Source organism: Talpa europaea, assembly GCF_964194135.1.
Source record: "Talpa europaea genome assembly, chromosome: 6".
Lineage (NCBI taxonomy): Eukaryota > Metazoa > Chordata > Mammalia > Eulipotyphla > Talpidae > Talpa > Talpa europaea.
In genome coordinates this window covers 61,840,883-61,912,971 of record NC_140072.1, presented here as the reverse complement: position 1 = coordinate 61,912,971, position 72,089 = coordinate 61,840,883, and the positions used below count along the sequence as shown (strand labels likewise).

The window sequence follows — 72,089 nt, the reverse complement described above, 5'->3', positions numbered from 1 at the left end:
CAAGTTTTTAACAAAATTTTACACTTGGAAAATGAATTATTATAACAAAAATACAGAAAATAAAATTCAATAAACTATTTTTGGCCAATGGGGAGACACAGATAAGAGGAGCTTCTCAATATATCAGGAAGACACATTTTTTTTTTAAAGAAACACTCATATACACAATCATTGTCAGGTTTTATTTTAATCAGTGTCTCTTTTTTCCTTTAGTCTCTATTTTGGTGCTCAGGCCTAGGTGTGCTCTGCTACCCATTCACAGGGATGTCAGGCTGAGCAGGAACACCATGCACGCCAATGCACGGCTGTTCTTCAGCAGGGAGGCACCAACGTGGCATGAGGCCTGGGTCACCTTCTCTTGTGCGGATAGAATTGTGAGTAATGTGCTTGTCTTCCAGCTCATGGGTCAGCGGCTGCCTGACTCCTGTTTTGCTGCTTCACTGACTTGTTTATTCACAGACCTAGATTTTTTCTGTACAAAAAATGGAGACTTTATTCTGGTCTACTGCTGTGTGCTACCCATAAGTTCCACCTGATTTCTGTCTGAGACCTCAGTGAAGTCATAGTAGGGTTGGCCAACACCTCCAGTGTTCCTGCTGGCCCGCAGTAGGATGATACTTCCTTGCCCCTTGAAGTTGAGTGTGGCTACGTCCCTTGCTTTGGTGGGCAAAAGTAAATGGAACTGAGGTCTATCCATGCCAGGCAGGAACTGCAGGATTGCTCAGTTTTTCTCTAGCAAAGCGACTGTCAGCATCCAAGATAAAGGCAGCTCCCTCTGGCTGGACCGCTGAGTGACCGTTAGTAGCAGAGAGCCCCTGTTGGCCCCTGGTAGACATGAGGCATGAGCAAGAAATAAGCCTTTTCTCCTTTAAACAACATGATACTGGGAGTATTCATTACCACAGCATAATTGGTGAGACCTGATGGAGGCAAACTCCTAATCACTTCAAGACTGGTACCACCACACAGCTCAGTCTTCGACTGCATGCTGTTTGCCTTCAATGTGCCATTATTTCATGCATTTTAAGCATACCCCTACAACTGAACCCCCCACTTGTTTGAAACCATGCCTCCCATTTTGTATTTCTATATCTCTCATAATTGTTGAGTATAAAGGCTACATGTGATGGATTTTAGGACCAAGCAGAACTGGCTCCAAGTCCCAGATCTGCTCCATGTGAACTTGATTATGTGATGTGACCTAGAGGGCCTCCACTTTCCTTGTCTCTAAAATGGGATTAGCAAATTATAGCTCCCAGAATTGCTGGTCGATTGAGAGCTGTGTCACCTCTGGCATTTTGAAAGAAACCTGCACATGATAAGAACTTAATGATTGAACTATAATAGTGCTGAACACACCAGCAGTGAGTAATACTGCCTGACAGGTGCCTCCCCATGGCTAGCAGGGCCTTCTAACCATGGGCCAGGATCCATAGCAATGTATATATCCTCCCCTAAAACTGACAAGACCTCAAATATTTGGAGACAGTTTGCACATACCCTCAGTCATATTCTTCTAATATAACAGCATCCATGAAAACCACCGAAAGTTACCACTTCCCCTCTACTAGGATGAGCACAATCAATAGTGCAATAGTTTCGGCAAATAGCCACTTCCTCAATAAATTAAACATAGAGTTACTACCTGACCCAGCAATTACACCCCTACATATATTTGTGGCAGAATTATTCATAATAGCCAAAAGGTAGAAACAACTCAAATGTCCCTCAGTTGATGAATGGATAAATGAAATCCATCCATACATACAAAGGAATATTATTTGGCCATAAAAAAGAATGAAATGAGGGCCTCCCCGGTTGTGCAGCGGTTGAGCGCTGGGTTGCGAAGCTGCCTGTAGCCTCTGAAGTGCCGGTTCAATCCCCGGATGCTCCTGGCCACCGGAGGAGGGTTCCACATGGCGCACAGACCTCTCCTGCAGCACCCGCTGCTCCCCTCAGCAGTGTACTTCGGTCCTTCTGCCTGCTCTGCTCCCCGCTCTGGCTCTGGTGAATTCTCTCACCCTCCCGCGCTTCTGACTGTACCCAGTGCTTGTATAAATAAATAAATAAATATTAAAAAAAAAAAAAAAGAATGAAATGCTCTCCCGGGCTTCAACCTGGATAAACTAGGAAAACAGTATGCTAGTGAAAGACTACCATGCTGTATGATTCCACTGAAATAAAATGTCCAGAATAATCAGGGGTAGGTAACAGCAAAAGCATACATGGGGTTTCTTTATGGGGTGCTGAAAATATTCTTTGAATTAGTGGTGATGATCACAGAACACTGTGAACATATTAAAAGCAACTAAATTGTGCATGTTAAAAGGTATGTGAATTCTATCTCAATTAAAAACAAAATAACATCTTTCTCATCAAAAACATGTGTAGGCATCACCATCTGTGTGAGCTTTTCTTGCTGCTAATATTTAGACATTCCCACTGTGCCTCTTCAGACATTCCCCGCGTGTCTCTTCAGCAGCTGCCAACAAAGTGTAGCAGGAGCATCAGCAGACACCGATGATGGGATGATCAGCTGCCTGTCACAAAAGCTCTGTGGGGAGCAACCCATCCTGACCTCACACACTGGGGACTCGGAGTTAGTGGTCTCTCCACTGAAAGTCTGTGCAAACACCCTCATGTCCACCAGGAGGTTCAGAAGCCAGTTTCTCGCACGGGCTACTACTAAAGGAAGGCAGGAGGGCATCGAAAGTGGGAGGTTGTCTCCAAAGCCAAATGCAAGCCCTCTGGAGTGACCCCATGAGAGTTCAGTGGCGACCTCTCCTGCTCTGCATATCCCTCCCCACCCCCCACCCGTGCTGGGGCCTGGGTGGCAGTCATTCTTACACTTTGACGCCTGGTGGAAACTGATGGGGGAAGAGGGGATGAAATCAGAGTTTTAGAAGGCCCTCTAGATGATCCTCAAGCATGCTAAGGTTTAAAAACCTCTGTTTTGTCTACCATGTGTTGTTCTTACCTCTGCACTAACAGAATCCTGATTTTGCTTAGGGTGCAGGTGAATGGACTGTCTTGCAGCTGGGTGTCCATGTGACATAGTTCTGCCTACTGAGATGCAAATTAAAGTCACAGAGTGGGGTTTCTGAGAAAGCTCTTATAGCCTGTGGCTTTTATCCAGTGCCCCCGTGCCTGCCCCCAACACTGTCCTCAGAAGAAAGCCTGGCTCTCTGATGGGCCTGGAGGACCCTGCATGATGGCCCCTGTGTGGCTCTCATGCTCACTTCATCACACAATCTCCATCCTGCAATTAGGCAATCACAACCCTGAGATCTGCCCCTTCAGGGAGCAACCTGATGAAGTCTCAGCCCCACTCTACTGGATCCTGTTCACACTAGGCCACACATATCCTGAGCTCCCAGCCAGGACTGAGCACAGCAGGATTCTGGATCAGATTCATTCCTTCTCATGAGAGATTCCTCAGGGGGACAGCTGTGGCTCAGGGATTCCCCATCAGCCTGACTGAAAATTTCTTCAACTGTGCTGTGCTTGAAACTCTTCTCCTCAGCCCTCCTTCCTTCCCCAGTGCCTTTACAGGGGTCGGACCTGCGTCACTGTTTGAAAGCTCCCCTTGTCTCCTTCTGCTGCTTCCTGTTTATTCTTCATTAGAATTTTCTCCCAATAAATCACTTTTTTTTTAAAAGATTTATTTATTTATTTATACAAGCACTGGGTACAGTCAGAAGCACGGGAGGATGAGAGAATTCACCAGAGCCAGAGTGGGGAGCAGAGCAAGCAGAAGGACCGAAGTACACTGCTGAGGGGAGCAGCGGGCGGCAGGAGAGGTCTGCGCGCCATGTGGGACCCTCCTCCGGTGGCCGGGGTGCAGCCGGGGATCGAACCGGAGCTGCAGAGGCCGCGGGCAGCTTCGTAACCCAGCGCTCAACCGCTGCGCCACTGGGGAGGCCCCCAATAAATCACTTTTATGTCTGATCCTATCTTAACTTTTGCTTCTCAGGGACTAAAATAAGCAAGCTCGCCACATTGAATTGGTTGCTGTAATGCTCGGCTCCCCACCTGCTTTTGCATGTGCTATTCCCTCCATATAGAAGATCTCCAGGATCCAGCTCAGAGGTCACGTCATTCATCAGACATCATGGTGGTCACTGTGGCCCAGGCAAAGAGCCCCACGCTGAGGACACAGTAAGAAATACAGTGGGCAGAGCAAGTCCATGCTCTTGTCAAGCTCACCTTATAGTAGGTAAATGGTCAAGAAACATAATTTTCTTTTTTTTTTTAAAGATTTATTTATTCATGCATACAAGAACCGGCGCACAGGCCAGATGCACGGGAGGGTGAGAGGATTCACCAGAGACGGAGTGGGGAACAGAACAGGCAGACTGACTGAAATACACTGCTGAGGAGAGCAGCGGGCAAGACAGGAGAGGTCTGCTGTGCCATGTGGGATTCTCGCTGGCCGGCCTGGATCAAACCCGTGCTGCAGAGGCTGCGGACAGCTTCACAACACTGTGCTCAACCACCTGCACCACCAGGGGAGGCCAAGAAACATAATTTTCCAAACAGATCTATAGTATAAAGGTGCAGAATGTAAGTACTCTAAAGAAAAGAAAGCAGAATAAGAATCTAAAATAATGAAGGGCCTCCCCTGGTGGAGCAGCGATTGAGCGCTGGGCTGCGAAGCTGCCTGCAGCCTCTGCAAGTGTCGGTTCTATCCCCAGACGCCAGGTGAGGGTCCCACACAGCGCGCAGACCTCTCCTGCCGCCCGATGCTCACCTCAGCAGTGTATTTCATCGGTCTGCCTGTTCTGTTCCCCGCTCTGGCTCTGGTGAATTCTCTCACCCTCCCACGCTTGTGACTGTACCCAGTGCTTGTATAAATAAATAAATAGTTAAATCTTAAAATAATGAAGTGGATGAGGTGGGCGGGTTATTTTAGACAGAAAGATCAGAGAAGGCTGGGGTGGGGGAGGGAGGGAGAGGTGACACTTGAGCAGAGCCCTGAATAACTGCAGGGAGTGAGTCACTCAAATATCTGGGGGATGATCTTTCCAGCCAGAGGATCACATTCCAGTGAGCTGGAGGGTAGTTACTAGGTCTGAGGACCCCAGCTCTCTTATAAGTGCTCCCCCCATGTGCTCCTGTACCTCCAGCATCTCTCCAGACTATGTGCACAGTCAGTGCCCTCTGGTTGACTGGTCAACCTCCCCTGCAGACAGTAACTCTGGGGTCAGGGGTGCAGCTTCCTTGCAGGAAAGCACTGCAGGGAGTGAGCCATGCAGATCATAGCCCCCAGACTCAAAACTCACTCAAAGTTTCCTAAAAAATACTGACATCAAATGCGTAATTATGGTAAGTGCTCAGTTAATTGAGCACTTACAGTGCGCCGGGCTCTGTGCTGAAGATTTCACTGGTATTTTCTTACTTAACAATGCTAAGTGCAAAGTGGGTAGCACTGTCATCCCCAGTGTCTAGGGCCACAGTGGGCCCCATCACACTTTCTCAGCAGGAACAGAGTTTCTATGACTTACCATAGCTTTACAGCTGGAAATGTATAAAAAGTGGAAAAAAGGGGGTTAGGTTTAGAACCCAACCAGGGGAGCAGTTAGCTGTCACAACAATGGCACCTCCCATTTCTAATGTGAGGCAGTGCCAGAAAAAATCACAGTAAGGCACTCAGTTCAAGGTGATTTCCAAGGTCGGGTTCTAAGCATAGTCTCTGAGACCAGCAGGCTCAGAGGTCCCATTGCAAGATCCCACCTGGTGCCCTGCAGAGGAGGAGACCAAGCAGGAGGGCTGGGGTGATTTTGAGGACACCTTCCTGTTTACTCTTTGCTCTTCCCTAGCCCAACCTTAAACTTGACAGTGAGGATTGCAAAAGTCATTTGATCAGAGACCTGGCACTGCCTGACTGAGAAAACATTGCTATAAAGACTGTTAAGTAAAGAGAGGATGTGGTTCACGGCCCCGCGCTGCCCACGCCCGGGAGCCGGGCAGCGGTGACGTCAGCGCTCAGCCGGGCTGGCAGCCTGGCACTGCTTGACCGCTCTTTGCCTGAGCACTGGCCTTTTGCTTGCTGTGTTGCCAACTGGCTCCCAGGTGCCCACCACTCCCTGCCACTTTGGCAGCTTCTTTGGCGTTGTTGCCAGTGACCGGCACTAACCAAGGTGTAAACGACCCAGAGTCATTGCGCAGGGGACGCTGCATCAGTCCCGACATTACAGCAGTGGAAACTGAGTCCTAGAGAGACATTGTGAGTCACCCAAGGTCTCCAGAAGGTACAGCCTAAGCAAGACCTCCACTGTGGTTTCTTCTTCCTTGTCTGACTGCTACCACCTCACTGGCTCCCTTCTCTTCTTCTTTTTTTTTTTTTTTTCTACTCGGTAACGAGGCTTTTTATTTTTCATTACTCTTCAAAAAATTACTTGACTTCAAATACAGCTCAGCCTTATTGCTACAAGCGTGTAGACATACCATATCACAGGAGGGAACTGATCTTCTTACCCAGTATGCACTGAGCGGGCCAGATAAAATTAGGTCATCTTCCAAATATACGTAGCCCAATTTTTCTACCCCTTAACCGTACCTAGCAAACGACTGAATTGGGATTGTTTGGCTACTAGCTCTCATGCTTCAAAGCTTATTTTAACCCATAGAGACTAAACGCTCCTGAGCACCCGTTCATTTACACCTCCCTGCACCTGTCCCAGCAAGCTGAGCTACCGTACTCTCCTGGAGAACCTTGTTTCTGTGGACCTGAACTCATGGATTAAGAAAAAGCACAATATTCTTGAACAGCATAACACTTCGTTAAGAACATTTTTGTTAAGATAGATCCTGTTATATTGACACTATCCCATTAGCCTTGTTACTTGTCTCAAATCTTGACACCACAAACTCCTTTCTTCCAAGATTTGCATACTTGACGTTTATGGATCTCTTCTGGTGCCCCCAAGTGAAGTGCCTTTGCAAAGGCAAGGGAACAAGCTGGGATAAAACCTTCTAATCTTCCATTCAGCAGAAAAAGTGAAAGTGCGTGCTCTAGTTCTTAGCCATCAGGCTAGGAGTAGAAGATGGAAAAATCACTGCAAGACTGGCATGAAGTTGGTTAACTTTGAAAAGCGATTTTTTTTTTTTTTTGCAGATGTCATATTAGTGAGAAGGAAGTGCTCCCAAATGCCAATAAGAAGATAAAACTGGTTTGTCAGAACTTCTCCTGACATTCTTGAAGCTAGATGGCTCTTCACTGAAACTGATGAGAATTAGTCCGTATTCCTGCACTGTTGCATTAATTGGCGCTTACTCCCCATGAAGTGTTTGTCTCCGGTGTTAGAACCAATCACTTAGCATGTACTCTCTGAACTCTATATACAAGTGTCACTTAACTCATCCTGAAATTACTGAAACAAAGTTCTGTTTGAGCAATACTGCCCAAAGCAGCACAGTGGCCTTTCATTTTAGAAAGAGATTCAGCCACTGATGCCCAGCTAGCATGGTAGAGAGCTTGTTATTTCCTTTAAGTACATTTTTAATTGGTAAATGAAGATGTACTAATTTGTTCTCAAAACCATCCTGGGAGATAAGCATCTCTATATTAGCAAACTGAAGATTAGAGTTGCCTAGTGCTCGAGAGCTAAGAATTTTTAACGGTTTAGCTTGGACTCAAACCTTTACCCTTTATGAAGTTTTGTCTAACATATAATGGCTATTTCTAAAGCTGCCCCAATCCTTCAAATTATCCTCTAAACTTAACAGAAATGTGTCTTCTGCTCCCTTCTCTTCTATGCTGCTTTGCCCTCTGTAGGCGAGAGGCATCCTCCACCCCACCCCCGCAGTCCCTACCCCATCCTGGCCTGAGACCCCACACTAGTGCCATCCACTATTACCCATGCCCAACTCCCCTGGGCCTCTCTCCTCTACTCTTCCCCGTCCAGTCCATTCTCCACCCTGAAGCCAGAGACATTTCCAAAAAATTGAGTCAGGTTAATCTACTCCTCTATTCAAAATCCCTGATATTCCCTTTCAAGCCATGGATGAGCCCTCAATACAGCATTTGGTCCTTTCCAGTCCAGGTTCATTCCCAGCACACCTCTTCTATACACCAGACACCCCAGCCACACAGCTCAACTCCTGACTGCTGCAAGAATTAAATAATAGGGGCCTCCCCGGTGGCGCAGCGGTTGAGCGCTGGGTTGCGAAGCTGCCCGCAGCCTGTGCAGCGCCGGTTCGATCCCCGGCTGCTCCCCGGCCACCGGAGGAGGGTCCCACATGGCGCGCAGACCTCTCCTGCCGCCCTCTGCTCCCCTCAGCAGTGTGCCTCTGTCCCTCTGCCTGCTCTGCTCCCCGCTCTGACTCTGGTGAATTCTCTCACCCTCCCGCGCTTCTGACTGTACCCAGTGCTTGTATAAATAAATAAAAATCTTAGAAAAAAAAAAAGAATTAAATAATATCCAGAAGTCTAACCCTGAATTATTTGCATCCTTTTATTATATTAATAATACAAACATATCAATAATAACTGAAAAATAAAAAGAATTAAGTAGTGTCTGTGCACAGCACCTGGAGCATAGGGAGAGGCAGGCAGACATGACTGGCACCTGGCATCCTGGGCATGTCCCCACCAGCCTGACAGAGCCTGCTGTGCTGGCTGATGTGTGAGCTCTGCTCTGCCCTCCTACCAGCACTGCCCACCATCAGGGATTTTTTTTTTTTAAGAAAAAATTGAGGCAGTACATTTGCAGTGGAACACAATTTATTATCATTTCCCACCCCTTGAGAGCAGGGTAACCACTGTCTCTGGGATTCTTATAGTCACTGTTGCTGATCTTATCTCAGGACTAAGGAAGGACATAAGAAATAGTTACACCTTGACACAACGGTAATCTGCAGGAGGTTTTCATTGTGTTCGAACTACTGATTACACATGTAAGGACTTGTAGTTTGACAGGCAAGAGCACAAGGGGTCAGATCTCATGAGGTGAGCAGCAGCAAGCTGGCCTGCAATGTGGGGAGGTCCCTGCGAGCCTTCATGGTGAAGGCTGACTCCAATCCACACCAAGAACCACACCAAGCAGCATTTAGTTCATTATATTGTTCATTCATCCATCCATGCATCCCATTCACCTCCCATTCACCCACCCTTCATTCACACACTCACCTACTCACCCTTCCATCCACCCATTCACCTGTCCATGCATCCGTCCATTCACCACCCAGGAGACATTAATTTTGCCTCTCTCCCTTCTTTTTTTTTTTTTTTTAAGATTTTTTTTATTTATGCATACAAGAACTGGGGTACAGGTCTTCTGGTGAGAAGATTCACCAGATTCAGAGACAGAGTGGGGAACAGAATAGATGGAGTGACTGAAACACACTGCTGAGGGGAGCAGCGGGCAAGACAGGAGAGGTCTGTTGTACCATGTGGATTGCTCCCTGGCCGGGGATAGAAATCATGCTGCAGTGGCTGCGGACAGCTTCATAGTGCTGGTCTTAACCCCTTGCGCCACCAGGGAGGCCCCTCTCTCCCTTCTTTATTGGAAAATAAGACATTGTAGAAGAATACTATGTGTTGAATGTTTGTGTCTCCGAAAAAAGTCACATGTCAAAGCCCTAATTCCTAACATGATGTCATCTGCAGGTGAGGATTGTGGGTGTTGGTTAGATTTAGGGGGATGATGAAGGAGCTCTATGGTGGGATCAGTGCCCTCATAACATGAAGATACAGTAGGGGGCTTGCTGCCTGCAGACACAGAGAGGAACCTCACCAGACATGGATTCTTCTGGCACCTTGATTTTTACTTCAATGCCCCAAAACTATGAGAAATAAATATTTGTTGCTTATGCACCAGTCAATGGTATTTTGCTATTGTGTCCCCAACTGACTAAAACAAGGAATAAGGAAAATCAGAAGAGTAACCTAGCTTTGCCAAAATCCTTTGCTGCTTCCTTTCTCCCTCTTTTCTTCCTCACTTTCTTACATCTGGAGGATGAATAGGGAGTTGTTATAAGATGATAAGTTACCAGTGAGTTGAATGCAGCTCTTTTCACCTTTATTATAGGTAATTTTGTAGCTTATGAGCTGTATCAACCATATGAACAATTACAGAGAGTAATGTAAGAGTCACCTACCTACCCATCACTAGCCCCAGTGAACATTAACCTTTTGCCATATTTACTTTGAGGTTTTTTTTTTTTTTTCCTTGTTTGGTTTTTGTTTTTAGGAAACCATGTCACAGATCCAGCCAAAGTTACCTCCCTTGACCCCACAGCACCTCCTTCTCCAACAGCTCTCCCCAGCTGGAATGTGGTGTTTGAGCAGGTTTGGGACTTCTACGACTTAGGTACAGCTCCATAAAGAACACATAGTGTTGTCTTTTACAGTTTGTGATTTTATATACATGATGTCATATTGCATGCATCCCTTTGCAGCTTGCTTTTCAATTTTATGGGACTTTTAAAAGTTGCATGTGTAATGAATACTGATTGTAACAATTCAAGCAACACAGAAGCGGATAAAGGAAAAGTTAATTATCCCTATCTGCCCCCTCCAATCCCAGGGCTCAGGGTAGTTCCCATGAGCTGATAACAAACATCTTTCTGCACTTTTCCTTCTGCTCACACAAATACACACAGCTCCACTGTCAGAGAAGAGCCAGGGAAGCAGCCAGGGGTGGCCACACCACAGAGGTTTTCTCTCCTGCACATAGTGAGAGGAACAGAGCAGAGGAAGAAGTGCAACTTCCCTGGCCGTTAACCCACAGCCTGCCGGCCTCCCTGCCCACACCTGTCTCACCACAGACCCTGTGGCCTGAAGGCTGTGCAGGGTCAGATGGTGGGCAGTGTTCTTTCTATTGAATGTCCTTGAGCTGAAATATGGCAAGTCTGCCACTGACCCTCGGGGCGACCATGTCTTTATAGCCTCTGTAATGACAGAACCACCAGATGGCTTCTGTGGCCCCTTCAATTGAAAATTCTCACCCAGATTGTTCTAGCCTAGTGCTGACCCACTAGTTGGTTCAAGATTTTGGGGACCCTTTGAGAGGCCATGCTGACTGTAACTGGCACCGCGGAAGGCTGCACAGATGATACATGTTTTCTGACCACTTCATGGGCTTGGAATGAGAACATAGAATGCCAAGAAAGCTTCCAAGTTTTGTTTTGTTTTTTTCTTTAAACTTTTAAAAAGAGAATAGGATCAGGCATGTCATGCTCTGAGCTGAACTGGAATTCTTTTCCTTGCCAAAAAAAGAGACAATAATTGGAATTTAATGTTTGTTCGTGTTTCCAAAATGAGTTTTGTATACAGCAGAGCAGTAAAAGACCCTAACATGAGACTTGATGGCATTCCATTGTGGGGCCTCCTCAGCTTTCCACTCTGGCAACAGCTTGGAGAGAAGGAGAAAACTTGCTGGAGCTTGGAAATCAAGATTTGAGATTGAGCCTGAGGACCCAGATGTTAAATTCTATATACTTCTTTGCTGTTTTTTTCTCCACCTATTGGTTCAACACTTTTTGAGGGCCTACTATGTGTCAGCCATTGTTCTAAGATTTAAAAAATCAGTGAAGAATAAAAAAAAACCCCATCCTCATGGAGTGCAGAACTAACACATAATCTCAAAACACAGACTTCCCTCTTGTCAGTGTTCTGATACTTCGCTCATTCATTGTTCCAGGCATGAGGATTTCTAGATGCCCACATGCTGGTAGAAAGGACAGGTGTTCCTAGACCCATTTTCCAAATGGAAAAACTAAGAACAAGAAATAAGAGAGAGTAGCATCAGCAGGATGGAAGAGTTTTTTCAAAGAGAAAAAGTTTCAGGAAAATAGGCAAAAGTTCTTTGAAGGTTTGGTAGAATACACTTATTCTACCAGTTTGCTTTTCGAGAAAATTTTGATAACAGTTTCAACTTCCATAAATTAAGCAAAGTAATCATCGAACTGTGGGCTTGGACAGTGGAGAGGCCGCAGTCCCAAATGTGCTCACAAGTGGATGAGGCCCTGTGTTTCTCAGGGTCTGTAGGTGCCTTCTCTAAAAGAATGACTCTCACAGTGCCCTCTCCTTCCTCAAGGGTGTGAGACCAGGTATGGGGCACAGTTGTGGCAGGGTCTATCCCTCGGGCTTCCACATATCCAGTCTTCCCTGGAGGCACTAGCTCTGCTGCCAGTGCCTTGGTGCTTTGAACTCTGATTCCAGGCAGTGAGCATCTGAGCAGTGACTCCAGGCAGGGGTGGGGAGGCTATTTTGTATAACATAGAAACCAGTGGTAGAGAGGAACCTTTTACTGCAGGACCATAGGTGGACCTCTTCTCACTCACATCAAGTTCCTCTATCCAGGCCTTTCTTGCAGGTAAGTGCTCCAGCGGCCTGTGTCCAACAGTCTGTGTCAAGAGGCCTGTATCCAGCTGCCGATGTCCAGCTGCCTGCATCCAGAGGCCTGTGTCCAGCTGCCTGTGTCCATCGGCCTGTGTCCAGCTACCTGTGTCCATCGGCCTGTGTCCTGCATCCTGTGTCCAGCTGCCTGTGTCCAGCTGCCTGCGTCCAGAGCCTGCATCCAGCTGCCTGTGTTTAGAGGCCTATGTCCAGCTGCCTGCATCCAGGTGTAGCAGACTCTAGCTGACAGTCCCCACCTTAGATAACATACAGTGGCCTTCACAAGGATATATAGTGACCTCCAGCACCACTAATAACAGAAATGCTGGGTGTTTTGCCCTCCAGCCCTGATTCCCTGGTTCTTCTTGCAGCATGGCATCTGCCCATAACATATCTATCTGTTCTCCCTGCCTTCAACCTCCAATCTCTGGATCCCCAAACCCTAACATTATTTGGAGGTGGGCCCCTTGTTTTCCACACCTGATTGTGTGTGCCCCACCCCCTCTCCAGTGTAGCTCCCAGTGTGGGCATGACCCTCAGTCACCAACTAAAAAAGGCCTGAATCACAGTCATACCTCCTCTCCTGGGTCACGCTTTCCTGGGTGTGTTCCAAGCAAAATTATATTATAACTTTTCCTACCCTCTCTGGAAATCACTTTTCCTTGTAAGAATTGTGGTCTTCCAGTTGTCCTTTTGAGTCTGTCTTTCTTTTTTTTTTTTTTTAAAGATTGATTGATTGATTGATTGATTTATTTATTTATTTATTTATACAAGCACTGGGTACAGTCAGAAGCGCAGGAGGGTGAGAGAACCCACCAGAGCCAGAGAGGGGAACAGAACAGGCAGACAGACAGAGGACACTGCTGAGGGGAGCAGCAGGCGCGACAGGAGATGTCTGCGCGCCATGTGGGACCCTCGCCCGGTGGCCGGGGATGGAACCGGCGCTGCAGAGGCTGCGGGCAGCTTCACAACCCAGCGCTCAACCGCTGCGCCACCGGGGAGGCCCTTGAGACTGTTGTTTTGATCTGCATATTATTTTGTTTTATCTGTGGTGAGCCCAGTGTTTTTATTCTTCTGCCATCTTTCCAGAATTCATCCATGTGGGAACTTAATGTAAATTCTAAACTTCTGACCTTAGTGAATCAGAAACTTACCAAATCGGAAACTCTGGGACGGGATCTAGCAACCTGAGTTTAGCAACATCTCCAGGAGATTCTGATGCAGCTAAGGTCTAGGAATCACTGACATAGAACATTTAACAATTATCTAGTTATTTAACATTTAATGAACTCATTTGTATGCACAGCATAAAGAATAGATATGAATTACATTTTCCTTCTCCATGAAAACAATGGATTGTTACAACAGGTAATGAGCTGTCAGAAATACAAAATTAATGCATAGGATGCACTGAAATAAATTGCACAGAGGGTACATTTGGGCTGCGTGCATGGCTACATTTATGTCCCTTGTGTTTTCCCGTCTTATAAGTAAAATAAATAAATTTATTGTATTGCTTTTTAACTTTTCTTCTAAGTTACGGGTTTTCAGGCCTTAGCCTCAACAAATTAATTCCTAAGCTTTTCCACTTTCTTACAAGACATCTTCACAATAGAGGCCACAGAGGAGCTTCCAAGGAGGAACTGAGACGTGCCTATTTGGGCACACACTCCACCTGGGATTCAGTGTTGTTTTTGGAGCAACAACAATTCTATAATAGCAAGGTTGTGAAGGCCTCCCTGGTGGTGCAGGGGTTAAAGACAGCGCTACTGCCAGCCATGAGTTCGATCCCCAGCTGGTCAGGGAGCTACCCACATGGCGCAGCAGACTTCTCCTGACGTGCCCGCTGCTCCCCTCAGCAGTGTATTTCAGTCAGTCTGCCTGTTCTGCTCCCCACTCTGTCTCTGGTGAGTCCTCTCAACCCCCCCATCTCTGTCCTGTACCCCAGTTCTTGTATGCATAAATAAATAAATCTTTTAAAAAAATAGCAAGGTTTTGATTCATGTGGAGAACACTGAGGAAGAGTGCTGTCAAGTCTTGATAGTAAGCATTTGGAAAGCAATCGTGTCCATGACCATGGGGCTCAGCAACAGGGATAGCTTCCCCTGAGACAGAGATGCTGCCTCAGTTCTGAACATGCCTTGTGCAGCATTTTCCTTTAATAAGCTAATTTCCACTCCCTGGAAGGATTATAGACACTCCCAACCCATTTGTTCATAAAATTTGCCTGGCAGTTGCTACCCTAGTCTTATTTCAGATGCAAGCATCAAAGTCCTTCCTCCCCACAGGGAAGTGTTAGGCAAGGGTGTTATCATTTTTCATTCATTTGGGAGCTTAAAAGAACTGGGAGCAAAAAGAAATTAATCACTGAATCATTACAAAGACCTATAATATCTGAGGGAGGGAGGACAGAGAAGATTAGGATTTCAGTCACTCATCTCCGTGGTCTTACCATTTAGAGGAGCTGTAACTCAAGTCCTTTGTCTCCCGAGGAAGGCTGTATCTACCATGTAATGCCTCTATTATATATTAAAGCAAATAATAACCATGATTTAATGCTTAATCGTTATAAATGATCATTATAAAGAATGCATTGCATATTTAGAACACTTACTTTGTCAAAACAAACAAACAAACAAAACTCCCACACTCACTCCTTCCCTTAGGAAGCTTCATGGTAAGGGGGGGCCTCATCCGGACACCGCTGTTGTCAGGCAACCTCTCAGGGGTCTTCTTATTCTAAACCTGTGCTCTGTGTCTAGGGAGTTGCCTTCCTCTCCTATTTGGGGTGGAAAACTTAGAGGCGCATATGCAAGTCAGTGACTTTGGCAACTTCTCTTGATAAATTATTGGCATCCAGGATTCAAGAAATAAATGTACCCACCTTTCCGCTTACTCCCCCTCCCTTACAGGGCAATTAATAGGCCTTTGTTTTCTAAAGGTCAAGCTCAAAGGCCACAGAGGGGTGAGGTGAAGCTAAAGATTAAAGGGCAGATTTGACCTCACAATAAGGAGACATAGTATATTCTTTTATGTCCACTAAACTGAATAGAAGCATGTGTGCTAAGAGCTTGAGGGAAGAACATTATCTGGTTTAGTGGAATGGATACACCCAAACATTAAGATGTTGGAGAGATATGCACAACCACTCTGAACTGGCCATATTTGTACCATCTCTTCACCAGGGATGATTAGACCAGGGGAGGCCACCTGACCTAGTTGTGCCTGTCTGCTTCCTTTCCTTGGGAATATCGGATGGGCAGTGGGATACTGCAAGTTATTCTTGACATGGGAGTCACATGCCAAATGAACTTGTGGAGAAATGAAGGCAGTGATCTTAGTCCACCCCATGGACTAGAAAGACAAGAGGAACCAAGCGGTTGAGAGAATGAGGATGTAGTAGAGTCACAGAGACAAGGAGGAGCCTCCGAGTTTCTTTTTTTTTCCCCTTAAAAATATATTTATTCATGCATACAAGAACTGGGGTACAGGTGAGAGGTGGGGGGAGCGAGAGGATCCACCAGAGACAGAGTGGGGAGCAGAACAGGCAGATTGACTGAAATACACTGCTGAGGGGAGCAGCAGGTGAGTCAGGAGCGGTCTGCTCGCCATGTTGGTAGTTCCCTGGTGGGTTTTCGAACTCATGCTGCAGAGGCCACGGACAGGCTCATAAGTTGCATCTCAACCCCTTGTGCCACCAGGGGGGCCCAAGTTTCTAATTCTAGTCTTTCCTGTGATCTCTTATTTTTTCTGCCCTGGGTTCTGAGATAAACCCTGGTACCATTATCTATCTCCCTCTTGCTCAAGCTGGCTCTCGCTGGTTGTATAATTTGAAACTAAAGAGTTGTAACTCTGTCATGTACCTGGATTAAATGTATACCAAACTATCAAAACTCATGACTCACCATTTATTTTTTGTTTAATTGTGGTAAAACACATATGATAATATTTAGCATTTTAGTCATCTTTTTAATTTGAAACACAGTCTTCTTCTGATGCTAAATGAAAAGGAATTCTAAAGGAAAAGGTAACTGTAGTAACTAACAAGATTTCACTGAATCTTGTGATGTAACTATAGCAGTTTTATATATGAAACTCAAGAATCAAATGTGATCCAAAATAGTTAAATATGCAAGTTCCAAAATTGAAGATTTTTTTTTAATTGTCACATTCACTCCAAAGTCCATTCATCTCCTTCAGCATCCCAAAGACTAAACACATGTGCTGCTTAGCTATATAATCCAGTGGCAAACAGGGCCTCCTTGGTGACACAAGAGGCTAAGTCTCAGCACTATGAAGCTATCCACAGCCACTGCAGCATGAGTTCCATCCCAGCCAGGGAGCTAACCCACCTCTCCTGCCTCGCCCTCTGCTCCCCTCAGCAGTGTATTTCAATTAGTCTGCCTGTTTTGTTCCCCACTCTGTCTCTGGTGAATCCTCTCACCACCACCACCACCAACCTCCTCACCCCCACACCTTTGGCCTGTACCCCAGTTCTTGTACGCATAAATAATTAAATCTTAAAAAAAAAAAAAAAAAGACCAGGCATGGCAATGAACTCCAAGTTAGGGTCTCTGGCTAGTTTTCTAGCAAGCCAGAGGAAAGGCTTTTCAAAGTTGTAGTTACTTTTGGCAGAAATACATAAAGAAATACATAAATTCATACCTAAATTTCCTGTGCTTAACATCTACTCTGTTGTCACATAACACAACGAGGTGTTTTCACATACTCCTACCAGATCTCTATGCCAGTTAGCACATTCTTGTAAGTAACTCTCAATGTCACATCAAACATTACAATGGTACAATGGGCTGGGCTCTTATAGCCATGTCTCAGTCCACTGAAAGCCTAACTAACTGCATCCCATACATTGAACTTCATAGGTCCTCCATTGGTATGGAACACGAGGAGATGGGCCTCAGCACCCAGGTAGTTCTCCAATAAATCAGCTAATTGGTATTTCTCAAATGTAGTTTTTCCGGTTCATCATCACCAACCAACACAAGTTTGAACTGAACTTGGGGTTCTCCTTGGGTAGTCATTGTGATATTATTTTCAGAACTGTCTTCAAGTGCGGGAGGGTGAGAGAATTCACCAGAGCGGGGAGCAAAACTGGTAGACTGACTGAAGTACACTGCTGAGGGGAGCAGCAGGCGGCAGGAGAGGTCTGCGTGCCATATGGGACCCTCGCCCGGTGGCCGGGGATTGAACCGGCGCTGCGGAGCCTGCGGGCAGGTTTGCAACCCAGCGTTCAACCGCTGCGCCACCGGGGAGGCCCTAAAATACACAAACTTTTTATACTTTCAAGGATTTCTAAATAACATGCACAAATAATATTTATTTATTTATTTATTTTATAGAGGCATGCTTTATTTATTTGTTTGCTGGTTTGTTTGTTTGTTTTGTTTATACATGCACTGGGTACAGTCAGAAGCGCGGGAGGGTGAGAGAATTCACCAGAGCCAGAGCGGGGAGCAGAGCAGGCAGAAGGACCGAAGTACACTGCTGAGGGGAGCAGCGGGCGGCAGGAGAGGTCTGCGTGCCATGTGGGACCCTCCTCCGTTGGCCGGGGAGCAGCCGGGGATCGAACCGGCGCCGCAGAGGCCGCGGGCAGCTTCGCAACCCAGCGCTTAACCGCTGCGCCACCGGGGAGGCCCCACAAATAATATTTAAACATTTCCAGAGATTTAAAAAATATAATATCCTCTCCCTTCTGAACATAATTTTGAAGATCTATTTCTACCATGTGTGATGATCAGTGTGTCAACTTGAATGGGCCACCGTGCCCAGATACGTAGTCATATATTATTCTGGATTTTTCTGTGAAGGTCTTGTTAGGTGACATTAACAATGAAATCTGTCAACATTAAATAAAGCAGATTGCTTGCCAAAATAATGGTAGGCCTCATGCAACAGTTGAAGGGCTGAGTATAACAAATGATTGCTCTTCCTGGAGCAATAGGGAATTCTGCCAGCAGATGGTCTTCATACTTGAATGCTTCCTGGGCCTCAAGCCCACCAGCCCTCATATTTGGGCTTATGCAGATTTTGGATTTACCAATCTTTATCTCATAAGTGAATTCCTTAAAATAAATCTCTCTATTTATACATATATGTACACATTTTATTTGTTCTGTTTCTCTGGAGAATCCTGACTCATACACCATATTACACATTTTTTCCCCCATATTATTCTTTTCCTTCTCAGTTAAATACAAAAGTCAATTACCATAAATGAAACAGGTAGTCAACTCCAGTCTAAATATCTCTAATATTCAGCAAGTCTAACAATTTCTACTGTTACCTTAAATGAATCAAATTTGAGTGCTTCACTTTTTTATCATGAGAATGAACATTTTCATTTTTCCATTTTATATGTGTTTTGTAATCACTGCAAATAGAATAGAATATTTAAAAGAATTGTCCCCCAAATGTCATTCTGACAAAAATAATGAAGCTGCAGCACAGAGCAGCTGGCAACTCTGCTGTGAGGTGGCTAGAAACACTCATTTTGTCAACTGATGCAAGAGAGTGTGAATTTGGAATCATAACCAGCATTTGGGGTTGTTGGTTAGAAAGTAAAAGGGAATTTTAGATTGTTTTAGAGCCCAACCATAAAAGCTGAGAGCTACTTATGCTATGTAGCTATGAAGTATAATTAGTACACAGCTAGCAATGAAACCGAATTAGACAAGGGACTGAAAGGAAGACAAGGAAGGACAGCGAGAGGCTGGCACAAGGACAGATCACATCAGGTCTCGGGGGATACTCAAAATGGCACTTGGTCTGGGCCTTAAATGATGGGGTACATTTCTGACACATAGATGGGGATTATTGGGATTTTAGGAAATCAGAAAAAGAATCTGCTTTTTTTCCCTTCTGATTTTTGAACTATTCGTGATGCAGACACAGGAATGTGACAGGGAGAAATGAAAGTGTCACTCTTACTATCTATAAAACTGTTAAATATGGCCCAGTGGGTTATGAAGCCTTACCTCTGAATTAGACAAAAATAATGAAGCGCCCTCCCAGACCCAATAGGGGGCATACTTCATACTGCACAGCAGAGATGCCCACAGGACACAGGCCTGTCACCAAAACAGAAGGGGCCAGGGCCAGCATGCCTAGAGATTTCTCCCAGACCCATCTGGTTTTGTCCCCCGGGACACCTTGTTGGAGTTGAGGGTGACTTGCTCATTCACCAACTTCTGGGATGTGATTCTACTGATTGTTGTCAGCAATTACAAAGAATAGAGTCCCCACAAGTAGGTAGTGGTCAGCGGGCCCTGGACAGTGGCGAGGGGGCCAGCAGCCAGGCTGGCAGACCAGAAGAGAGAAGGGACACAGGGCTGGCTGGCTGTAATCAGCGAGGGCTAGATTTGGCTATGGGCTGTGGTTTTCTGTGATTTAAACAAGTTCATTAATGTCCAATTAATGAATTATTTTGATTAATCTCCAAGATTCATCTCATTAATTAATCTCTAAGATTCTGTTTTCTCATCTGTAAAATGGTGGTCATAAAGGTGTCTATCACATAGATATAAAGTCATATAAAACTCAGGACCGTGTACATTTTAAAGACTCAGTGAGAGCTAGTCATCATTATTAATAACTGTAATATGTTGGGCATGTTGAAAAAATGGTTAAGACTTATTTTAGGGACTCCATGTTAACATGAAATAATGAATATGGCAAGATGCCAAATAGCAAAGAAAAATAAGTTAAGATGGACATTTATTCAAATCTTCTTAAATAATAATTAGATAGTTGAAAAATATACTAAGAGATGGATCAGCAGCAATTCCTCAGAGGGACTAAGAACCATAATATCAACAATAGAATACAGAATCTATTTAGCTAAAAGCACTGTCAGCATTTTGTAGTTGCTAAGTAAGAAACCATAATACTTCACTTGGAATCACACCCCATCATCAAAGAATTCTGATATTATTAATGATAATACTTTATTTGAAAGGAACAAAATGTGAAGATTTCTCTTCATTCCCCACCACTGGGAAGACTTCCATCTGCCTTGACCTGGTGGCCACACAAGTGTCTGGAAGGCCCACGGAGCCTAGAGCAGTCGGGTTGCAGCAAGGACTTGATGCCGCAAGGGCTTGATGAAACCACTGAGGCATGGAACCACAACCCCAACCCTGCAGGGCCGTGGTTCATCTGCCTCGCATTTCCAGAGGGGACTGACGTCAAATGTAATGTGGATAATCAAGTTCAGTCCCTGGAAAGCCCTAAATCTCAAAAAGAAAATTCAATCATTTTGGATGATTTTTCCCTAAAGTATCTCACCTATTTTCTTCCCATCTTAATTATGCTTTCTCAAAAGTACATGGCATCTGCTCAGGAGAGAAGACTGGCAGGGCTATTTTCCCTTACACGGAATGGCCCAGGATACTGTTTGGCCAGAGATAGTTTTCCCTTTTTTGTTTATGTTTACTGTTTCACCATTTCCTCCTTTCTGACACCCACCCATTATTCTTTTCTGCTTTCTTTAAGTTGCCGAGCTAATACTTTTACTCCTCTCCATGTTCCAATAAAATGGTGGCATCCTGTTTGATTTCCCTTCATTGTCCATGTATTCTCAGGACCACTGAGGGAGTAGAGCGCTAGCTGGCTAGAGGGCTGGCCTGCAAGAGCCGGCTGCAAGCTGGCTGGCCAGGGCTTGTTCTAAGATAGCAGACTGAGGCTGGGTGCCTGAGGAGCAGAAAGCTGACAGGCAAAGGCTGCTAGCCACTGAGCTAGCAGGCAGAGGCTGGTAACCACAAGAGGCACATAGAGGCACCCAGTAGCTTGTGGTGGCTTCACACTTCTGGGGGCCAAAGTGGGGCAATGTGGCAAAGGGGGTAGTGGAAAAGCACCAGAATGGGGGAAGTCCTCAAGAGAGATTATAAAAGTAAACCTGGGCCTCCCCTGGTGGCACAGCAGTTGAGCGCTGGGCTGCGAAGCTGCCTGCAGACTCTGCAGTGCCGGTTCTATCCCCAGCCACCAGGTGAGGGTCCCACATGGCGCGCAGATCTTTGCTACTGCCCGCTGCTCCCCTCAGCAGTGTACTTCAGTCCTTCTGCCTGCTCTGCTCCCCTCTCTGGCTCTGGTGAATTCTCTCACCTTCCCACGCTTCTGACTGTACCAGTGCTTATATAAATAAATAAATAAATCTTTAAAAAAAAAAAAAAAAAAAGACAAAATTTGGGGGGAAAAAAAAAAAGGAAACCTACCCTCACAGTAATAGGCTCCTCCCTAGATCCCCTCCTGCCTCAGGAGTTTTTTGCAATAAACCTGAGCTTGCTAACCTTCTATCCGGTGTGTCGGTGGTTATTCCTCAGTAGTTTGAACACAGAACCCACCCGATTGGCAACATCATGACAGATTCCTTGGATCCTGATGTAGAAGTGAAGTTTGAACCCGTTTAGTATTTACCTTTTTGTGTGCAAAGTTTGACATGAAGGGATGTCTGAGGTTCCTAAATGTCATTTTATCTCAGCTGAAATTACATTCTTTCCCTGTGTTAGTTTCCTATTGCTGCTGGAACAAATTACCACAAATTCAGTGCCTTAAAATAACAAAAACTTATTATCCTACAGTACTGGAGGTCAAAAGACTGAAATAGGTCCTCACTGAGCTGAAATCCACTGGCAGGACTGTGTCCCTTTTGCGGGTTTAAAGCGAGACTCCATCTTCTAGCCTTTTGCAGTCTCTAGAGGTGTGCACAGACCTGTTTCTACTCTCCACCCAAGTCAGCAATGACCTGGCTCAAATCACCCCTCTTTGACCCTAGGTCTTCTAGGGTCAGAGGGCCCCCTGTGATCACACTACCCCCCCATAATCCAGGATAATCTTCCAATTATGAGATGAGTCAATTAGCAATCTAAGTCCATCTGCTACTTGATTTTCTCTTGATATAGTCACAGATTCTGGGGATTGAGACTCAGAGATATTCAGTCTACCACAGTCCACCCTTTTATGATGAGCACTCTACAGTGAGTCTTTTTATTAAGAAAAAAATAAGATGGAAAACATGTGGTGGCAAAGTAGAAGGGACGAATCAGGCCACCCACAATTGGCCCCAGCAGCACTCATTCTGAGCATTTGTGAAATGGTTCTTATCTGCCCACCATCTTTCAGAATGAACTTTAAAGCAACAAGATGTTTATACACTTTGTAATCTGCTTTTTGTATCTGAATAAGTGCAACTTAGGAAAAACAGATAATTTATTTTGGAATTGTATCAAAAACAAGAAAGGCAAATATTTATATAATGCTCACAATGTGCCAGGAGCTGTTGTAAGTGCTTTTGCGCCTCACTGTAGTCCTCCCAGCACCCTTAAAGGACAGGTTAGTAGGCCCATTTTACAGTCAAAGAAACTGAGGCTTAGAAAGCTTCTGCTACTAATTAGTGGGTGTTGTTTATTTTAAAGAAGCAACAACCAAACCAAAGTAATTTTTTCCCATAAACCGTAATATAGCTGAAACACCATTTGAGAGAGTCTCCAATTCCCTAATAAAAACCGATGACATTTGAGGCACTACCTAGCTTTGGCAGACTCTACTGGTTGCTCGCCCATCAGCTGCAACTCACCCTCACCTGGTAGCTTCCTCCCACCACTTGGTCTTATTCCTCCTCCCAGCAGAGGGATGGTTCTGGATTGCTCTGAGCACATCCATTGCCTCATTCCTGGGTTTCTAAGTGACCATTTAGGCAAAGACCTGGATTGGATTGGCGTGCAAAGGAAGTGTGAGAGAAGTCTGTAAGGGTGTTTCTAGGAAGATTTTCCTTGCTTTCAAAAAAGGAACAGACATTAGAGGCATTTCTTTTTTCTATCTTGGCTGCCATTAATAAATATGATTTTGTTCAGGGTGCCCAAGGCCCAGCTACAAGAGTTGATTTTTCTGGGCTCCTGCAGCATGGGAAATGGCTGTAACAGGAGGCTGGGTCTAAGATATGTACAGAGATCTTTACTAAATGGGCTTCTAGAAAACTGTTTTCCTGGTGTAAGGGAAGACTTAGGTGCTTATTGCATGTTTTGCTTTTTTGTCCTTTCTCCTGCCTGAAACACAGGACAAAAGTCACATGTTGTGATTGTACACCAAGGAGCCAGATGAAGTTAAGTCCCTGATAATATCATAGAGTCACTGCATAAGCCCTAATCGGCTCCCCTTCAAATTTCTTGTTATAGGGGGAAAATCCTACATAGTTAAGTTGTTGTCAGATTCCTCTTACAGGCAGTCAGATGCAATCTTATACATCCTGGTGCACTGTCTACTGACTGATTACCAAAACTGTCACATATTTTGACATATAACTTGAGCATATATCTTGGATATTAAACAATATTTTTTCAATATTAAGGACTCATACCACTAACTGTTCTATTTTGCTCTATGGCTAAAATAAGAAAGATTTAAATGAAAAGAAGGGTACTGGGGTACTAAGTAGTATCTGAATCAATGAAATTTAGAATACTTTAAAGTGAAGATAAGCACTCTGAGCTGTAACTTTCCTTTAAAAAATAATTATTTATTTATTTAATTCATAGAAGAACTGGGGTGTAGGCCAGAGGTGCAGGAGGTGAGAGGATTCACCAGAGACAGAGTGAGGAGCAGAACCAGTGGATCTACTGAGGGGAGCAGCGGGCAAGACAGGAGAGGTCTGCTGTGCCATATGTGGGTCACCTCCCTGGGGAGAAGGACTCAGGCCCTAGTGGTGGTAGTGCTGAGACTTACGCCTTGGGCTACCAGGGAGGGCCCCTGAGCTTTAACTTTATAAAAGAAAAAAAAAAACTAGATGTATATTGCCTAAGATGAAAAAATGAACATTATTTGGAGTAGCCTGACTTAAGTGGACACAAATATCACCTGAGCTTACACCTCTCTCCCTTGTCCTCTGTGATCCAAAGTATCTGGACACAGAGGCCTTTCACCACACACGGACGCATAGGCTGGGGCAGTGCCTGATGTCTCTTTCGTTCACAGCAAGGCTATTTCTAATACAGAGACAGATGATTGTAAAAAGACTCAAAATATTGTAAAACAAATATATGAAAGACACAAAATATATAAATACCATTTTAAAGTTCTTACAAGAACATATAAAATGAAAAGATGTTTTGCTATCATTTTTCTCCCTTAAAGAATTTTATCTGTAAGATACTTTACTCTCGCTTTTTGTAATCCCAACTCACAAATCACATCATCTCCAAAAATTAACAATGATGTAGGAAAAAGCACTACATTTAATGAAAAAAATTAAAATTATTTTAACTAGAAAATAATAATAATGATAATAAGAATAAGAATACCAATTTGCTTTATAGTGGATACTTGGTGTCCCGTTGATACTTATCACTTTTTTTTTAAAGATTTATTTATTTATACAAGAACTGGGGTACAGGTCAGAGGCGGGGAGGGTGAGAGAATTCACCAGAGGGAGCGGGGAGCAGAACAGATGGACCGAAGACACTGTTGAGGGGAGCAGTGGGTGAGGCAGGAGAGGTCTGCCACGCCATGTGTGCTTCTCCCTGGCTGGCCAGGTATTGAACCCGTGCTGCAGAGGTTGAGGACAGCTCCACAGCGCAGCACTCAACCCGCTACGCCACCCGGGAGGCCCTGGCGATACTTATCACTTTTAAAGCAATTCATGATCAAAGTTAAAGTTAAATTTGGAAACACTGTCCTAAACAGATCTATCTCCAGTCTTACCTAAAAAATGTGTCAACACCGTAGTCCAAGAATAGGTGTTGATGTAGCCTAGGAAATCTGGGTTTATATTCATAAGGACAACCTGCTATTTATCACTCTTATTTAGCTCTCTGTTGTACTCTTTTATTCATAACAAAAGCAGATTTTAGGTTGTGTTCATTAAGAGAAATGCAGACATGTACAAAGTCCTTCTCACTGGACTATAAACTCTGCCAGGGTTCACTGGCCCCATTTCCTCTGCTCTGGGCTCTCCAATCCCTAATCCTGCATATAGTCGGGGTTCTAAGTGTCTTTGCATGCTTAACAGATCAAGGTGTTGCCTTGATACCTCTCCCATGCAGAGTTAAAAAGTAAACTTTTAATCTTAGAATGGTCTCAGATTTCCAGAAAAATTGTGAAGACAACAAAGAAAGCTCCCAAATACCACCACCCTCTTCCCCATTATCTTATTTTTGTCCATTTGTCACAATTAATGAACCAATAGCGATCCTTTATTTAGAGTTCCTTTTACCTAATGACTTTTTTTTTTGTTCATGATCTCACCCAGGGCACAACACTACACAGAGTCAACCTGTCTCTTTAGGCCCCTTTTGGTTGTGCAATTTCCACATTTTCCTTGTTTTGATGACCTTGGCAGTTTTGAGAAGTACTGGTTAAGTATTTTGTAGAAAGCCTCTCTACTGGAATTTGTTTGTTGCGCTTGTCATGATTAGACAGAGTCCCTCTGCTGTACTGCAAAGTTTGGAGGGAGGAAATCCATAGAAGTGATGTGCCATCCTCATCATATCATTTAAGGGCACGTGTTATCAATGTGGCTTGTCGTCATTAATGCTGACCTTGGCTCCTATGCACATTCAACCTCGTGTACTGCTAAATGGGATCCCTCTGCCTTTTGTGTCTAGACAGAAACCTGTTAAGTTCCAGATTATAACAGCTCATGTCCCCAGTTGCTTGGACTTGGGCAACCTAAACACGGAGAGAATGCAAACGAGAGAGACAGAGAGAGAGAGAGAAAGGTGTGACCTTCACGCTGGCCCTCAGTGCGGGAGGAGGGAGCAGGTTGGAGAGAAGTCAGGATGACCAGCTGACTCCTGCAACATACCAACCCACGGGGGAGGCTCGCCAAGGGCCAAGGTCAGCTGCCGAGTCCTCTTCCTGTCCCTGGTGATGAGCTTTCATGATCCAGCCCCCTCTCTTCAGCACAGGCCTCTCTGGGGGTGGTATCTCACTCCCCAGCACTCTCAGAAGCAGTAAAAGTTCTAGAAAGCCAAGTCAAAGTACAAGAAGAGGAAAAAGAAAACAAGGAATTATACCTGATGAGTTTATCAGAAATTCTAATGTGTAACCCACCCCTCAGTTACACTGCAAGAGTTTGCTGGATCCTTCCTTGCAATCTTCAGATATTTCAAGGATAAGAGTTCAAAGTCTTTCTCTTGGATTGAATTGGAATTTGTTGGTGTTGTTTTTCTTCTTTATTTTGATATATTGACTAGTTTAAGTTTTTATACTAGACCACATAAATAAAAGCATATCATATAATTATTAGTTAACATCTATTAAACTTATAAAGTATCTGCATTTGTGAGAATTATTTTATTTATGTAACTCCTTCAAGTCTCAGCAATGCAATGAGGTTGGTAACTCAATTTTATATTAGTAAACAAGGCACAGAAATGCTAAGTTACTTGCCCAAGATCACACAGCTAATAAGTAGCAGGGAAGGATATAACCATAGACTGACTCCTCACTCCATGTGCCACATCAATCAAGAAATCACTATTCTTTTTGTAATTTTTTAAAAAAGATTTATTTATGCACACAAGAGTTGGGGTACAGGCCAGAGATGCAGGGGGTGAGAGGATTCACCAGAGACAGAATGGGAAACAGAACAGGCAGATTGATTGAAGTAAACTGCTGAGGGGAGCAGAGGGCGAGCCAGGAAAGGTCTGCTGCACCATGTGGGATGCTCCCTGGCCAGGCGGGGATTGAACTCATGCTGCAGAGACTTCAGATTGCTTCACAGTGAGGTGCTTAACCCCTTGAGCCACCATGGAGGCCCAAGAAATCACTATTCTATACCTTTCCACAATTCAACAAACCATCTCAACTGAATATCCATTTCTTACTTTTCATTTCAGGCACAGAGTCTTCCTTGTCTCTTGTTTCTCTCACAGCCAATTCATTAGCAAATATTTTTAGCTATCTTCAAAATATATTCAGTATGCCACCATTTTCCACCACCTCCTATTTCACCATCCTGACTTAAGTGACTGCCATCTCTCACTGGGATAATTGCAACAGCCCCCTACTAGGTCTCGCTGCTCTATTCTACCATAATGCCTCCATACAGTCTTACACAGTGGGTCAATTAAACCAGCCAAGTCATACTTCCCCTCTCCCCAGCCCCGCGGCAACTCTTCATGTTACTCACCATAAAAGCTGAAGTCTTTACAACGACCTACACTCTGTAATGACCTGCGTGATGTGGTTTCCTTGATAAGTCTCCAACCATAGTTCCTGCTATTGTCCCCTTGACCCATTTCACTCCAGTGACACTGCCCACTTATTATTCCTTAAACAAACCAAGTACATTTCCAAGATAGGGTTTCAGTTATAACTATATTCTCTGTGCCTGGAATAGTCTTTTCCCAGATACCCACTTGGTTAACCTCATCTCCTCTAAGCTATTGCTCAAATCTCACTTTCACAATGAAGCTTAGCTATTTCGTCTTGCAAAACTGCGCCCCTCTACATCTCCTAATCCTGGTCTACTTTTTCTATTTTCCATAGCTTTCATCACCCTCTAGCCTAGAATATAGCCTACTCAGGTGGCCTATTGTGTACTGACCTCTCTTAGGCAAAATGTAAGCTTCATGAAGAAAGATCTTTTTATGGCTATTTTTCTTCACTGTTGTTTCTCAGGTGCCATGAAAAGTGCACATAATAAGCACCCACTAAACAGTTACTAAGATAATTGGTTGATTACTGAATATATGGATGACTGTTAGGACTGGGACACAGGATCAGACTTCTTTCCAGGATAATCTTGTCCCAAGTATTTGTTGGGCTAAGTTGAATGGCTGTTGCCAAGTTTCTACTGATGGTATTTAGGTATTAACTGACTGTGGTGTACAAGTTTGCATTAGCAGAAAGAACATTTTCTACAAGCACTATTTGAATCTCTAAATTACCTTTCATCAAATGTACTACATTTTAGTTGCTTTTTTGAGCGTGATAATGAGGTTTTGCACAGAACATTTTTTTCTTTTCCCACTGTTTAAGTTGTCACAATCCAGCCAATGGGAACCCCAGAGATCTTTGCAAGCATTTCTGCTTTTTCATACCAACACGGTTGTTTAACCCACTTCTAATTACTTTGCCCCAGTCATTTAATCTCCATGGATCCCTGTTTCCTTTTAGTGGAAAACAAAATTACATACCAAAATGTAGCTGCTCTGGAGATCCATGCCAGATTCATTCTCTAGAAACATGGAGGAGGCAGCTCCAGTACCTGGCTGCTTTACTGACGGCTACATGTGGTGTATCTTGAAAAGAGTCACTAGTTAGGATCCAGTGAGGAAAAAAAATCACACTAGGAATTTCCAGCAAAAACATATAATACAGGTAGTTGATTTTAAGATATTAGATGAGAGGTGTGCAAATGTGGGGTGTGGAGCAAGCAAAGAGTCATGAGATAAACCAGAGAGCAATAACCAAAAGAGCACCACTGGGCTGGCGAGCTGAGGAGAGGAGGTGGTACTGCTACAAACGAGGATTTTTAGGAGGGAGGTGCAGGGCCAAGGCCCAGACCCTCACAGCTCTTGTGATCAGTTCCCTGGAGCACCACTGGTGGGAGCACTCAGCTGAGGAAGGTGAGGCCTGAAGATGTTGGCAGGCCCGAGGGATGTGACAGGTTGGCTCAGAGACTGCAGAAAGAAGCTAGAAGCTGGTTATAGCTAAAGCCCTCCTCTCCTTACTTCTGCCCTCCTATTTCCCACTTGGAAGCTGCTAGCCAGGACTATGGGCAATATGGCTCAGCCCCAACATCGCAGAGCAGAGACGGGTAGCCCAGAGTGGGCAATCATAGTAGATGGGTAACCGGCACAAAGGTGATGAAGTCACCCAACTTCTATAAGTTTTTTTTTTTTTAATCTTGTTCTGGTGTCAGATATTTTTTGAGTTTCCAATTCCTCTGTGTCATATAATGTCTGTTAATTTTAATATGAGTTCATATTGATTTTAATATGAAATTAATTTTAATATATGCATCACATTTATATGTACTGAGTTTCAATATAACATTGATGGACACTAATACATACTAGTGTCCATTTACATTTTACTCACAATCTGACCTAAGCTAAAATATATTCTCATCTCTCTCTCTCCCACACACTCTATGGGCAAAATATTTGTACCATACAATATACCATTTTAACCTTTAAAATTTTATTTTTAATTGTGGTAAAAAACAAAACATAAAATTTACTATGTTAGTCATTTTTAAGCTCACAGCTCAGTAATGTCAAGTAGATTCACATTAATATGCAACCAACCTCCAGAATTCTTTTTATCTTGCAAAAACTGGAACACTGTGTTCATTAACCAAATAGTTCTCAATTCTCTTTTCCCCCAGTACCTGGCAACCAGCTATCTACTTTCTGTCTCGACAAATTTGCTTACTCTAGTACCTTGTCTAGGTGGAATCATTTGGTCTTTGCTGAGCCATATCGCCCATAGTCCTGGCTAGCAGCTTCCAGGTGCGAAATAGGAGGGCAGAAGTAAGGAAAGGAGGGCTTTAGCTCTCGCTCCAGCTTCTAGCTTCTTTCTGCAGTCTCTGGTCTTACAACTGATTTATTTCACTTGGCGTAATGTTTTCAAGATTCAGCCATGTTGTGCATTATGGCAGAATTTTTTAAATATTCTGGTGTGTGTGTAGTATATTGTGTGACTATAAAATGATAGTACATATACCTTATTTTGTTTATTTATTCGTTTGTCAATGGATACTGGGTTGCATCTCCTTTTTATGACTATTGTGAATAATGTTGCTATGAACATGGCTATACATTTCCCTTCTCTTTTTTAATCTTTCTATTTTTTGACTCTCAGTCTATAGGAGTGGTTCTTATCCATATCAGATCTAGTACCTCTTTTCATCCTAAAATGAAATTCATAAATAAGCCTACCTAGTACATAATTTCAGGGAACCAATATAATAAAATAGTTTGTTTCATTGTGAGTCAATACCTGGGAATGACCACATGGGGGATATAACGAAATAATCAAATATTTGCACATTACACGGGGTGGCCACAGTCATAAATGTAGACTATCCTAGATCAATATATTGACGATTCAAATACCTCAAGTTGTGTTACTTTGTGGCATGATTTCCTAATATGGGTAACCAACACTTAGCAGCTTGAAACAAAGCAATCTTGTGTCAACATCCACAACAATTGTCATTTTAGAAAAGCAGTGATTATTGTTATTAGGCCCCCAAAAAATTGTTTCTATGTAAAACAAAATTAGATTCTTGGTTCAGATCATTTAAAACAGGTTATTGTAGATATCCTATAGGACACTGAAAATCTGTGAAGGACATGGATGATTTATTGTGCAGGATGGTCCAGTGTATTACAGGATATTTGGTGTCTTTTGCTCATGCCCACTAAATGCCAGTAGCACCCCCTCAATCATGACAACTAAGAAATGCCCCCAAATACTTTTTAAAGTTTTTTTTAAAAGATTTATTATTTATGCATACAGGAACTGGGGTACAGACCAGAGGTGCAGTGGGTAGGGGGAGAGGTAAGAAATTCACCAGAGAGAGAGTGGGGAGCAGAACAGGAAGATCTACTGAAATACACTGCTGAGGGGAGCAGCGGGTGAGACAGGTGAGGTCTGCTGTGCCATGAGGGCTAGCTCCCTGGCCGGGATCGAACTCATGCTGTAGTAGCTGTCCATTGCTTCATAGTGCTGACGCTTAACCCTTTACACCACCAGGGAGTCCACACCCCAAGACACTTTTAAAATGCCCCCCAGGAGACTGTACCACCATATTAAAAACTGCCTTCTATAGTAAGTAGAGTCTCCACGTCTCTATCATATAAGTCTTACCTCAATAACACTGTGTAATTGTGGTGCCATGAGAGAAAAACCTTGTAGGCTTACTAGTCTAATTGGCCAATTAGTGTGCTCTGCAATCCACTGCCAAGTTTGCACCAAGGTCACACTTCCCACACACTACTCCCAGCCAATGGCTGAGCATAGTGGGGATACCAAGCAAACCTGTTCCTGGAAGGCTCCATACTCCTCTGGCAGCTGACTTTAACTAGAGATTCCCAGTAGCCCTGCTGAGCCTTCCTTGGACTGCATAGAAGTCTAATATATTTTCCCTAACCTTCCTCCCTCTCCCTTCACTTGGAGTCAGACTTGCATTGCCTTCTGACAGCTCTCTGAGCTTGTAGCCCCCTCTTTATTTTCTCTCACATAGGTATTTTCCCTAATAAAATCAGTGTACATTCTATCCCTCTTGGTAGCTGCTTCTTAGAGGACTTGGAATAACACAAGAAAAAAAAAAAAGAACCACAAAATCTCTATCGTATATAATATTTGTTGTTCTTGGCTAGGCTTGCTCCCCTATCTAGCTGATAATTGATCTAGGATGACCTCTGCTGTGATGACAGGGGCTCAGTTATATCCCACATGTCTCATCTTCCATCAGCCCAGCCCACACTTGTTCTGATGGCAGTGGCATGGGCACCAGAGACAGGGCCAACGTGCAAACCTATTTCAAACATCTGCTTGCATTGGGTCAGCTATATCCATATGGCTGAGCTCAGATTCAGAGTTAGAGGGCCCTAAAAAGCAAAATGACAGAGCGTCAAGACTCAGGGAGAAGTAAAGACTGTCCCTGCATTTTTACTTTTTGTTTTCTTTGCAGCAAGTTATTATTTTTTTTAGCTTATTTTTAGGTGAAGTATTTCTTTTCTTACATCATTGTTAATTTTTGGACAGTATTCAATTTCTCCCACGCATTTTTCTTAATAGTGAAGACAACTCTTTCTGGGTTTTTCAAAAAAATTTAAACATCTCAAAAATTTTCAGGGTTACTTATTGACAGACAGGAAACCTGAAATGCTGAGTGTTTATGAAAAGACTGAATTATCCATAGGAGACTATTTAAACTGGAAACTACTTTCAATAGAGTCACTGTCAAGTTAAAGCCATTTTCTCCTCCCCCTAATGATCCAGAGTCATGACTGCGCATGACAAAAATTAGTTACAGCTAGCAAGCAATCTACTTTTTCTGAATATCAGAGTGACTTATTGAGTTTCCAAACCCTCTCCACACGGAAGTACAGAAGTTGGGACACTGTTTATAAATACATTTGAATTCAAAGTCATCGCTATAATAACATCCCTTGCTTGCAGGTCAACATTCTTTTGTAAGGGGAGTGGGTGGGAGATTCTGTGTGTTCCAGGTAGGCAGCCAGCAATTACACCTAAGCTTAGCATCATTTATCAGGCATTGCATGTAAGCATCATTTATTGTGCGTGTCTAGCGGGGGAATGAGCAGAGAGCACAGTTCTAGCTCACTTCTCCAATTTCCCTTAACTCTCACCTTTCCATTAAGGTCACACAAATCTGTTGTGCAACAAAATCAATGATGGAATCTTTCTCCCACCATTTATTCTCTATTGTAAAAAATAAATTTACTATTGTTGATGAAATTTTTACTACAGCAAAGTCTCAAGAACAAAGCAGTGAATACCTGTATACTCTTCATCTAGCTTTGCTAGCCACTAAATCTTGCCTCCCCCACAGCATCGTTCTCTTCATGTTTCCACACATTTTCCTTTTTTTTTTTTTAAAGATTTATTTATTTATGCACACAAGAACTGGGATGTAGGCCAAAGGTGTGGGGTGTGAGAAGATTCACCAGAAACAAAGTGGGGGGCAGAACAGGAAGATGTACTGAAATACACTGCTAAGGGGAGCAGCAGGTGAGACAGGAGAGGTCTGCTGAGCCATGTGGGTTAGCTCCCTGGCCAGGGATTGAACTCGTGCTGCAGTGGCTGCGGATACCTTCATAGTGCTGTGTCTTTAACCCCTGTGCCACAGGGAAGGTCCGCTCTACACAATTTTCTTTCGCCAAGCCATCCAAGTGGTGTGCAGGCACCACAATCCACCCCTAAATACTACTCTATAGTCTCCCAAGAACGAGGCCATTATCCTATTGCCAGAACACTGTTGTCACGCCAAAGAAATTTAATACTATATTCAAGAGTCAGTTCATGTGACTTTTCCCTGTTGGTCTCAAAATTATTTTTTCATTTTCTTTTGAACCAGATTCCATTGATTTGGTTGTTATATCTCATTCATCTACCAACTGGAAGAATAAAAAATATATAGATGCCTGGGTCCTACCCCAGGGCTACAAAAAACAAAATTTCCAAGGTTGGAGTCCTGAGATCTGTCCTTTTTAAACTCTAGATGACTCTACTGGGCGTCCATTTGGGAAACCACGAGTTCTACTTGTAAGCTTAGTTATCTTTTCAGGAGTCCACAGCTGTTCCCCCAGACAGGCTTCAGTGAATTTTTGGGCCAGGTATAATACTTTCTTGGGAGAACTAGAACTCATTCTAACTGGTAGTCATTTCTTCCCTACTCAATTCAATGCCCCTCCCATCTAACCCACCTGCTTCTCCATCTTAACATTGCACTCAGTAAGAAGATCTTGATTTAGAGCCTTTAAAGTCCTAGGCCCAGCCCTTACCTTGGACCTCTCTTTAATTCTAAATGTTGTTGATTCAATTATCTTGTAAATTACTCTTCTATTGACTGATCTGGGGTCTGACGAGGTGCAAGAGGGAGATAACCTGTTCAAATGTAGGTTCCAGTCAAGGATGAGCATTTTCACCAGCTCCCCTAAGTGATTCATAGTTCCCTCTCTGGACTTCTCAGGATGATTTTCTCTTGGTAAGTGTTGCGTCGGACAACACCACACTGACAAATGGGAGTCATGGAGCAGGCTGCACAATGCAGGATGCTGCTGAAGGGCAAGATCCTGGCCCTTTTATTTACACATGTAATTGGTTGTAAGGAGATTAAGGAGATTAAAGAAAGGGAAAGGGTGTAGAAGATTAGGGATTGTGAGTCTGCCCTCCAGGCGCATCTAATCTACTTGATGATACACCCTAATCCCCAGCCATGGTTCTAATCTTATCAACAAGGTGCTCCAGTGATCAGCTTCTGGGGTCCCTTGTCATACATCGGTCCTTGGCCCCCCGGGGCATTCCCGGTCATACCTCGTGATGTATAAGTCGGGAGTATGCGTTATGCATCATTCCTCAGCCCCCTGGGCATTTTGGACATACCTTGTGATGCATAACCTTCCCAGTGTGATCCAGCTTTGTGCTCTTGTTTGATTTGAAGGGCTTAAGGGTTGGGCTCCTCTTCCTAACTGGCTGGACCACTTTGACCTTGTTTAGGTGACAAAATGGCGGCCGAATAGGCTGCCTAGGAGTAGCAGACCCACAGGTAAGCAATTCAGTAAACATTCTGGTTATATTGTTGGATTAAATCCCTACCCTTAAAACCCTTCCCCACAAAACACAGACCCCAAATTAATTGATATTCCCATCTTTTAACACATCTGTTTTAATGTTCCTATTTCCCCATCCTCTCTAAGAAGAAATTATCAGCTAACACAGCTTTTGTTTTTCTCTAAACCATGGAAACAGACATTGTATCTCAGGTTCATCCTGCCTTTGACTCCTACCCTGACCAAATTCCCTTTTAGTATTGACACACATTGTTTATCTAGGGCTGACCTTGTGGTTCTAGGGGCATCTTTATGCCCCCCTTTTTCTTTTGTGGTGGGTAGGGATAATGCTGCAGAGAACCTAAAGGATGGTTACAGCTTCAAAACTCACCAGTACTTTGATTCTAGCATGCCATGTGGGTTGTCAATTGTGGAAGAAAAAGAACTTATTAATACAGATTTTCACCTTGTGTCCTCTGTTTGCTAAGTAATCTAACCTATCTGAAAAGCAAATATTCTTTTTAAAAAATCTTTTTAAAATATCAGTTGTATTTTGCTGACATGGGAAGAATTAAACTGAAGTTTAACCTCTTTAAATATAATTATTAGTAGGTAAACTATCTAGTGTCTCTCAGTAAAGGTAAGGAAGTACTCTAGGATCCAAATTTGCCAGAGATTAGGATACAGCTTTCCTTTTGCAGTCCGTCCATGGCTGTGTGATCTAGTGATACCACTACAATTCTAGTGAAGTAATGTGGAAAATACAGAACCAGCATCAGATGCAAAGCTAGAACCAAGAAATCCTCAACTGGCAGAAGAGAGCATGCGTGTATAATGCAAACTATTCACTGATACATAAGTTTAACAGGCGTGCTAAGCAATCAATTTGATAAGACAAGAAAAACACCATTCTTATCACTTTGTAGGTAACATATCCATAGCACTGCTTTAACGAGGGAAACTGACTCTTCTCCACTACTGGTATGTCACGGCTATAAGAACATGACTAAATGAGGACAAAAGAAACTTTCTAACAGAGCTGTCCAAAGGACCATGAGAGCAAGGGCACTTCAAGTGGCTGTGACTTACACGTGCTACTCTGGTGTAGACTGCATGTACACCAACCCACCAAGCTGTTCCTATGGATTAAAGAGGGGTGCAAGTTCTTGGCAATTCTTCTCTTTCAGAGCTATAGACTCATACTCCTCCCATGGATTTGATTTGGACTTTGTGACTGCTCCACTAGCAGAAAGTGACAGGAGGGGTGTTCTGGAAATTTTGAGACTAGTTAGATTCCTTACAATACTCACCCTGAGGAAAGTCCACCACTCTATAAGATGTTCGTCTACACTGAGATTGCCATGCTGTGAGGAAGCCCAAGCAGACATACCGAGAAAGAGGGAGATGGATGCCCAGCCAGCCCCAGCTGTCCCAGCCACACTAGCCTAGCACCAGTTATGTGTATAAAAAAATCACGTTGAACATTCCAGCCTCAGTAAATACATGTGGAAAAGAACCAAGAATCCCGGCAAACAGCCAGAATCTAGGCTGCAGGCCTGTGCCCCAGTTGAGCTATCCCAGCTGATAATCCACCCCAGCTCCAGAATAAGGCTCTCATTATCAAGAGCAGGGATAAGACCCCCTGCTGTGTTTTGTCTGAATTTCTGGCCTATAAAATCATGATAAATAGAAAATGGTTCTGACTTTCTGCTGCTACATTTTGGAGTAGTTTGTTATGCAATAATAGATAACTGAAACAGAGAAAAATGTATTACTCAGCTATTGTCATCATAATACAGGATAACATATGACTTCAAAACTCAGGTGGGTTTCAACAACAGCATTAATTATTTTTATTTGCAGGTTTGTGCCTTGCCCAGGGTGTTCTTCAGGGTGCCCAGGGAAGCATCTGAGCTTGTTAAAGGCTACAGGCTGGATTCAGACATACTCATATGTCACTTATTCAGGTGCTAGGAACACCATCTACTTGGAGCATTTGGGTGCCATGTATATAAAATCTAAACGTAACTCTACAAAAACATGTTGGCACCTCTGCTCACTTCACATCCATTTATTCCACTGGCCAAGTCGGTCACATGGTCAAGCTCAAAGTCAAAGGGTGCACACTCCCACTCAGGTGGGAGGAAGAAGAGAGTATAGCTGAGCCATACTCCAACCTACTGAGAGAGTCACGCATCAGATGGTGGTAGAGATGGTGAGTGATGCCAGATTCAACTGCCATCAGGCAGGGGGTAGAAAGAGCAATGCCCTTTCTTTTTAAAAGCACTTCCTTAAAGTTGTACACACTTTCCTTTGTATGTTTCCTTTGCATGTCATTCACCAGAATTGGGCCCATGACCACAGCTGGCTGGGAGAGAAGTTAGGAAAGGTAATCTTTATTTTATATAAGCATATGCGTACTTAAAAAAAAATCAGTGCTTCTATTACTAAAGAAGCAGGAAAGATGAAATTAGATAAAGATATTTGTATAATTTGGCATCTATGCATCCAGAACCCAAGATAACAGAAAAAGGTGTTATGGGGGCAGGTGCCAAAATACAGGAATCTATTATTTTTTGTATGAAATACTTACAAGCAGAAGTTGTATAAAATATTGAAGAGACAAAGATAAACATAGTGGAAGCACAAAAGGAGAGGATTTTAAACAGAAGGGGGGGGAAAGAAGGCAGAAAAATTAAACCCTTTATCAGTGATAGAGGAGGCCAGGAGCAGTCAAGAAAACGGTTTCCTGATTTACCTCACATGTAGGTAGATGTTGGGAGCCTGCTGCCCTAAAGGGAGCTGGAGTTTTGGAGAATACCTGTTTACTCTGCAGATGAGTTCCAGGACGTTAGAAGTTCTGCAAACAGAACTTCTTCCCAGAATTGAATCCTGTTCTCTGAGGATGTGCTGGCCTGTGCGCATGTTCCCCACTAACCAGGAAAACTTGTTTTCAGCAGTAACTTATTAATCTGTACAAGCAAGAACACATTCGTGTGCTATTTACTTGTTCCTTTGTTCAAAACTTCAATAAAAGCTTGGGCTGGGAGAGTGAAAGGCAGAGCTGCTCTCGATGGCACTCTCCCAGCCTCCCCCCACTGCAAATTCATTTACACTCCAAGTCTTCGTTAATGGCAGAGAACTCCATCGGCTGTCCTGACTGCAGCAGGTAGAACAGGTAGACAGCAGCCCATCCCTGGAAAACAGTCGCAAGAAACCAACTCCTTCTTTTGAAGAGGTTTTGGGAGTTCAGTGACAGATGCATTTGGCATAGCACAAGGCACCCCCAAACACTGCTGTCCGACTCAGACCACACATATGACCAATGAAAATGCCAGTAATGCAGGGAGTCCCCCATTCCCACTTGAGGGCTGACTATTAACATGGATGTGCAGTGCACAGTAACAGCACCAAAAGCCACGGGCAACAAGCAGAGCGAAGCAAGAGGAATTTAGAAAGGCTTTGGGAGAGAAGGGTTATTTGAACTGGGACTGGAAGAGGCAAGAAAATGTGGGAGCAGCACACAGTCTTGTTTTCAATGCATGGATAGAGAAACAAGGCTGGAGAATGAACTGATGCCAGATCTTGGTAGGTATTGAATGGCAGAATGAAAAGCATATTTTTGTTTCAATGAGAGCCACTCTAAGTTTTTCAACAGGAGTGATATGAAGTTGTCCTCTAATATTTAATTTCATCTTTCCTGCTTCTTTAGTAATAGAAACCCTGATATTTTTAACTAGGCATATGCCTGTACAAAATAAAGATTACATTTCCTCACTTCTCTCCCAGCCAGCTCTGATCACGGGCCCAATTCTGATGAATGACATATAAAGGAAATAGTGTGTGCAACTTTTAGGAAGTGCTTTTAAAAGGAAAGGGCATTGGTTCCCCCGCTCCCCCCCCCCATGGAAGTTGAATCTAATCCTAGCATGTGTATTTATCATTAGGAAGATTGGCCTAAGGCAAGGCAAAATACAGGATGGTTGGAATAAGAGGAGTATTGAAAGTGGAAAGACTAATTAGGAGAACATTTGGATAGTCAAGAAATGAAGAAATAAGAATTGGTAGCAGTGAGAATGGATGGGTGGGGTGGATATAATAAATATTGCAAAAGGTGTGTCTTTAGGACATGTCAATTGATCAGATGAGAGAAAACACTTGAGAAGGAAAAAGCAAGCATCACTTGGAAGGTTCAAGCAGAGGCGACTAGGCGGTTAATCATGTTGGTAACAGAAATATGAGAATCCGAACAGCAGACCTGAGGAAGGCAATCAAGAATTCAATTTTGAACATGTTGAGCTGGGATGCCTGCAGGATATCCAGGTGGATAAGAAAAGCAGGCAATTGGAAATTCATTTCTGGAGCATGATTTGAGTCTTTTGCATAAAAGTGCAATCAAAACAAAGGGAGTGGCTAGTTGGCAAAAAAAAAAAAGTGTAGAAAATACTTTCTTCAATGCACACAGAAAAATAAAGTGTGTTCTGCAAAACCAGATTAAAATATATACAGCTTTTCACCTTACTTCCCCTCAAAACACAACAAACTCCAACCATTGGCTGGTTGGCTTCAACCAACAAAATCCTCACTGTATCAAAATTTGGACAGCTCCTCAAAGTTGCTTATGAAGGCATTTTGAGTTGCACAAATATATCTGTCATGACTTGTTTTAAGATGACTCCCCTTCAGCAAGAAATCTATAGTAAATTGACTCTTTCCTTAATTCAGACTAAACACAGGTAAGATTCCCCTTTCACAGAAGTCTTAAAAGAAAAACCCCTTTCAAAGGCAGAATAAGGAGATACAGAAATCTAATAAATGTGACAAGAATGAAAACACTGCAGAGGTTTCTCTTATATCCACCTGACCAGAGCAGATGTCAAGGAAAAAAAAAAATCGAATGTGAACATTAAGGAACCAGCTGATTAGACGACTGTCCACGCTGTTTTCCTGCGTGGGGCTGGGGTTCGGGACGTGAAAGAATTTCAAGACCGGTGGTGAGAGGTTGCCTAATAGGAACGCAGCTGGAAGTGGTGGTAATTGGCTTCTGTTTCTTCTAGAAGAGTTTGCGCCTTCAGCCCCCATACCATAGACAGTGGCTATGTCATCCAGGGCTTATCCCAGGGCCCCAAGCCAGGCGCCGGGAACGCCCTGGTCCACACAGCAGCGGGGCCTGGCGCTCGCTGGATTGGGTGTCACCACAGACTTCGTTTCACTAATGGGTGAAGTCTTGTCAGAGGCCTTAGTGAGCACGTGATAAAGCTTCAAATCCATTCACTCATTCATCCATGCACATACTCATCCTCTGAGACGGCAGCGCAGGGGCTGGGCACCCTGGAGCGCCTTATCACTCGCAAGTCTACAGACTCCCGAAAGAGGGGATTTTACGCGGGAGAAGAACGCGGCAGGAGCTGGATTCTAGACCCCCTCGCCACGCGCCGCCCCTTCGCGAGAGCTCCACGGCCGACCCCGGGCCGAAAGCCAGCCTGAAGGAAACCCTCCCCTCCCCCAGGACGAGGAACTCTGGAGCGTTCCAAATTCTCCCGGCCCTTCGCCCCAGCCCCCGGCCGGCCCGAGCGGCTCCGGCAGGTGCCAGCGAGCCCAGCCCGTCCGGCTGGCCGCGTCCCCCGCGGTCCCCGGGAGCCGGGCGCGTCAGCGGGGCCGGGAGGCTGCGGGCGCGGGGTTCAGGGCTCCCGGCGGCGCCCCACTCCACCGCCCCTCCCCCGCTCCGGAGGTCCGGGGCGGAGGCGAGGGGCGCGCGGCGCCGGCGGCTCGCGGGCGCTGATTGGGCGGAGCCGCGGGGGCGGGGCGGCGGGTGTGAGGGGGCGGGGCGGCCCCCTCCCGCCCTCCCTCCTCCGGCCCGCGCTCTCCCGGCCGCTCGCTCGTTGCATCATCCCCAGCCCCGCCGCCTCGGGGAGACTGGGCGCGGCGCGATCCACTCCGCCTGGCGGTGCAGCCCGCAGCCCCGCGCCTCTCCTCGTCCTCGCCGCACCTGCCCGGTGCCCTGGCCGCGGCCCCGGCGCGTGGGTTCTCGGAACCCGCCTGCTCCGCGGCTGGCCTCGCCGTCTCCGCCCGATCCATTCATTGAGAGCCTGGTCTTTCCCCAGAGCCCAAGTCCCCAGCCTCCTTCCAGCGATTAGCCGAGTCAGCGCCATGGAGAAGAGCGGCGAGACCAACGGCTACCTAGACAGCGTCCAGGCGGGGCCCGCGGCTGGGCCTGGCGCTCCGGGGGCCGCGGCGGGGCGCGCGCGCCGCTGCACCAGCTTCCTGCGGCGCAACGCGCTGGTGCTGCTCACCGTGTCCGGAGTGATAGCGGGCGCGGGGCTGGGCGCCGCGCTGCGCGGGTTCGGCCTGAGTCGCACGCAGGTCACCTACCTGGCCTTTCCCGGCGAGATGCTGCTTCGCATGCTGCGCATGATCATCCTGCCGCTGGTGGTCTGCAGCCTGGTGTCCGGCGCCGCCTCCCTCGACGCCAGTTCTCTGGGGCGCCTGGGAGGCATCGCGGTCGCCTACTTCGGCCTCACCACGCTGGGCGCCTCGGCCCTCGCGGTTGCGTTGGCGTTCATCATCAAGCCCGGGTCTGGCGCGCAGAGTCTTCAGTCCAGCGACCTGGGGCTGGACCAGTCGGGGCCTCCTCCGGTGCCCAAAGAGACAGTCGACTCTTTCCTCGACCTGGTCAGGTAATGCTCCCCCACCTCACGGAGGGCACATGGGAGATGCCCGCTCTCTAACGCTCCTTGGTTTACACACACGCACGACCTCATGTGCTCCTAAGAGCATTCATTCTTAATCGGCTGCTCGTGGCACTTAACATTTCTTAAATATCAAGATACTGTCTGGAGTCTGCATGCTAACCACACCTTTTGCAAACATCAGTCGGTGCGCACGCGACAAGCTGAAGGAGCCGGGCCTCAACTTTTAGCTAGAACCGGTCCAACCCTCAGGTGGTAGTGTGTTAGGAAAATGCCAGTCATCTCACCTGTATTTTACTCCTGACACTCAGGGTATGCTCTCTGGAGTAAAAATGTTACAGCCATTCTCTACTTTAGTTCTGGGAACATCAGCTAAACGTTGCCTGTTTCACTGTCCTGGATGGCCTTTGCTCTTACTATATTATAGCTGGATGGCCTTTGCTCTTTCAGCCATCAGGCTGCAAGAAGCGGTCTGTTTTCTCAAGAGGTACTAGTAGATCCAAGAATAACAAGTCTAGGGTTAGTTGTTCGGATCCATTGCCCAGAAACGTGCAGGTTGTTGCCCACCCCAGAGTCAGGACCACTGTCGCCTGTTCTGAGTTTCAGTGGCTTTATTTTGGGGAAAGCGAGTTCTGGAGGGAAGGGAAAGAGAAGTGGCTTCATTTAGCATTGCCTGCTTTTGTCACTTTAAACAAGTTGTGCTTCATCCCATGAGAGGTAGTATAGCTTTCTGAGGACTGGTTGAAGCTGCAGGCTCTGTTGGTTTCTCCATTATCCCAGGGTTCGCAGATAGGGAAACTGCAGCTTGGAAGTATTTTCTGACCCAGCCAGGCTCAGATGAATGGGGTGGTCAGCTGGCTCCCCCTCCAAATGCTGGTTGTGCTGCTTTTGGAACCTTAGAAGATATGTTTTGTCATGGTTGGCTGAAGCAAAGCTCCTTGTTGTTGATGCTGTGAAAAACCACGGACCCTGGGCAAAGTGACTTGCCTTCCTGCTGTTTCCATTTCTCTCTCTGGAAAATATGATGATCGTCTGCCTCTTAGGAGAGTGCTCATTTAAATCTGCTAAAACAGCAAAAACAGTCCAAGGCATTCAGATTGAAAAGAATCTTAGATGAGATGAGAAGGATGAAAAATCTATATTTTTTTTTACCAAAATATCTTACCAAAAAGGCAGGTGGAGGTGACCTACTAGGACTTTGATGAACTTACAGGCTGTGTTTATTGTCTGGCAGCTTGGTGTTTGCAGTCTTTAGAGATCTTAAAGTTTGAGTACTAACTTTTAGGTGGGTGTTTAAGAAAAAAGTTTACTGAAGTTAAGAGTATCTTTGCCTTATTATACCAGTTAGCAATAGCAATATATTGGTCAGTTCTCCCCTGGAGGGAAGGTGAATATGGGGTTATAGGATAATTTTTTGCAGAGATCAGTGGTCCATTGAGGAGTGTGGGTGCCCAGCACTGATCTGTTAGTACCCCATAGGGAGGCTCAGCAGTCCAAAAGAGGAAGGTAGTGTCAAAAAAATAGCAGGCAACTTTTGTAAGGTGGGAATTACCTTATTACCACCAGCCCCAGAAGGGATATTTTATTTCCAGATCATGGCTTTCTAACTTTTGCTCCACACCCTTTCATCTGCTTCTGAGGTGAATGGTGACCCACCATCTGCACCACTGTCGGTGCAGACTTTTCAGGGACTTGCTGAAGATATAGGAGAGGACGAAAGGACTTTGCTGTGGCTTGTTGAGAATAATGCTTCCAGCGGCTGACCTCACTGAACCCAGCAGCTCGTGAATAAAGCGAGGGCAGGTAGAATGATCCTATTTTGTGCCTGAAGAATCTGAGGCACAGTTCAAGTGATTTTCTCAGGTTACAGAGTAGTCATCAAAAGATGGGTTAGAAGAACCATGGTTTCATGTCCCATAGTTAAGAGTCCTATTTCTCTCACACTTCCCTCCTTATGCCATAGCATTGAAGCTGTGCTGCCGTTCTAGTCCAACAGTCTCAGCAATATTTGCTGGGGTGGGGAGGGGTACGTTCCAGGAGGGACAGAGAGCCAGGTGGAGTGGAGTTGACTGTGGGCACTTCAGTGGTGGGGAAACTGTCGTGACTACACCTGAGGGGACAAATCCTATATTGTGAAAAAATAAACAAGGATGATTACAAAATAAAATGAAATAAATGTTTGCTCTGGGCCAAAAGAGGAACTGGGAAGAGTATGGTGGTGTCAGGGCAGATCCCCACTTCTCTCACAGAGAAGCTGAGCTCCTCCAGTCGAGAAAGGCACGTGGGCCGCTGCTTAGACGTGGCTTTCACGTTGAGCAGCTCGTGAGAGGAAACTTGAGTCCTAAGCCACATGAAAATTCTTCTTGGGTTTGGGGAATCTGTGAGTAAAAATTTTTGAATTGCTTTCTTCAGAGAAACCTGATGGATGCCAGTTTTATGTGGGTCTGAGCATATTCTCTGGCAAAGCAGGGCCCCGTCCTTTCTGCTTGTGGACACGTGAAATGAAACTCTGCCGGTGAAGACCAACTACCCAGCAGACCCTCTCCTGGTAACTGCCCAGAACATCAACACCTGGAAGGAGTGGGGACTTCTGATGACTTAGTGCAGTTATTGCCAAGGTTTTGTTGAAGTCCATGGTATGTCCGGTGGTGGAGTGCCCCAGAACTCCTCCAGGATCTCTGTGCCATGATTTCCTGTTTATTTTTATTCCAACTACAAGTCAGGGAGAAATGAAGCCAATAGGTGTTTGTCGTGTCTTTTAGAAAATTCAGAATGCCGTTGCCAAGAGGTTTGATTTCCTAACACAATGGATTAGAAATAAAGTAGGCAGGGAGTGGGTGTGTGGTGCCGCTAGCAGAGGCTTTGGAGTGCTGAGAAGTGTGCCTGTTGATAGCAACTCGCAGGTCAGAGTCTCAGTCTTCTCCCCAGCAGCCCGAGCTCTATGCCTGGGAGCCTGGGGCAGTACAGAACTCTCAGACCTGGGAGTGACCCAAGTGATTGAGTTGTGACTTTTCATCTGAAGTGAAATCATTTGGGCACCAAAGAGACAGAAACAAGTGATCAGGACCCCAGTCACTGTGGACCTTCTTGGTCCTTGACAATGGTTACTGGCTGTGGATCCTAGGGTGTGTCTGTAACCTGCTGTGCCCTGGTTTCCTCCTCTTTATAGTGGGGGTCTTCATATTACCAGCATGAAAGGATTGTTTGCAGAGTTAAATGAGTTATGTCTATAAAGCTCTTAGAACAGGATTGGCCTGCTATATGCTTGTTCTTGTTATATGTGGAGCAATATCCTAGAGCTATTGGATTTTTTCCAGTTTACATGAGCTAATGGAGATGGCCCTCTTTTCATAGTCTGAAAGAAGTAAAAGTAAACAGGAAAAGCTCGAGGTGACTGGAAGTGGAGGCTGTCCTTAGGTTGGTTGGGAAACACATGGACCTAGCGAAAAAGAAGTGAGAAGTGACTATGTTTTCAACTAACAGAATCAACGCTAGGAGAAATTTGGAAAATGGAAACTAAACAGAAGAGTCTTCCATTCTAAAATGGGGAGAAATCCTCACAAACCCAAAGTTGACCTCAGTTTTCTGCAGCTATACGTGATAAGGATTGAGTTATCTGGCTTCCATCATTCCTCTGGGTGCTAAATTTGTAGTTTTCCAATGGAGAAGCAGAGGCTTATCTGCAAGGAGGCAGGTAGAGGCAGCTCCTGGACCCAGCTCCTGTCTGCACTGGCAGCCAGAAGAATGCCGCCGGGCCACTGTCTTTCCAGAAGGGCGCTGCCATGTGCCTGGCAGCCACGAATGAGATTTTACCTCTTGCCAGTTTTCTAAGCTTTGTTTGTGCTTGTGCTCATTTTCTCAATAGCGGGCAGTGCTACAAGCCTTCCATTCGCAGAGTGAGATGTAAAGCTTGTGTGAAGGACTGGCCGTGAATAGGATGCCTCATAAGCTGCAAAGGAAACATTTCTTTGCTGTCTGCAAGGAAACTTATGAGAGACTGAGATCTAATGTTTGCCCCTAGATCACAGTGAAGGTAGTAAAACTTTTTAAATTAAATTTGAGTTTAAAAAACGTGGCAGGTTGTTTGAAGGTGAAGACTTAGCAAGTCTAACAAGGATTCAAATTAATGGAGACTCTCAACCTAACTGGGCACTAAAGGAAAACAATCACACTTAAACAATGTAATTTTGAAAAAATGTTTTAACTTGACACCATTCTTTCTACTACTCAGGGAAATACCTTAACTAGTTCAGACACTTCATGATTAAGAGCAAACAATTTAGGTTTGAATCCGGCTCTAACATTTACTAATAATACGGACAAATCATTTAGTCTCTCTGTGCCTCGGTTTCCTTATCTGTAGGTGAGGCTAATAATAGTATCTACCACCTAGAGCTGTCATGAGGATTAAATGAATTGATATTTGCATATCTTGTTAATATTCTGGTGTATCCTGCCTCTCAGGGACAGCTGAAGGCTACTTAATGCAGAGAATGAGTAGTACTCTTAGCTTATTTCTCAAAAGTCTCACCCCAGAGGCTCAGCATTGACCTTTCTAAAATTGGATGTGGGCTTTAAAAAGTGAGTAGATTACTAGCCACCCCCCACCGCTGTCATCATACTGTGAACCTACTACTCCCAGTCTTTCTTTTGCCCCCTGCCTGGTAGGGGGTACCAAGATCTGAAGGGGCATATCCTTGTTAACTGACTCTGTAATAATAAACACCAGGGATGATAAATATTTATCAAGTATACATACCATCCCATATCCTGTTGTAGAGCCTTTGAAATTTTCATAAATTTGGTAAAGAATTTTAAAACTTAAATAAAAGGAAATACTTCTGAAACAAAAAATATACCTAAGCAGAAGTAAATTGTTTTACATTCTTCTCATATAGCACAGGGAAATGCATCCCACCCTTGACAATGGGATCAGAAGAACAAACAGCACCAGGTGTATACAGAAGGAACATTTTTGAAGTTTCTCAGTGTGTGAACTGCATGCCTTTGTACAGCACCCCAAAAAGGAGTCCTGCTTTCCACAGTTGGGCCTTGGTGTATACCAGCTTTTATATTTGTTGTGAGTCATATATCCAAAGATTCTAACAGCACTTGAAATGCTGGGCCATTCATTCTCTACAAGTTTGGTCTGACATGGGTCTCTGAATTTAATAGTACAGTCTTAGCAGTTTTGTGAATGTTTTTTACTTCAACCCACCATTAGAAATAAAGTTGGAATTGTGGCAGCCACACAAATCCACCCCATATAGACAACCTGAAACCCCACAAGACATTTTTAATGTGACACACGCTGATATTTTTCCATTCTGTCTAGTGTATTACATCTTTTATAAAGTGCTGATTTAGTGCCAATAAATTGATTTCATAGTCTACTCATGTTTGAAAAATTTTGGTCTAATGTGCATGAGGTATTAGATAATTCAAGTAAATTTCTTTCTTTCTTTTTTTTTTTTTTTTTAAAGAACTGTCTTTTTGTTTGTTTGTTTATTTATTTATTTATACAAGCACTGGGTACAGTCAGAAGCTTGGGAGGGTGAGAGGATTCACCAAAGCCAGAGCGGGGATCAGAGCAGGCAGAAGGACCGAAGTACACTGCTGAGGGGAGCAGCGGGCAGGAGAGGTCTGCGCGCCATGTGGGACCCTCCTCCGGTGTCCGGGGAGCAGCCGAGGATCGAACCGGCGCTGCAGAGGCTGCGGGCAGCTTCGCAACCCAGCGCTCAACCGCTGCACCACTGGGGAGGCCCTCAAGTAAATTTCTTAGGCCCAAATAACAGAAAAAGAAAATATTTGAGAAATACCCTAACTCCCCAGTGAGTGCTATGCAGAGGAGAGCACAAGAAAGCCATTTGCTCCTACTGATTTCCAGACTCTGCATCTCAAAACTGTATATCTGCACTGACACTCGTCCAGCACCTATTTAGTTTAATTAATTTAATATAAATAAAATTAAAAGTTCGGGAGCCTCCCTGGTGGTGCAGGGGGTTAAGTACTACACTATGAAGAAAACCACAGCCTCTGCAGCACAGGTTCGATACCTGGCCAGCCAGGGAGCAACCTACATGGCGCAGCAGACCTCTCCTGTCTCGCTTGCTGCTCCCCTCAGCAGTGTATTTCGGTCAGTCTGCCTGTTCTGTTCCCCACTCTTGTCTCTGGTGGATCCTCTTACCACCCCACCACCCACACCTCTGGTCTGTACCCCAGCTCTTGTATGCATAAGTAAATTAAATCTTTAAAAAAATTAAATTAAAAGTTCAGCTTCTCAGTAGCACTACTGATATTTCCAGTGTTCATGACTACCATATTGGACAGCACTGATATAGAAAGTTCTACTGGACAGTGCTGGATGGAGCATGCATGCAAGATGTAGCCCTGGTGTCCCCATGTACTAAATGATAGGGTTGAACTCGATCACTTTTAAATTTCCTTCCAATTCAAAGGTTCCTCATTTTGAAGCCTATAAAGTTGCTGCATGAATATGACAGAGTTGAGAAAAGTGCCTGAAGACAGGGCTCTGAGGCCAAAGCTTGCATGCTGAGCAACTGATCCCTGCATACAGGAGAGCTCAGGAGTGAGAAGAAGCCAGAGTTCACTGCAGCATCTGCATTTAAAAGCCATATTTGTTTATAGAGAGGGGTAAGAGTGCAGAGAGCAAAAAACACAAAGTCGGAGGACTGACCATACCCAACTGTAAAACTGTTATAAAGCTCCAGTAATCAAGATGGTGTGGTATTGGGAGAAGAATGACAGATTAATGGAGGGGAGAAAGCCTAGAATAGACCCTGGGGAATATAGTCAATGATCTTTGACAAAGAGCAAAGACAATACAATGGAACAATGATAATCTTCAACAAATGGTACTGGAACAGCTGGACAATCACATGCAAAAATATGAATCTAGACAAGACCAGTCTTCACAAAAATTAACTGAGAATGGATCACAGGCTTAAAATACACAGCTATAAATCTCCCAGAAGATAATATAAGAGAAAACCTACACGACCTTGGTTATGGCCATGACTTTCCAGGCACGGTCCATGAAGAGTGCAGAGAAACATTCTGCCTTGGTACTGCAGCCTCATCTCGCCTCTCGGTATGAGCTGGAGGGGTCTGCATTGCCCCTGGTCTTTGGCAATCAGAGGATCCAAGAGAAAGGAGTATGTTTTCTGTGGGTGCCTGAGCTTCAGCACCATGTTTTTGGTGGTAAAATCTTTGTAGTTAGTGTTGTATCCTTTTTTTTTTTTTTTAAGGTTTATTTATTTATGCATACAAGAGCTGGGGTATGCATACAGGGCAGAGATTTATGCATACAGGGCAGAGATGCGGGGGGAAGAGGGGTTGAGAGAATTCACCAGAGACAGAGTGGGGAACAGAATAGGCAGACTGACTGAAATACACTGCTGAGGGGAGCAGCGAGCGAGACAGGAGAGGTCTGCTGCATTATGTGGGTTTCTCTCCGGCCAGCCGGGGATCGAACTCGTGCTGCAGGGGCTGCAGATTGCTTCATAGTGCAGTGCTTAACCCCTTGCACCACCAGGGAGGCCCTGTTGTATCCTTTTTTAACCTTTATAATAATCTTGAGGTAATTTACAAACAATAACTCATATAACTATCACACAATTTAGATGAAATATTTCTGGTGACCTTTCTTGCCAATCCCCATCTTCTACCCCTGGCCCCAGGCAGCTTTGGATAGAAAGTTTTGCCTCCTATCACTATGGATTAGTTTTGCTTTTTCTAGCGTGTGCTATCGCTGGAATCATTCAGCATGTGTTTTGCTTTGACTTCTTTTGCTTAGTACAGTGTTGTTGAAAAGATCTGTGATGTGTAGTGGTTGGTTCCTTTTCACTGCCAGTCAGGATTCCATTGTGTAGATTTGTCAGAAGCTGTTTATCCATTTGAATTTGAGTTTTGGGTCACTGAATAATTCTGTTATGTATACACGTCATTTTTTACAATCATATATTTTTATTTCACTTGGATAAAGATCTAGGAGTGGAGTTGGGTCACATAGTAAGTGTCTGTTTTTAACTTTATAAGAAACTGCCAGAACACATTGCATTCTTCTGAGAAACGATTTTTTTTTGGGGGGGTAGAAGTTGCCATTTTGCCTCAAGTATTGTCTGTACCCACTGTTCCCAGTGAATTTTGCAGACCAGATAATGTTTGGTCTAGTTAGGGTTAGGGTCAGGGTCCATCCTGGGTGAGACCGTACTGGATTACTGCTCATATTAAAGAGACGAGGCAGGCCAAATTGAAGGATTTAAATAAATAACAGGTGCTCTTTGGAAGAGAGCTCCTTTCAAGGCTGTGCTTGAACCAACAAAGGAAACCACTAAGCCTGAAGGATGTGAGGTCTTTGCAGGGCAAATTGCTCCCATGGGAAGTTGGAGGGCTTCAAACCCAGCTCTTTCCCTAACTTCCCTAACTTCTTAGGGAAAGAAGTCAGTGGCCAGTTCAGTCTGGGAGCTACTGAGAGTTGGCACATGCTACATGTAGCACAGGGAAATCTGGGCTCAGGGCCTATTTCTGCTTCTAACTAGTATAGTAAATGGAAATGAGACTACCCTGAGAGACTGAAATATGTAAGAAAGGTGCTTTGTAATGGAAATAATAGGCAAATGTAAGTCACCATTCATTTATGCTAAAGAACTGCCCATACAAACTGCTAGTCTGTTTCTACTTTTTTTTTTTAACTAAATGTGTTTGTGACAGGAATCAAATTTTTGTTCACCATTTTGCAATGGTTAATTCAACTGAAGTTGTAATTGTTAATTCTACATTTTGTCTGCTGAAATGCAGGCATGTAAATGCTGATATTCTCTCGGTTTGTTAAAAGAAATTCAGATTTCATAGACAAGTAAGTTTGGAAAATGCTGTGTTACCATTTCTATATGCTGGCTGTCTTGTGGAAGCACCCAAAGTAGTCCAATGAAGTCACTTTTGCATCTCATTAACCCTGTTGACTGCAGTATTAGTTATCAGTTGTTGTAGAACAAATTACCACCAGTCTAGCAGCAAAAGTCACACACATTTATTATCTCATAGTATCTATGGGTCAGGAATCCTAGTTTGGCTTTGCTAGATGTTCTGTCCCAAGAGTCCCTGGCAAGGCTGCAGTCTAGGTGTGGGCTACACCTGGGGTCCTATCCAAAGGTGGAACTGGGGATGGATTCACTTCTTAGGTCACTTGGTAGGTAGTAGAATTCAATTCCCCGAAGTTTAGACTGGGAGTCTCAGTTCCCAGTTGGCTGTTGGCCAGAGGCCCCCTCAGTTTCTTGCCATACCTGACCCTTTCCCACATGGCAGCTTGTTTCATCTAACCCACAAGCCCAGACTCAGTAGAGTCTCCTAGCAAAATGGAAGCCACAACTTTATGTAACAAATCATAGAAGAGATAGCCCATCACTTTTGCTGTGTTTTACCATCTAGAAAGCAAGTTATAGGTTCCACCCCCTCAAGGGGAGAGTATTACACAAAGATGGTCTCTTGGTAGGCAGGAAGCCATTGTAGGCTCTGCCTGCCAAGTTGGTCTGCAGTTAGATGTGCCAGCCTCTGAGACTGAATACAGTGCAAATAGTTGCTGGGTGATTCTAATGCTAGGCGACCGACTCAACCACGGAAGCAAGAAATAGTGAATAAATTTGGCACAAATTGTAAAGGGTAATCCAGAGTTTTTTTTTACTCTTCTAGATTTATTCTTCTTATAGAAAGTGGGTAGAACAAATAGATTGTCAGTGGAAATTTCTTACTATCAAGAGCAGCATCCTGCACCGTTTGACCCAAAGATGACCCTCAATAAAAACTGATCGCATGAATAGATTTTGGTTTCAAAACTTAGCTTAACTTAATCAGCTTTATTGTTTTCCTTTTATAACAAATATTTTATAATATCCTTCACCCTGAGATGAAATCCATAAATAGAATTTATCTGCTCACATAATTTCAAGATATCAATATTACATAAATGTAATACAAAAGACAAGGAGAATAATTTACAATAATAGTGTACTTCAGTCTGTAACTGCCCTAAAACAAGCTGGCTAGGCACTTACTTATGAATTTAGATTTATCATCAGTAGACAGCTGTTATACAGGCTGACGCTTGATACTGCTGTGTGAAATTAAGGTCCCACCGTTTGCCATTGGTGATATGATTTCCCAGAATGAACAATTCTTGGAAACATTATGAATGAAGTAGACCAAAAATCATCCCACGTTTTACAGGAATTGCATTCCTGGAAAATTCAGTGTACAAATCATGCAAAAAATACATCATTTTGGAGTTAGTCTAGGCTTTGGTAATTACAAATAATGTTTTCATCTGCAGGTATGAAGCATGCAGGCCCTGAGACAGTTTACTGTACAGGACTTTGCCACTTTCAGCAGCACGAATGGCTGGGACCTGGCTCTTCTTACACATACTCTCCCAATTCCAGAAATGCCCCGATTGTGACAACAAAAATACTCCCTTAGATTCTACTAGTGGGCAGCACTACTGTCCCATGAAAAGCGCTGGGTGGGGCTTAACCTCTAAGGGAAAGGAAAGTGATGGGTGAGTTGGACAAAGTTAAGTCTAAACATCAAAGCATGACATAGGGAGATGAGGATAAAAGTCCAGTGCACCCAAAATACCTGTTGTGGTCCAGCAGCTGGGTGCTTGGATCAAGCTGAAATTGGCAGAAACTTCTGGGGATGGAGGGAGGGAACACTATGTTGGGTTGTCAGATGGCATCTTAGAGCGGACACTTTGAATACTGAATTTTAAGAATGCTGATGAAATGCTTTCTTTTCCAACAGGAACCTGTTTCCCTCCAATCTGGTAGTCGCAGCTTTCCGCACGGTAAGATGAGCTTTGCTAAAATAATGAGACTTTGGTGAGGGGTGTTGGTGGGGGCGGTGTACAAATAACTGCTACAGAGTTAGATAAGGTGAAACAAAGAAGGAGAGTTTGTTAACAAAATTGGTAACATTGGTCTAAATCTTTATAGGATCAAAACAAACAAGCAAACAAAAAAACCCATAAAAATATTTTCTAAAATAGCCCTCTGATCCCACTGGTTTTAACCACCTTTTCATATCATCCGAGAATAGCCCCAAATCATATTTTAGTGATCTCTTAAATATTTCAGAATTTTTTAAAAATACATTTATCTCTCCTTTTTTTTCTGATTGTAAAGGTAATACATGCTCATTGCAGAAACATTATAATACATAAAATGGAAAAAAATTAAAAATTATCTGTAATCACTGCCTGGAGCTACCCACTGATATTTGGTCTGCATCCTTCAGATGTTTTTTCTATGCACAGTGCACATGCATGTGATGTAATTGTGCCACACATATTGGTAGGATGTACACTCACTACACAGAATGTCGTATACCTTGCTCTTTTTGAAGACAGTGTGTTGTAAACATTTTCTTGTGATGGTAAATACCCTTCTGCATAACATTTGGCTGTATCGCATTGTGTGAGTGCACCCTAACTCTATCAGTCAGTTGCTGATGGACATCCACATTGTTCTGGTTTCCCCTTAATTTTAGCAGTGCTACCAGTAATATCCTTATGGCCATGCTTTACACAGAGAAGGAACTGAAATATTTGGATTACGTGGATTAATCTGATTGGCTTTTCAAGCAGACTTTTCTGTTTTTACTTACAACTTCTCTCGTTTTTTGAAAAATCAGCAGATAAGCACAGCTGTGGCTTATATATGTAATGTGAGGTAGGAGAAAAATGAAAGTAAAATGACACACTAAAAAGTGAACTTTAGTATTTATGGAATTTATACCAAGGTTCTCCAAGTAATAAGAACTTTCAGCTGTTTTAAATAGCAAAATCTCAGCAGGAAATTGTGCAGACCTCCAAACCATTGCTCAAGGGACACAAGGAAATTCTCTAAATAATCCAGAGGCTTCTGGGAATGTATGCTGCCTGGGACTTAATGTAACTTTTGTACAGTCCTCAGAATGTCTTGTCAGGCCAGTCCAGTGAAAAGAGACCAGGACATCTACAGGGAATGATGACAGAGCAGCCAGAGGCCCAGAAGTCCTCTCAGCTCCTCGGTCTTCACCTGAAAACTAACCGTGGCTTTTTCTTTCTCTTGTTCACAGTACGCAACGGATTATAAAGAGGAAACCTACAACACGAGCTCTGGAAACATAACCCATGAAAAGGTAAAGGTTTTTATAAGATCACTTGTGAAAAATACTTACAAAGTCAGCAGTGTTTCTAGTTTTTTTCTCAGCAGGGTTGAAATCTTTGGGGTTTGAAGCCCATAGGTTAGGACTGCTCCCTTGATTATTTACCAACATAGCCAAATGCTAGCATCTGTAGCGCTGGAATCTTCAGCAGATTTGTTTAACCAGTTGGGAACTAAAGTCTTCTTTCTTCAAAAATAGATTATCACACCCCTTCTGCTATCTGAAAATATAACTAATAGATGACTTCACAGACTCCACCACATAGGACTTGTTTTAGGAACTTTCCTCACCACAGCATTCATTTTGTCACACATTTTTTTTTTTTTTTCCCCAATTCCTATTGTGCCTTGGGCTGGGTTCCAGCCTTTGTGATAGAGCTGGGGGTAGAATGAGGGACCTCACAGCCTGTTCATTCCAGCTGCAGAACTGTCACAGGAAGAAGGAGGTGTGTCTCCCTTCCTCCGCACACACATTTATGCCGCTCGATCCCCAGGGCTGAGGGACTCTGAGTTCTTCTACTAACCTTTCTTTGTTTAAAGAAAAGTGCTATTTTAAAAAAAATAGAAAGCTACTAATTTAGTCAAATTCACTTCATCCTAAGGATGAATAACCTGAAGCTCAGAGCAGTTATTTAATATCAGAGCTGGGACTTGAGCTCATTTGTACAGTAAAAATATGTTTTTACCATACTAACATGTTTTCCCACTCAGAATTTCATAATGTGTTTTGATGGACAAAGATTCTCTCTAATGCATGCTTGCAGCAGTGAGATTTAGCATTGCCAGAAAAAATAAAGGATATAGTCTATCTATACAGTTTAAACCAGTGATTTAAGAAAAAACATCCCGAAAATATCCATGTTGATCCTGAAAATCTTTTGAGAAATTTGTCAGCTAGGATGTTACCTAGCCACAAAAAACTTTTTCACATTTAGGAAGCACAGTACAATATTATCATCAACTCTATCTAAAGGAAATTTTCACCAACTAGCTCTTCTTTTAAAAGCAGCCCTTTGAAGAGATTGTCCAACGTCTGCTTGAATATATCCAGGGACAGGGAGCTCACTGCTTCATGCTTCAATCTGTGCCAGTTTTGAACAGCTTTTAGAGTGAACAATTAGATGAATTTTTTTTTTTTTTTTTAAAGATTTATTTATTTATTTACCTAAGCACTGGGTATAGTCAGAAGCGCTGGAGGGTGAGAGAATTCACCAGAGCCAGAGCAGGGAGCAGAAAAGGTAGAAGGACCGAAGTACACTGCTGAGGGGAGCAGCGGGCGGCAGGAGAGGTCTGCGCGCCATGTGGGACTCTCCTCCGGTGGCCGGGGAGCAGCTGGGGATCGAACCCGCGCTGAAGAGGCTGAGGGCAGCTTCGCCACCCAGCGCTCAACCGCTGCGCCACCGGGGAGGCCCTAGATGAATTCTTGTTTGTTGATTTCCACGTTCGTGAACTTCATCTCCCCTTTGGCTTCCTACCCTTTGTGAAATCACTGAGGGTTAAACAAAATAGGAACCATTTCCCACCCTGGGGGTGTTTCGGTCTGGTGGAGGCAGAAATGCATCTGTGTTCTGACTCATCTGTTGTAAACCTAGACCCTCTGTGCTCTCTGATCCTGCAGATCCCTTTTGGAACTGAGATTGAAGGAATGAACATTTTAGGATTGGTTCTTTTTGCCTTGGTGTTGGGAGTGGCCCTAAAGAAACTGGGCTCTGAAGGAGAAGAGCTCATCCGCTTCTTCAATGGCCTCAATGAGGCGACGATGGTGCTGGTGTCCTGGATTATGTGGTGAGTGTCCTCATTGCCTGCTCCCTTCTTGCTGCTCCTGCCATTCAAAAAGTGTGCCCTTCTGTGTCACCACCTGGCCCAGTGCTTTTTATGTGGTTGACACTCCTCGGCCAGTCAAGTACAGGAATAGTAGAGGTGGAGACAGTTTCTCCTGATTTCAGCACCTCGGAGAATCAGGCACAGACCATAATCACCTCCCTTGGTGCCTAAAGTGACCCCTCTGGTCCTGTTACCATTGATATATTTACAGGTTCTGCCCATCATCCCATACATTATGTCATCTTGGGGGCAGTGTATTACCATCAGATTACTATCTGCTGCATAAATAAGACTAAGTTATCTTAAAATGATAGACTTCAGGGGCCTCCCCTGGTGGCACAGGCAGTTGAGTGCAGTGCTGTGAAGCTGTCCGCAGCCTCTGCAGCGCTGGTTCCATCCCTGCCGGCCGGCGAGAATCCCACATGGCAGGGCAGATCTCTCTTGTCACCCCCGCTGCTCTCCTCAGCAGTGTATTTCATCAGTCTGCCTGTTCTGTCCCCACTCTGTCTCTGGTGAATCCTCTCACCCTCCCATGTATCTGGCCTGTACCCCAGTTCTTGTATGCATGAATAAATAAATCTTTAAAAAAAAATGATAGACTTCAAGCTCCAAACAGGCCACTTACTATAGAGTAGTTCATAACAGGAGATCAAATCCATCTTTACCCAATGCATATATAAATTTGGAAGGGTTTTTTTTTTTTTCCTTTACACATAAAGCTTTCTTTGTAATATCAATGAAGGGGTAATTGTTAAATATAAACTATTAGATTGATTTCCTGCTAAAAGGTAAAAATTTGACCAGATCCCTCAAAGTAACTTTTCAGAAATAAAACCAATTTCAGTGCTAATCCCTCACAAAGTTTTACCCTTTTGTTTTACTCATGCCAAACCTTGTGGGTCTTAGCTTCCACGCATTTGTTGTTGAGAAACTAGTTTATCCTCTCATGCACAAAGTATTTTCCTCATTGTGAACCCTTAGGTCTCCCAGAACGTCTCTCTCTTAGATGGCATTGGCATGGCAGCTGGGCAAATAACCTGGGACTTGGGAGGAAAGTTTGAAATTAAGTGGGAGGCTAAGTTCAGAGCCTCCACTGGAAGGGTTTATCTTATTCAAAAAAATTTTCTTGCTCAACCAAGAATTGCAGAGTCTGACTTTGTCTTCGCAAACATGACACTTCATTTGACTGTTGTTGTTCTGGGGAGAGAAATATTTTCATGAAGAAGTGTTTCCACCACATGTCAAGTTCTTTTCCTGTTTTTTTTTTTTTTCTCAGTCTAAATCCCTCGATTACAGGAAACACTGTGTGCAAGAAAGTGATGTTCCTGTGTTAGAACATTTATTTCAATCTGAAAACCAATTTACAGTCACTTCTTCAACTTTATGTACTTATTATGCACAGACAGGTGTTCGGTAAGGCACACCTACTGAGTGTCTAAGTACAATGGGGGAAATGTGGTCCAGAAAGTGCTTCTCACACAGTACTAGGGTTTAAAATGCCTTCTGGTTAAAGGAAATCCATGAAGCGTAGTAAGGAATCTTCAGAGTAGTTCTTCCTGCTTTTTTTCCTTCTGATTTCCTATACTAAGATCAAAGCACCTACCTACCCTCTACTAAACACAAAAATGACTTCTTGATGGATTAAATACAGGTGGTACTAATCCCTCATAAATTTTATGAGTGGTGTCTATTGCAACCACCCACCTCTGTCATCAAAGGACAAAAGCAGCCATAGACAACCTGAAAATGAATGAGTGACGGTATATCCCAGTAAAACCCATGGTCACAACCCATGCATTAAACTATCTAGGGAGAAAGGAAGAAACAGAAGGGAGTCCTCTAAAAGTTTTAGAAGAAAATATAGGATTAGGGAAAATCTTCCTAAGCAAAATACAAAAGTAAAAGGCATAAAAAGATGCTTAGTTTGACTATACCAATATATTATAAAATGTTTTTATGCAAAATGTGCCTTGAACAAAGTCAAAAGATAATACACTTATTGAAAAAATTAATATATATTTACATATAGTTAGTATATGTGGGTACACACACAAACAATCTGGAAGCATCAGGATCCAAAGGACTAGTACCAGTTCACAAACAGTTCAAGCAACAAGATTTATAGGAAAATTGAGAATGAGTATTTAAAACCTTTTTTTCCCCATTTGATATTGTTGCATGAGCCAAGCACCTCATTGTGAACTGAGCATTTTTCTTATATATTATTTTTTATTGTCTTTTAGAAGAATATTGGTCCATAATCAACTAAAGAGAAATAAATTGGTCTTCTACCTAAGACCATTTGAGAAACACTAGTGTAGAGAGTTGTGATTACTGAAAAAGAAAAGAGACTGAGTATTAGAAAACAGACATATATGTGAGCAGGCATTTCATAGAAGAGGAAAGCCACAAGACCAGTAAGCATTTTAAGGAATGCCCAGCTTATTAGAATCAGGAAAATGACAAGCCCAGTTTTATCAGACATTGACAGGTGAGGGTGAGTTTCTGTAGCAGTATTGACATTTTGGCTGGATCACTCTTTGTTGTGGGAGCTGTCATCCCTGGCCTCCCACCACTAGATGCCAATGAAACCCCCCCCCCAAAAAAAAAGAGGACATATTTATTTAAGTTAGATTTAATTTAAATTTAAACCAGAAATGGGCCTCCCTGGTGGCACAAGGGGTTAAGCACAGCACTGTGAAGCTATCCGCAGCCGATACCCAGCCAGGGAACTACCCACATGGTGCAGCAGGCCTCTCCAATCTTGCCCACTGACCCTTTAGCAGTGTGTTTTAGTCAATCTGCCTGCTCTGTTCCCCACTCTGTCTGTGAATCCTCTCACCCCCCTGCACCTCTGGCCTGTACCCCAGTTCTTGTATACATAAATAAATAAATCTTTAAAATGAATGAATGAATAAGTAAATAAATAAAAAACAAAAAAATATCTCTAGACCTTGCCAAAGGTAAAATCATCCCTGGTTAAGTACCACTAGAACAGAGAAAGGCTTATTCTCCTAGAATCCAGGTGAAATGCAAATTGGAATAGCTACTTTAGCAATAATTCTTGGCATCTACTAAAGTTTCACTTATGCACACCCATAACTCCTCGGTGCCTCTACCTAGAGAGCGCAGGCCAGGGCCACAGAGAGCCAATTTGCAGCGTTTCCAATGATGAAAACCTGGAAATGATTTAAGGCCCCATCAAAAGTCCAGTGGCAAATTAACTTCCAGTGCTTTGTTCTGAGGATGATATTTAGAAAGCATGAGATAAAGATGGAAATAACTTATGTTCATCAAAAAAGGAAAGGACAAACCAAATGTGGTGCACACATATAGTGGATTATCACTCAGCTTGAAGAAGGATGAAATCTGATACCTGCTGCCACTGCATGGATGACGCGCAGACATCACACTCAGTGAGACAAGCCAGACACAAAAGGACAGGTGTTGTATATTCCACTGATAAGCAGGCAACAGCAGTCAAATCCATAGAGACAGAAGGGAGAACCATGGACCCCAGGAGCTGGGGCGGTGTGGGGGGAGAGAAAGAGGTGATTGTTTGAGCACAGAGTTTCAGTATGAGATGAGGGCAAGTTCTGCAGACGATGGTGGAGATACCTGCACAACCGTGAATGTGCTTAATGCCACTAAACTGTACACTTAAAAATCGTCAAAATGGTAAATTTTATGTGATGCATATTATATCACAGGGGAAAAAAACATAAAAAGGTATATTTCTATGTATTGATAAGAAAATCTCAAAGACACAACATCATGTTAAAAATAAGCCCAGATTTACATGCGAGCCTCTGTACCTGTGGGCCTAGGAAGTATCAGTGGTTATCTGAGGCGGGGTCTGGCTTGAGGATGGTGCCTAAGGGGAATTTTGTCCTAATAGATAATGTTTCCGTTTTTGAGAGGAGGTTGTATCCATGTATTACTATGGGATTTTAATTTAATAATACTGCTTAGATCATCTCTGGAAAGAAAATTCAAACCAGTGACATTAACTGTCTGCATGGAAGGAAACCAGAGCTTGGGAGGCTTTATACTATTCACCTTTGAAATTTGAGTTATGTGACATTATTATCTCTATAATTAAATTTTACAAATGAAGTCATAACTTTTTACACCCTTCCTCAATTTACATTAAATTCAAAGCAATAGACTTTAGTTCTTTGTAGATCCCACAGTTCATACCTTCCCTTCCTACTTCCCATTCTGCCATTAAAAAAATCTTCACGCTCCAGAAGTGTTCCCAGAGTGCCATTGTTAATGACTTTTTCCCACGGAATCATGTTTTCCAAACCACAAAGAATTTAAAACTTCACAGAAGTTCCAGCTTTGGCTCAGTTCTGTATCACAGCAGTTGTGAGAAGTGGGTGTTTAGCCTTTTGTGTTTCTAAGTTCTCAGGATAAGCCTGAGCAAAGCTGAAAGTCAAACTCGAGTCCCAGAGGCTCTGATCTTGAGAAGTCCCTTGGCTTTCCACCTGGCAGCGGCCATGGATGGTGGCATTCATCTGTTGTGAAGGGAATCTATTCTGGGGGGAAGGTCTGGGTTCTAGTACTGATCCCACTGTCCACAGTGGGTGATCCCATTCTTTTTACTCAGTTTCACAACCTGTAAAATGGGCCTGATTTACCCACCTCCTCTTATTCCTCGGGATCATCCTAACCAGAGATGAAGGCCACCGCATTGAAGGTCCCAGAGTTCTGTGTCAGGAAGGGCCTGTGTCTTCCAGCCCTAGCATAACCCCCCTTCCTGATGAGTGCCCTGCGCTTGTGCCCTAGGTACGTGCCTGTGGGCATCATGTTCCTCGTTGGAAGCAAGATTGTGGAAATGAAGGACATCATCGTGCTGGTGACCAGCCTGGGGAAATATATCTTCGCATCTATATTGGGCCATTTCATTCATGGAGGAATTGTGCTGCCTCTTATTTATTTTGTGTTCACACGAAAAAACCCATTCAGGTTCCTCCTGGGTCTTCTCACACCGTTTGCAACTGCGTTTGCCACCTGTTCCAGGTGAGTAGGTTTCGGGCACCCTGCACTGCTCTGAACCCCTTTAATATAGAACCAAGTGAGTGTAATGGTAGAGCACAGCCTGCATCTTGGCATATTTTATTTCTAGAACACTAAATCTAGAACACTCACCTCATTTTTTTATACTACCACCTCCACAGCTCTTACAAATGTGAATTTGTAGGGTGGCCTTCTGTTTCATCCCCGGATCTATTGAGGTTGCCTCATTTCCTTTTTCTTCTTACTTCTTAGAGGTCAGTCACACCTTTGATTGGTCTACCTGTGGGTCCTCACCAGAATTAGTAAAAACATTGCTTAAGTAAAAAACGGTAGTCACCTCAGTAAAAATGCATTTCAGGAAGTTTCTAGAATGATTCCTGCCCAATTCTTTTGGATGTGTGAATTAGAAAATAAGAGCAAGGCACTGTGATGAGGGATTTGTGCTCAGCTCTGTAGGTATCCAGAGTATAATAGGATTATGTAATTTAGCACAAAAGATGCGCCTGGTCACTCATTGGCATTCCTTCAAAAATCATGGCTTTCCAATTATTTGCTAGAAAACTTTCAAAGGATGACAGTACATTGTTTCATTCACATGTTTAGTTTTTATGTCTCCACTGCATGTTTCCTCTCATCCTGAATGATTATTTGGACAAGGTAGTGGTGCTAAAGAGAATCAGGGAAGTTTCTCTGGCATAGATGGAAACAAACCTACTTCTAACTGTGCCAGCCACCTTCTGCAGAGCCAGCTAGAGTGAGCATGCTCTGCTCATGCAGGTGTCTGTGTTCACATTTACTTTTTCAAGCTCTCAGAGCCAGTTCTGCTTCTTGGACCTGGCATTCTCCCATCCTCTCATTCCTCGGGGTCATCCTACAGAGAGATGAAGAAGCCCACTGAATTCTATGTCAGGAAGGGCCTGTGTTTCCCAGCCCCAGCATCTCCACCCTCCCAGATGAGCGCCCTGCACTCTCATGGTTTAATTAAATTAAACCATGCCTAAATTTTAAAAATTGTAGTTTGCTTTTTACTTTGTGGGGGGGAAATATTCAAGAGAGGAGAGATGCAGGGGCCTCCCTGGTGGCCTAGGGGTTAAGTCTCAGTGCTATCACCACTGTAGCCTGAGTTCGATCCCCAGCCAAGGAGCTAACCCACATATGGCGCAGCAGACCTCTCCTGACTCGCCCACTGTTCCCCTCAGCAATGTATTTAAGTACATCTGCCTGTTCTGCTTCCCACTCTGTCTCTGGTGAATCCTCTCACCCTCCCCCACTCCCCTCTCCCACCTCTGGCCTACATCCCAGATCTTCTAGCAAAAATTAAAAAATAATAAATTTTTAAAAAGAGTGAAGAGATACACACAGAGTAAACAGATCTTTGTTCTCTTAAGAACATTTTTTTAATTACAATGTTTTTTTTTTTTTAAGATTTATTTTTTATTTATGCAATAGCTGGGGTACTGGCCAGAGGCTTGGGAGGGTGAGAGGATTCACCAGAGATAGAGTAGGGAGCAGAACAGGCAGACAGACCGAAAAGACTGCTGAGAGGAGCAGCAGGCAAGACAGGAGAGGTCTGCTATGCCATGTGGAATCTCCCTGGCCGGCTGGGAATCAAACCCGCGCTGCAGAAACTGCGGACAGCTTCACAGTGCTGCCCTCAACTCGCTGCACCTCCAGGGAGGCCCTCTCTTGAGAACATTATGCACCAAGAGGCACTATGAAGATATTTGGAATTGGCAAAAGCAGGTCTATCTGGGGAGTCACATTTTGAATACTTTAGGAGTTGGCAAAACCCTATGTTGTGATAGAAACTTCGAAAAAATTCTGATTTTTTTTCTTATTTCAAGAAGAGAAAGTCAGAAGGTAGGATCCTGCTGAAAACTGTCCGAGTCTGATCTGAGTGGTATCGGATGAGATGGGCCATATGAGGGTGGACTGGCCGTAGAGCATTCTGAGTAATGTGTCAGCCTGTCTGGCTGCTGATTTCCATTTCTAGCTCAGCAACTCTTCCCTCGATGATGAAGTGCATTGAAGAAAACAATGGTGTAGACAAGAGGATCAGCAGGTTCATTCTTCCCATTGGGGCCACCGTGAACATGGATGGAGCGGCCATCTTCCAGTGTGTGGCCGCAGTGTTCATCGCTCAGCTCAACAACGTGGAGCTGAACGCAGGGCAGATCTTCACAATTCTGTAAGTTCAGTATTCCTTCTTTTATCTCTAGGTCTACATTCAAGCTTCAGGCTTTTCTTGTGATTTACTTTGAAACATCTCCTGAAAACCAATTTTACCTTGACTTGGTTGAAAATAAGAATGGCCTGAGTTCATTGCTTGGAGAGGACAAATCAACTGGCAGAATCTAGGGTTATGTGGCTTTTCATTAGCACACCATGGCTGCCATATTTTGCATGTCTGTGTGCCCACTCCATGCTCTGTCTGATGGTTGACCTGCTTTGCCACTTCCTAGAGTGACAGCCACAGCATCCAGTGTTGGAGCAGCCGGAGTGCCCTCTGGAGGGGTCCTCACCATCGCCATTATCCTGGAGGCCATTGGGCTGCCCACACATGACCTTTCTCTGATCTTGGCCGTGGACTGGATTGTGTAAGTAGCAAGTCCTATTGTCACTGAAAAAAAGGTCTATAGAGTCTCCTAGGAGCTTTGCTATGTCTGGGGCATGTGGAGAAATGTAAAGTATGTCCCCTGCCTTGTGAAGGATTCTAGAGTCAAGTTGGCAAGACAAGATTTAGAGGAAGGAAAATTAAACCCTATCAGAGTCAAAGACCCATGAACAAACATGAATAACGATGACCAAAAACTTGCTTATAGCATCAGAAATCAGGCCCAAGACCCAGACCAGGCCCCCGGTACAGGCTTAAGGGGCGGAAGGTGGGAGTGGAGTGGGAGCACACAAGGGTCTGTGGAGATTGTTGACTGCATAGGAGTAAAGCCGTTGGAGCAGTGAGCCTTCAGGAATGATTTCCTTGCTTGGAAATATCCAAAAGGTGGTTTCTGCAAAAGAAGAGATAACCCCAGCTAGTGTGATGTCTTGGGCAGGGGCCAGGTGAAAAGCTGGGAAAGAGGTGTGATCCAGATCACCAGCTCCACGCTTCCTGGTGTTTATTTCTTGAGTCACATGATACTTTTTTTAGGTATAAACAACACCTGTTTTAGAGGGAAGATCAGCCAAGGTACTCATGTTGGGACAACAGAGCATGTGGATAAGAAATCAAGATGCCTGGATCCAAATCCTGCCACTTACCAGATGTGTGATATGAACTGTGCTGTGCTTATATCTGTGCATCTGTCCAGTGAGAATAATAATAGAACATGGACCAGAGCTGTAGTGGAGATGAAACCAGTTATCACATACACAGCACATAAAAGAACTACAAGCACATGGGAAAGCATTTAGTCAATACTTGTGAAAAAAATTACTCCTACCAGGTAGTCAGAGGTATGAGATGACCTAAGCACTGGAGCCTGGCCTGGCCTTCTGACTCTCCCACTGGCTTGGAATGGTGGTTTCCAACCTTTATTATTATTTTTTAAAGATTGATTTATTTGTGCATACAAGAGCTGGGGGTGTAGGCTAAGGGGGTGAGAGGATTCACCTGAGACAGAGTGGGGAGCAGAACAGGTGGATTGGCTGAAATACACTGCTGAGGGGAGCAGTGGACGAGATAGGAGAGGTCTGCTGTGCCATGTGGATCAACTCCCTGGCCTGGGATCAAACTCGTGCTGTAGGGCTGCGGATAGCTTCATAGTGCTGACACTTAACCCCTGCATTACCAGGGAGGCCTCTCCAATGTTGGACAAAACCAAAGCAGTGTCAAAGCCCACTCTTCCTCCTTGCCCAGGTGTCTCCCCTGCATGGGAAGTTGGCCATCTGATAAGAGGTGCTCAGCCCGCAAGAGGGAAGCAGCCCCCAGGGTGACCTTCCCAGCAGAGACCGAAGTCACACAAGCAGCCCTCCCCCATGCCTCTAGGTTCTTTTCAGATTAGTGGAATAATCAAATTAATACCAGGCCAATCAGAAAGGATAACAAATTTAGGTAAATATATGTGGGGAGTCTACAAAGAAGTAGATTACAAAGGCAATATGTGTGGTATATATCCCAAGCTAAGTGATGGGTTAGGGGTCTGGGGTTTCAAGAAGATAAGAAGGCCCTGATTCCAGTGCCCTCAGGTAAGCGCCCCCGACCCCAAACTTTTCAAAATGAACATAGTGCTTCCCCTGAGCTCAAATGAGCAATGATTTTTGGGCTAATCTATGGGAAGACAAGACTCTGGGAAGGACAGTGCTATTTTTCCAAAAGCTGGTGTTGGCTAACAAAAAAGCATATGCAAATCGACATTCATTAGAGATTCAGGAGAAGAGGAAGGGAAACGCTCAGAGTGTAATGTTGAGTGGAAGAAAAGGTGGACACAAAGCCATGTCTATATTATCTTCTCAGTTTTACGTTATTTTATATGATCGTGTATATTACACATAAAATACAGGCCTTGAAAGATGACATGGGGGCCTCCCTGGTGGCCTAGGGGTTAAGTATCAGCGCTATCACGACTAGGGCCTGAGTCCATCTGAGGCTAGGGAGCTACCCACTTGGCGCAGCAGACCTCTCCTGTCTCACCCACTGCTCCCCTCAGCAGTGTACTTTAGTCAGTCTGCCTGTTCTGTGCCCCACTCTGTCTCTGGTGAATCCTCTCTCCTTCACTCCTCCCCTGCCCTCGCCTGCACCTCAGCTCTTATATGGATAAATAAATAAATCTTAAAAAGAAAGGTGACTGGGGGCCTCCCCTGTGGTGCAGCGGTTGAGCGCTGGGTTGCGAGGCTGCCCGCAGCCTCTGCAGCGCCGGTTCAATCCCCGGCCACCAGTGAGGGTCCCACATGGAGCAGCAGACCTCTCCTGCTGCACTTGCTGTTCCCCTCAGCAGTGTATTTCGTCAGTCTGCCTGTTCTGTTCCCCGCTCTGGCTCTGGTGAATTCTCTCACCCTCCCGCACTTCTGACTGTACCCAGTGCTTGTATAAATAAATATATTAATTTAAAAAAAAAGTGAATGGAAGGAAACCAAGCAAAATGTTAACACTTACAGAGTGTGGGTAGGTGACTTTCATTACCTTCTTTATACTTAATTCCAAATTTCATACAATGAAAGTCTATTACTTTCATAAAAATAAACTCTACTTAGAGAAAATCAGTTTAGAGTAACATAAGGCCTTAAGGCCCCCAGCAGCCCACTTGCTAGGAAGCAGCAGGGCAGGGTCACCACTTCCCAGGCAGTTCAGCCTGTCCCCACCACTGTACACCCCTTTTGAAGTAGCTCCTGTAGCATCAAGAAAACACTGCCTTTTTGTTTCCCACCAGGGACCGAACTACCACGGTGGTGAATGTGGAAGGGGATGCCCTGGGGGCCGGCATTCTCCACCACCTGAATCAGAAGGCAATGAAGAAAGGGGAGCAGGAGCTGAGCGAGGTGAAGGTGGAGGCCGTCCCCAACTGCAAGTCAGAGGAGGAGACATCCCCCCTGGTGACACACCCGAACCCCACCGGGCCTGCAGCCAGTGTCCCAGAACTGGAATCCAAGGAGTCCGTTCTGTGAAGGGCCTGGGCTTCAGGCTTGCCTGCTAGGAGCACCTACCTTGTGAGACCAGGCACAGCCTTACCGACTTAAGCCTCCTGAGCAATGCTTTGGCCCAGTTACTGCCTTGAGAACTCCTTCTCGGCACCGGCATTGGGCTTCCCGGCAGGAACTGGTTACTGAGAATAAGGATACTCTGACATTTGGCTTGACCCATGCCAGGTGCAACTGCGTGTGCACCAGGGCTGTTTGGGAACCTACTGCCAAGGCTTGGGAAATAACAGGCTCACAGGACCTGGTGGTTAAAGCTTGGAAAAATGCAGGTGTATTCTTCATTGCACTGGGTCAGCTCTGCATTGGGTGCTTTCCCGGCAAACCTGGGGTTTGCAGTTATCTGTCACATTGTTTCACGAGCCAAAGTAATTGGAAGAATTCCAAAATTCTTAGCCTTAGCTGGAATTCGCTGAGGCAGAACTCGAGATATTTAGAGTTTATGCTTCAAGTAGGTGTGGCTGGCTGCTGGTTCATTGACCTGGCACTGCACATTGTCAAGTTAGATGTACTCCAGATGGTGTCAGCAATGCCGGGTTCTTGGTCAGTGACACTCAGTAAACATTTAAATTCTGAGGTCAAAGATAGGAGGGGTAAGTGCAGCCTGCTCGGGGAGGGAAGCACCCTAGTAGGGACATGGCACACAAAATTAGTCCCCTTCTAGTCTCCATCCTGGGGAAGCTTTCTGCTCCGGTGACCAGCGACCGAGGCCTCTGGCAACACTGCAACTTGATCCCCATCCATGCTGACTTGGCAATAGGCCAGAGTGGGGCTGCCTTCTCCAGGGAGGGGGATATTGTGGTCATCACAGTCAGGGCCCTTGTTGATTGATCAAGATATCGCTTTAACTAGACCCTCCCTTTAAGAAAAGGTGGCAAAACTAAACACAATTTAAAAACCACAAGCCACTCGTGGGGCGCCTGGGTCCCCAGTCCCCTGGCTTTGGCTATTTCCGTGGACCTGTTTTCCTTTCCTGCAGTAATCAGAGTTTAAAATGATAAGCCAGATGGCCACCTTCCTCCAGATACCTGCTGGCGCGCTTGGAATCTGTAACAGCGCGCTTTATAGAGAAGACGGCTGTGGCACTGACGGGGATGACCGAGGAGGCGCACGGCCGCGGTTTCCCCTGTGGCCTTTGGCGTACGTCTGTGGTGACCTGCAGGCAGCAAGTCCTGAGGCCTCACTTTACCCCATTTGTAAATTGGGACTGATGTCACCTGCCTCTTACCTACCTCAGAGGGATTTGGTGAGGCGGACTGAGTGAATCTGAGAAAACCACCTTTTCATTTCTTGGATATGAAGTGCTGACACCGCTATGTTCTTATATTTTTTACCGAAGTGATTCCTTGTCATGGAGGCCTCGTTCCCCTGGTGGAGACAGCTTTTGTGAGCAGGGCTTTATTCTCCGTGAGCTCTAGCGACTCCCATCGTGCCACTTGTTCTCTTCGTAGTCTTTCCACAGCATCCGTGCGGCCTCTTCCTGATGTCCTTCAGGTTTTCATGAATTAACTACCCCACCTTCCACAACGTTTCCGGATATCTGACTTTCCTGTGGTTCCCTGGCATTTTCTACTGCCCCGCCGCTGGCCACTAAAGCCTTCTAAGCTTTGACTCTCACTCATGCATTTTTCCCCTGTCTCCATGAGGTTGTTGCCACCCAGACCCTGCAGAAAGGGACCACCCCATTGTAGTGTGTGTCCCACTGAACGAGAATGGCAGGCAGGACAGAGCAGGTCAAGCCCCTCCGTGTGCCCGAGCAGAATGTGTGGGAAGAGCTACTGGGTCAGGGGGAGGTTGGGCTCCCTGCAGCCCTTTCTAACCCAGCTCAGCCACTTCCATCTCCCACAAAGCCAGGAGTGACAGGGACTGGAGCTGAGGGTCCTGGAGGGTCTCTCCTGGCAAGAGCACATGGCTCATGCCCTTCATTTTCAAAGAGGAAACAATCATTGTCTGACTCCAAACTGCAAATGACCGTTCACTACTTTTTAGAATTCAGTATATCTTTCTTTCCACATATATATAGTATATATGAATGCTTATATATGTATATATTTATGTACATTATTTTTAGCTCCAGTTCAAGCAGTTTGAGTTTGAGCAGAGGTGAACTAAGCCTCTGCTTAGTTGTGTGGCTTTGGCATCCTGATTTTCCTGTGTATAAGGATGAATTTCACAAAATGATGGAACTTAGTTGAGGGCTGGACAGTAGGACCCAGGGACTGTGCATTGCCTATCTTGGAACTGGAAATACAGCAAGAAGGGTGCTGTGATCTGGAGAAGGGAGCTTCTCACCCAAGTCCCCACGATGGATGACCCCCTAACCCGGTCGGTGAGCGGGGGAAGAGGTGCCAGCTTTCTCCCTGTTGTCCAGTCCATGGGGAGTGAGACCAGGAGGGATGTGGCTGGGAAAACCCCACTTCCTCATTTCTGAAGACGTCCACCCCCCGCCATTCTCTTCTGAGTGTTGTCGTAAATACTGTTCATCTCTCACTGTTTTGAATGTGTGATACTTGCCTTAAAACAGCTGTCCTAAAAAACAAATACAGTATTTCTACTAGACTCTGTGTGTTCCTTTGTTCCTTTCTTGGCTTTAAAGTGGCATTTACAGATGGAGCCATCGCTCTTTTAAAGGAGGCCTGCAGAGGATGAACTTGTTTGTTTTCCTGCAGCTTTTAGCTGCATGACCCCCTGATGCAGGGTGGGCCCTTGGGCCCAGCTGCTATGGAGCGTCATGGAAGCTTCTGTGGCCCAGGCACGCTACAGGCTGGTGAACACATTGCTGCTTCAAGGCTTCTCCCATTCAACATCAACAGGGCTCCTGAGTGATTTTGCACATACCTCCAGAGAGCTAAGTCTTGTTAGAACAACTAAGTGAACAGGCCTCAGTTGAGCACCCACTGTAAGCTGAGAGCCAGGCTGGAAGAATGCCCAGCCTGTAGAATTACTGAGAAAGTTCCTGCAAAAGGCAGTTGCCTAGGCCTATACCATCACCACCATCAACACACCCAGCCCTTTCTTTTATAGAATCATGTTTTCAGAGATACCACATTCCAATGCACTTAAGGAATCTAGAAGTCTCTCATAATAGGATTACCCTACAAGCTCACACTGGAAGCTTTGATTTCTGGCCCTGGGGCCTCTGAAGAAATAGGTCCCCATTCTGACCTGGACATTTCCACCAATTTGTATCATGTGAAAATGGTTTTAATTTCTGGCCAAGGTTCAAAGGGATGAAGAGTTTGCACAGGTGAAGGGACTGATGGAGCCTGTTAATAATGATAACTTGGATTATCACCCTGGAATGTGGCTGCCCTGTTTCTCTATGGTGGAGAGTGTTTGGAGGCTGAGGTTATAATCAGCAACTGAGCTTTTCAATGAAGCCAAATCTAGAGGAACAATTCCGTGAAAGAATTTTTCCTTTTCCCAGGAAAGCTGAAAGAGCGGGAGCTGCTGGGTGACCCGAGCCCACCCCAGTTCCAGTTTAGCCAAGTGGCATAAACCCCGGGGTGAGCAGGAGGCCGCGCTGGCTGCTCCATCTCCTGGCTCTGCTGCTTGCCTGCTGTGTGAGCCCTGGCACGATAACCCCTTGTCATCTCAGGCTCCTCATTAAAATGGGGGTGATAATTGCACCAACGGCAGGAGCTGTCGTAAAGAGGAGAAGAGTTAACACATAAAGCTTCTCACATAAAGCTCCAAAAGCTGGCGTATGGCAGGTGCTCGTCAGTGATGGCTCTCAAATCAGACAGCGGGCAGGAAAGGTTCCCAACCCACCTGTTGTGTCCCTTTGCATCTAAGCACAGAGGCCATGTTTTACCTTTATCTCCCTTGGAGTAGAGAATCTATTGCCCTCCTGGGCCCCTGTGATCCATGCCTATATAATACCGACTATGCATATTTTGAGCATTAGTTCCACAAACATTTGAAAACAGGCCTTGTAAACAATTGTCAGTTAGCAGTTGTACTCAGATGCCCCCTTTTCACAAAGGGAGATGTCCAAGAATACTCTCCTCGATTCAGCTACATCCCTCTGCTTTGCAGCTCTGGAGGCTGATATCTCCCAGCAAGAATTCCCTATATTCTAGTCAGGAATTCTTTCTCCTGGCCCAAGTTTGACTGCATATTCATCATACTCAGGAGGGAAAAGGCAGGCTAGGGATGAGGGCTCTGGTCTGCCCCCCAATATGTGGACCCCTTTACTTGGGGTTTTCAGTGATTGAGTGAGGGGTGAATGAGTGTACAGCAGGAGAAAAGATCTGAAGTCTTTTGAAAGACTTTCCCCTCTCAAAGGCAGACAGTCGTGAGTCCTCACTTTTATTGTCAAAGAGTTGGAACCGATTATCATGAAATGTCTCAAATCATAATCTCAAGCCTGCATTTTTTGTCTCAGGAGCAGCATATAAAAAGTGTTGGATTGGATTTCTAGCAGATCTAGGATTATTTGGAGCAAGACATGAGACAGATAATAGATAAGCTGGAGATTCTTAGGGTGATTTGGAACAGATAAACTTTCCCTAAGACTCAAAACACAACTGTCTCCAAGCTCTGCTTTGGCGATAAACCATGCATAAAGCTCAAAAGTGTTCCTTCTTGGGAAAAAAGTTTCAGGGGTGTCCTGAGGACAGTGAAGATTTAGTGACTCTTCATTTAAAAAAAAGGGGGCTTTTTGAGTATTTATAATCTGCATACCATAAAATTAATCCTTTTCAGTGTACGATTCAGTGGTGTTTTAAATCTCTTCAGAGTTGTGCAGCCATCACAAATTCTAGATTTTCATCATCCCAAAAAGAAACCCATAACCTTTAACAACCACTAATCCACTTTCTGTCTCTGGACAGAGATGTTCTGTCTGTTTGGATTTGCCTATTCTGGACTTTTGCTATAGAGAAATAGATATTTCCTTTGTGGACATAATCAGATAAAAAGAATTGATGTTCAAAATGTATTCATTGCCCACTTCCCAATTACATGTCATTCTCCCCACCATGTACCCAAAGGAGCCTATAAGACCCTCTTAATTATCAAATACAGACTCAGTCATTTTAGCCTGTTGGGACAAAAGAATTTCTGATTAATGAATTAACCAAAACAATTAACTTATATAAAGAACCTCTTCCCCAAACATGTATGACTGATAGAGGTCTATATTTTTAAATGGCATGCTTAGTTAAAAAGTTGTTGGGACTCAGGCTACTGCTTCTGTCAACATTTCAGCTTGCAGCTTGCAGTTCCATCAGATTCTGTATAAATGATACTCCCTGGAATTGTGAGTGCTCTGGCTTCACAATGATACATAACAATCTTGAACTTGAGGTAAGTTTTCATCAAAAGATTTTATTCATTAATGAAATTTGAGGTTGGGGGCCTCTCTGGTGGCGCAAGGATTAAGACACAGCCTGTGAAGCTGTCTGCAGCCTCTGCAGCACAAGTTCGATCCCCGGCCAGGGAGCAACCCACCTGGCGCAGCAGACCTCTCTTGACTTGCCCGCTGCTCCTCTCAGCAGTGTACTTCGGTCGATCTGGCTGTTCTGTTCCCCACTCTGTCTCTGGTGAATCCTCTCACCCCACCCCACCCCACCCCCGACACCTCTGGCCTGTACTCCAGCTCTTGTATGCATAATAAATAAATCTTAAAAAAAAATAAAGAATAAAATTTGAGGGGGAAAAAATTCTTACCCCCCCAAAAAAGATTTTATTCACATTCAAGCATTTGAATAGGTCTACCCTGTAAATTTTTTTGGCCTGTTTATTATGTTGGCTAATGAGTCTCAGAAGCAACAGGGGTAAGGTCCTAAATCAACTTCACTGGCAGGTTGGTACTCCCAGTTGTTAATGTGCCTGTCGGGCATCTGAGTCTGCCACCAGGCACTCTGTAGCTTTCAGGTACTTTCTTTTTAAATTTATTTTATCCATTTATGCATGCAAGAGCTGAGGTCTAGTAGGACAGAGGTGGGGGGAGGAGGGAGGATGGTGAGAGGATTCACCAGAGACAGAGTGGGGAGCAGAACAGGAAGATCTACTGAAATACGCTGCTGAGGGGAGCAGCAGGCAAGACAGGAGAGGTTTGCGCCATGTGGGTCACCTGCCTGGCCAGGGATCA

General features: G+C 44.4%; 1 protein-coding gene and 1 pseudogene across 3 annotated transcripts; one reads left to right on the top strand and one right to left on the bottom strand.

Moving 5' to 3' along the window:
* Window positions 1-16,669: 16,669 nt before the first annotated feature.
* Window positions 16,670-17,385, bottom strand: LOC311172235 (GTP-binding nuclear protein Ran-like; annotated as a pseudogene). The gene has a single exon. The product of its transcript is annotated as a GTP-binding nuclear protein Ran-like (transcript).
* A 23,373-nt stretch (window positions 17,386-40,758) lies between these two features.
* Window positions 40,759-65,962, top strand: SLC1A4 (solute carrier family 1 member 4; the record flags this gene model as incomplete). 2 transcript variants are annotated; one of them, XM_084235566.1, is made up of 8 exons in its annotated part: window positions 40,759-41,285; window positions 52,116-52,158; window positions 53,430-53,492; window positions 55,137-55,303; window positions 60,134-60,367; window positions 62,358-62,552; window positions 62,827-62,961; window positions 65,728-65,962. In XM_084235566.1, the coding sequence occupies 8 exons, from the start codon at window positions 40,759-40,761 to the stop codon at window positions 65,960-65,962; spliced, it is 1,599 nt and encodes a 532-aa protein (XP_084091692.1). The 2 variants fall into 2 exon arrangements, with proteins under 2 accessions (XP_084091692.1, XP_084091693.1); XM_084235567.1 differs by lacking the exons at window positions 40,759-41,285; window positions 52,116-52,158; window positions 53,430-53,492; window positions 60,134-60,367 and having other exon boundaries at window positions 55,164-55,303.
* Window positions 65,963-72,089: the final 6,127 nt, after the last annotated feature.